The sequence below is a fragment of the Pinus tabuliformis genome, chromosome 1_2, assembly GCF_031772625.1.
Source record: "Pinus tabuliformis cultivar Carrire ecotype Pingquan chromosome 1_2, CPIR1, whole genome shotgun sequence".
Lineage (NCBI taxonomy): Eukaryota > Viridiplantae > Streptophyta > Pinopsida > Pinales > Pinaceae > Pinus > Pinus tabuliformis.
In genome coordinates, this window is record NC_142298.1 from 94,366,447 (window position 1) to 94,431,005 (window position 64,559).

A 64,559-nucleotide genomic window follows, 5' to 3' on the forward strand; every position below is an offset into this window, starting at 1 on the left:
GGATGAAATAGAAATGAAGCAAAAACTCAGAAAGGAGATTAAGGTTGTTACCGGAGATGAAGCAATACAGAAAACTCCCAGAAATGTCCCTCAATGCTGAAAGTTGGATTTCCTAGTGACAAAACAAAGTAGGCCAAGGAAAAGTATCTGTATTTAACATTGTTGTGTGAGTAACCAACATAAGCTGCACAGTGCTATGCAAATTAATAGTCTTTGCGAAAAGAAAACCCAACATAATCCACACAATCTAATCCTCACGAGGAAGGTTTTGCAGGGATTTAAAGGTTTTCTTATGCTATAAAATCCTAGGCAAATGTGGGTGCCCCAACAAATAAAAATGTTTACCATAATACCCACTTACTATTAAGCATTGTCTCCAAAGGAACTTGAACAATATGATAAAAGACTCATCTTTTACTTCTATAATATACATAATGTTAAATATATGAAAAACACTTTTTGCTTTCAAGTAAGACTCTATAGTTGCTGAGTGGCTAATGTACAATTGATGGAAGAGGATTTTCTATCATGGTCCATGGATGAAATGGAAATGAAGAAAAAACTCGGAAAGGAGATTAAGGTTGTTACCAGAGTTGAAGCAATACAGAGAACGTCCAGAAATGTCCTTCAACGCTGAAAGTTGAACAGCAACTACAAATTAGTTTGCAACTGCTTCACATATAGTAAAAAATGGATATTGTTAGATAAAGGTAGGGAGAAATTCAATAACAAAACAGAGATTAAACTACATGCAAGATGATCCGAGAAAAAGTAGTTTAATATCATATTTTAATATAATTTGATGGTTAAAAAAATATGTTGCATCATTCAAAAGTTATCAATTCAAATTTACAGATAGAATATGCATGACTTTGCACACTAAAAATAGAATATGTATAACTTTGCAAACTTAAATAGTGATTTCAGAAGTAAAATATATAAATACATTTTATGAGTCAAATTACTTCCAAAGTTAACAAGATTGGATCTCGTTACAAGAACTTCCAGCCACCTTGTTGTAAGACCTTCATATTTAAAAACATTTTACCCTACTTATACTCTGTAATTGAGAGTATAGCTAGAATATAAGGTTGTACTTCGTTACATGGGAAATATATATATATGCACATCAAAGCCTGATTGAATAACCTGAGAGCATAGTTCAAAACAGAGTCCTCAAAGAGATTTTGTTTAGTAAAAGGATGTATTCGTATGGTTTTGGTAGGGGATGTAATCAAAAGATACATATTTAGGCAATCCTAAAAAGCCTGGGTAATCTAATAAGACAAAAACTCCACAGGGAGAATGGCATGGTAAGATTGATGTATTCAAATTGTTTGGTAAGGGATGTATATAAAAAACATATGGGTAGACATAGCCTCAAAAATCTATAAAGACTGTATACATTAGTTCCGGAACAACCCCAAACCAGTGTCAAAAGATTCTATACATTAGTTCAAACTAATAGTTCCAGAACAACCCCAAACCAGTGCCAAAAGACTATATATTAGTTCAAACTAATAGTTCCGGAACCCCAGACCAGTGTCAAAAGACTATACATTAGTTCAAACTAATAGTTCCAGAACAACCCCAAACCAGTGTCAAAATACTATACATTAGTTCAAACTAATAGTTCCAGAACAACCCCAAATCAGTGTCAAGTCAGATAAGGTTTGCTTTGATATCCATTTTCAAAACTCAAGACTCATAGCTGTAGCCTAACCATCTTGCCCTCATTAGGGGTTTTTCTCGCTACTTTAAAATGCGGCTGGGATGGGTTTTCCACAACTACAAGTACGCTAATAGATTGGGATTTATGCATTGTTATCGGTGATAATGATGTGAAGTAAATATCATTCACAGAAAATAAACAGTGATATGACAAAATACCGTCCCGGAGGGCTTGAGAAAACAGGAACCCATTACTCCTCATACATGATCAAGTGTAGTTCCGGACATCAAAAAGCAAGATCCCAAAAAGAAAAATCGGCAGCAATTAAAATCGCGGGGCGATCAGAAAACTTTGAAGACATTTTCTGTGAATGAATAATTTGTCTGGGAATATTCCTGTCACACAGAACTTTATAAGGTTTACCCCAGAAAGGTATAGATATAATGAACACATTTTATTTCTAGATCAAATTCAGTTTTCTTCTTGATATTCTCAAGTCTGTACATTTTATCTGATGGGAACGATTTTTGCCTCAGTTTTGTTGGAAATCCAGGTCTCTGTGGCTATTGGATTGGATGACTTTGTGGGATATCTTCCATACAACCAAAAGGTGATAATAGAACTAGATATTACAAATCAGATTCCATAGATTTGTATTAAATATCCTTTAGATTATATTCATAGTGTTATCTATTGATTGTGTAAATGGACAGCTTTTGTGTGAACAACAACTATTGTTTACTAGAGAGCTTGGGCATACTATAAATTTAGACAGATTGTGAATAAAAATTTCAGACCTCCTTCAGGTTGTCAGCGAAGGTACATATAATAGTTTAATTGAACAGTTTAAGAAGTCGATTGCAAAGGGTAATATGCAAGGCTTAGATCTCTGCTGATTAGGAAAACTGACCATGCTCAGTTGATGCAAGTCCGAAGTAAGTGTCGGTATGTACAATGGAATAAATGATGAATAGTGGAACACTGTGAGGAATCAATGCGATTGTGAAAATAGGTTCTATGTTTTGAGTTCCAAATCAGAACATTGACCAGTGGCTAATGTACAATTGATGGAAGAGGATTTTGTATCATGGCCCATGGATGAAATAGAAATGAAGCAAAAACTCAGAAAGGAGATTAAGGTTGTTACCGGAGATGAAGCAATACAGAAAACGCCCAGAAATGTCCCTCAATGCTGAAAGTTGGATTTCCCAGTGAAAAAACAGAGTATGCCAAGGCAAAGTATCTATATTTAACATTGTTGTCTGAGTAACCAACATAAGTTGCACAGTGCTATGCAAATTAATAGTCTTTGCGAGAAGAAAACCCAACATAATCCACACAATCTAATCCTCACGGGGAAGGTTTTTGCAGGGATTTAAAGGTTTTCTTATGTTATAAAATCCTAGGCAAATGTGGGTGCCCCAACAAATAAAAATGTTTACCATAATACCCACTTACTATTAAGCATTGTCTCCAAAGGAACTTGAACAATATGATAAAAGACTCATCTTTTACTTCTATAATATACATAATGTTAAATATATGAAAAACACTTTCTGCTTTCAAGTAAGACTCTATAGTTGTTGAGTGGCTAATGTACAATTGATGGAAGAGGATTTTCTATCATGGTCCATGGATGAAATAGAAATGAAGCAAAAACTCGGAAAGGAGATTAAGGTTGTTACCGGAGTTGAAGCAATACAGAGAACGTCCAGAAATGTCCTTCAACGCTGAAAGTTGAACAGCAACTACAAATTAGTTTGCAACTGCTTCACATATAGTAAAAAATGGATATTGTCAGATAAAGGTAGGGAGAAATTCAATAACAAAACAGAGATTAAACTACATGCAAGATGATCCGAGAACAAGTAGTTTAATATCATCTTTTAATATAATTTTATGGTTAAAAAAATATGTTGCATCATTCAAAAGTTATCAATTCAAATTTACAATTCAAATTTACAATTAAATTTAAAGATAAAATATGCATGACTTTGCACACTAAAAATAGAATATGTATAACTTTGCAAACTTAAATAGTGATTTCATAAGTAAAATATATAAATACATTTTATGAGTCAAATTACTTCCAAAGTTAACGTGATTGGATCTCGTTACAAGAACTTCCAGCCAACTTGTTGTAAGACCTTCATATTTAAAAACATTTTACCCTACTTATACTCTGTAATTGAGAGTATAGCTAGAATATAAGGTTGTACTTCGTTACATGGGAAATATATATATGCACATCAAAGCCTGATTGAATAACCTGAGAGCATAGTTCAAAACAGAGTCCTAAAAGATATTTTGTTTAGTAAAAGGATGTATTCATATTGTTTTGGTAGGGGATGTAATCAAAAGATACATATTTAGGCAATCCTAAAAAGCAATAACAAAACAGAGATTAAACTACATGCAAGATGATCCGAGAACAAGTAGTTTAATATCATCTTTTAATATAATTTGATGGTCAGAAAAATATGTTGCATCACTCAAAAGTTATCAATTCAAATTAGAATTCAAATTTACAGATAGAATATGCATGACTTTGCACACTAAAAATAGAATATGTATAACTTTGCAAACTTAAATAGTGATTTCAGAAGTAAAATATATAAATACATTTTATGAGTCAAATTACTTCCCAAGTTAACAAGATTGGATCTCGTTACAAGAAATTCCAGCCACCTTGTTGTAAGACCTTCATATTTAAAAACATTTTACCCTACTTATACTCTGTAATTGAAAGTATAGCTAGAATATAAGGTTGTACTTCATTACATGGGAAATATATATATATGCACATCAAAGCCTGGTTGAATAACCTGAGAGCATAGTTCAAAACAGAGTGCTCAAATAGATTTTGTTTAGTAAAAGGATGTATTCGTATGGTTTTGGTAGGGGATGTAATCAAAAGATACATATTTAGGCTATCCTAAAAAGCCTGGGTAATCTAATAAGACAAAAACTCCACAGGGAGAATGGCATGGTAAGATTGATGTATTCAAATAATGTTAAATATATGAAAAACACTTTCTGCTTTCAAGTAAGACTCTATAGTTGCTGAGTGGCTAATGTACAATTGATGGAAGAGGATTTTCTATCATGGTCCATGGATGAAATAGAAATGAAGCAAAAACTCGGAAAGGAGATTAAGGTTGTTACCGGAGTTGAAGCAATACAGAGAACGTCCATAAATGTCCTTCAACGCTGAAAGTTGAACATCAACTATAAATTAGTTTGCAACTGCTTCACATATAGTAAAAAATAGATATTGTCAGATAAAGGTAAGGAGAAATTCAATAACAAAACAGAGATTAAACTACATGCAAGATGATCCGAGAACAAGTAGTTTAATATCATCTTTTAATATAATTTGATGGTTAAAAAAATATGTTGCATCATTCAAAAGTTATCAATTCAAATTTACAGATAGAATATGCATGACTTTGCACACTAAAAATAGAGTATATATAACTTTGCAAACTTAAATACTGATTTCAGAAGTAAAATATATAAATACATTTTATGAGTCAAATTACTTCCCAAGTTAACAAGATTGGATCTCATTACAAGAGCTTCCAGCCACCTTGTTGTAAGACCTTCATATTTAAAAACATTTTACCCTACTTATACTCTGTAATTGAGAGTATAGCTAGAATATAAGGTTGTACTTCTTTACATGGGATCTATATATATATATATATATATATATATATATATATATATATATATATATATAGATGCACATCAAAGCCTGATTGAATAACCTGAGAGCAGAGTTCAAAACAGAGTCCTCAAAGAGATTTTGTTTAGTAAAAGGATGTATTCGTATGGTTTTGGTAGGGGATGTAATCAAAAGATACATATTTAGGCAATCCTAAAATGCAATAACAAAACAGAGATTAAACTACATGCAAGATGATCCGAGAACAAGTAGTTTAATGTCATCTTTTAATATAATTTGATGGTCAAAAAAATATGTTGCATCATTCAAAAGTTATCAATTCAAATTTAGAATTCAAATTTACAGATAGAATATGCATGACTTTGCACACTAAAAATATAATATGTATAACTTTGCAAACTTAAATAGTGATTTCAGAAGTAAAATATATAAATACATTTTATGAGTCAAATTACTTCCCAAGTTAACAAGATTGGATCTCGTTACAAGAACTTCCAGCCACCTTGTTGTAAGACCTTCATATTTAAAAACATTTTACCCTACTTATACTCTGTAATTGAGAGTATAGATAGAATATAAGATTGTACTTCGTTACATGGGAAATATATATATATGCACATCAAAGCCTGATTGAATAACCTGAGAGCATAGTTCAAAATAGAGTCCTCAAAGAGATTTTGTTTAGTAAAAGGATGTATTCGTATGGTTTTGGTAGGGGATGTAATCAAAAGATACATATTTAGGCAATCCTAAAATGCAATAACAAAACAGAGATTAAACTACATGCAAGATGATCCGAGAACAAGTAGTTTAATATCATCTTTTAATATAATTTGATGGTCAAAAAATATGTTGCATCATTCAAAAGTTATCAATTCAAATTTAGAATTCAAATTTACAGATAGAATATGCATGACTTTGCACACTAAAAATAGAATATGTATAACTTTGCAAACTTAAATAGTGATTTCAGAAGTAAAATATATAAATACATTTTATGAGTCAAATTACTTCCCAAGTTAACAAGATTGGATCTCGTTACAAGAACTTCCAGCCACCTTGTTGTAAGACCTTCATATTTAAAAACATTTTACCCTACTTATACTCTGTAATTGAGAGTATAGCTAGAATATAAGGTTGTACTTCGTTACATGGGAAATATATATATATATGCACATCAAAGCCTGATTGAATAACTTCAGAGCATAGTTCAAAACAGAGTGCTCAAAGAGATTTTGTTTAGTAAAATGATGTATTCGTATGGTTTTGGTAGGGGATGTAATCAAAAGATACATATTTAGGCAATCCTAAAAAGCCTACGTAATCTAATAAGGCAAAAACTCCACAGGGAGAATGGCATGGTAAGATTGATGTATTCAAATTGTTTGGTAAGGGATGTATATAAAAAACATATGGGTAGACATAGCCTCAAAAATCTATAAAGATTGTATACATTAGTTCCGGAACAACCCCAAACCAGTGTCAAACGATTCTTTACATTAGTTCAAATTAATAGTTTTAGAACAACCCCAAACCAGTGCCAAAAGACTATATATTAGTTCAAACTAATAGTTCGGGAACCCCAGACCGGTGTCAAAAGACTATAAATTAGTTCAAACTAATAGTTCCAGAAAAACCCCAAACCAGTGTCAAAATACTATACATTAGTTCAAACTAATAGTTCCAGAACAACCCCAAATCAGTGTCAAGTCAGATAAGGTTTGCTTTGATATCCATTTTCAAAACTCAAGACTCATAGCTGTATCCTAACCATCTTGCCCTCATTAGGGGTTTTTCTCGCTACTTTAAAATGCGGCTGGCATGGGTTTTCCACAACTACAAGTAGGCTAATAGATTTGGATTTATGCATTGTTATCGGTGATAATGATGTGAAGTAAATATCATTCACATAAAATAAACAGTGATATGACAAAATACCGTCTCGGAGGGCTTGAGAAAACAGGAACCCATTACTCCTCATACATGATCAAGTGTAGTTCCGGACATCAAAAAGCAAGATCCCAAAAAGAAAAATCGGCAGCAATTAAAATCGCGGGGCGATCAGAAAACTTTGAAGACATTTTCTGTGAATGAATAATTTGTCTGGGAATATTCCTGTCACACGGAACTTTACAAGGTTTACCCCAGAAAGGTATAGATATAATGAACACATTTTATTTCTAGATCAAATTCAGTTTTCTTCTTGATATTCTCAAGTCTGTACATTTTATCTGATGGGAACGATTTTTGCCTCAGTTTTGTTGGAAATCCAGGTCTCTGTGGCTATTGGATTGGATGACTTTGTGAGATATCTTCCAGACAACCAAAAGGTGATAATAGAACTAGATATTACAAATCAGATTCCATAGATTTGTATTAAATATCCTTTAGATTATATTCATAGTGTTATCTATTGATTGTGTAAATGGACAGCTTCTGTGTGAACAATAGCTATTGTTTACTAGAGAGCTTGGGCATACTATAAATTTAGACAGATTGTGAATAAAAATTTCAGACCTCCTTCAAGTTGTCAGCGAAGGTACATATAATAGTTTAATTGAACAGTTTAAGAAGTCGATTGCAAAGGGTAATATGCAAGGCTTAGATCTCTGCTGATTAGGAAAATTGGCCATGCTCAGTTGATGCAAGTCCGAAGTAAGTGTCGATATGTACAATGGAATAAATGATGAATAGTGGAACACTGTGAGGAATCAATGCGATTGTGAAAATAGGTTCTATGTTTTGAGTTCCAAATCAGAACATTGACCAGTGGCTAATGTACAATTGATGGAAGAGGATTTTGTATCATGGCCCATGGATGAAATATAAATGAAACAAAAACTCGGAAAGGAGATTAAGGTTGTTACCGGAGATGAAGCAATATAGAAAACGCCCAGAAATGTCCCTCAATGCTGAAAGATGGATTGCCCAGTGAAAAAACAGAGTAGGCCAAGGCAAAGTATCTATATTTAACATTGTTGTGTGAGTAACCAACATAAGCTGCACAGTGCTATGCAAATTAATAGTCTTTGCGAGAAGAAAACCCAACATAATCCACACAATCTAATCCTCACGAGGAAGGTTTTGCAGGGATTTAAAGGTTTTCTTATGTTATAAAATCCTAGGCAAATGTGGGTGCCCCAACAAATAAAAATGTTTACCATAATACCCACTTACTATTAAGCATTGTCTCCAAAGGAACTTGAACAATATGATAAAAGACTCATCTTTTACTTCTATAATATACATAATGTTAAATATATGAAAAACACTTTCTGCTTTCCAGTAAGACTCTATAGTTGTTGAGTGGCTAATGTACAATTGATGGAAGAGGATTTTCTATCATGGTCCATGGATGAAATAGAAATGAAGCAAAAACTCGGAAAGGATATTAAGGTTGTTACCGGAGTTGAAGCAATACAGAGAACGTCCAGAAATGTCCTTCAACGCTGAAAGTTGAAAAACAACTACAAATTAGTTTGCAACTGCTTCACATATAGTAAAAAATGGATATTGTCAGATAAAGGTAGGGAGAAATTCAATAAAAAAACAGAGATTAAACTACATGCAAGATGATCCGAGAACAAGTAGTTTAATATCATCTTTTAATATAATTTTATGGTTAAAAAAATATGTTGCATCATTCAAAAGTTATCAATTCAAATTTACAATTCAAATTTACAATTCAAATTTAAAGATAAAATATGCATGACTTTGCACACTAAAAATAGAATATGTATAACTTCGCAAACTTAAATAGTGATTTCATAAGTAAAATATATAAATACATTTTATGAGTCAAATTACTTCCAAAGTTAAAGTGATTGGATCTCGTTACAAGAACTTCCAGCCACCTTGTTGTAATACCTTCATATTTAAAAACATTTTACCCTACTTATACTCTGTAATTTAGAGTATAGCTAGAATATAAGGTTGTACTTCGTTACATGGGAAATATATATATGCACATCAAAGCCTGATTGAATAACCTGAGAGCATAGTTCAAAACAGAGTCCTCAAAGAGCTTTTGTTTAGTAAAAAGATGTATTCATATTGTTTTGGTAGGGGATGTAATCAAAAGATACATATTTAGGCAATCCTAAAAAGCAATAACAAAACAGAGATTAAACTACATGCAATATGATCCGAGAACAAGTAGTTTAATATCATCTTTTAATATAATTTGATGGTCAGAAAAATATGTTGCATCACTCAAAAGTTATCAATTCAAATTAGAATTCAAATTTACAGATAGAATATGCATGACTTTGCACACTAAAAATAGAACATGTATAACTTTGCAAACTTAAATAGTGATTTCAGAAGTAAAATATATAAATACATTTTATGAGTCAAATTACTTCCCAAGTTAACAAGATTGGATCTCGTTACAAGAACTTCCAGCCACCTTGTTGTAAGACCTTCATATTTAAAAACATTTTACCCTACTTATACTCTGTAATTGAGAGTATAGCTAGAATATAAGGTTGTACTTCGTTACATGGGAAATATATATATATGCACATCAAAGCCTGGTTGAATAACCTGAGAGCATAGTTCAAAACAGAGTGCTCAAAGAGATTTTGTTTAGTAAAAGGATGTATTCGTATGGTTTTGGTAGGGGATGTAATCAAAAGATACATATTTAGGCTATCCTAAAAAACCTGGGTAATCTAATAAGACAAAAACTCCACAGGGAGAATGGCATGGTAAGATTGATGTATTCAAATAATGTTAAATATATGAAAAACACTTTCTTCTTTCAAGTAAGACTCTATAGTTGCTGAGTGGCTAATGTACAATTGATGGAAGAGGATTTTCTATCATGGTCCATGGATGAAATAGAAATGAAGCAAAAACTCGGAAAGGAGATTCAGGTTGTTACCGGAGTTGAAGCAATACAGAGAACGTCCATAAATGTCCTTCAACGCTGAAAGTTGAACATCAACTACAAATTAGTTTGCAACTGCTTCACATATAGTAAAAAATAGATATTGTCAGATAAAGGTAAGGAGAAATTCAATAACAAAACAGAGATTAAACTACATGCAAGATGATTCGAGAACAAGTAGTTTAATATCATCTTTTAATATAATTTGATGGTTAAAAAAATATGTTGCATCATTCAAAAGTTATCAATTCAAATTTACAGATAGAATATGCATGACTTTGCACACTAAAAATAGAATATATATAACTTTGCAAACTTAAATACTGATTTCAGAAGTAAAATATATAAATACATTTTATGAGTCAAATTACTTCCCAAGTTAACAAGATTGGATCTCATTACAAGAACTTCCAGCCACCTTGTTGTAAGACCTTCATATTTAAAAACATTTTACCCTACTTATACTCTGTAATTGAGAGTATAGCTAGAATATAAGGTTGTACTTCGTTACATGGGAAATATATATATATATATATATATATATATATATATATATATATGCACATCAAAGCCTGATTGAATAACCTGAGAGCATAGTTCAAAACAGAGTCCTCAAAGAGATTTTGTTTAGTAAAAGGATGTATTCGTATGGTTTTGGTAGGGGATGTAATCAAAAGATACATATTTAGGCAATCCTAAAATGCAATAACAAAACAAAGATTAAACTACATGCAAGATGATCCGAGAACAAGTAGTTTAATATCATCTTTTAATATAATTTGATGGTCAAAAAAATATGTTGCATCATTCAAAAATTATCAATTCAAATTTAGAATTCAAATTTACAGATAGAATATGCATGACTTTGCACACTAAAAATAGAATATGTATAACTTTGCAAACTTAAATAGTGATTTCAGAAGTAAAATATATAAATAAATTCTATGAGTCAAATTACTTCCCAAGTTAACAAGATTGGATCTCGTTACAAGAACTTCCAGCCACCTTGTTGTAAGATCTTCATATTTAAAAACATTTTACCCTACTTATACTCTGTAATTGAGAGTATAGATAGAATGTAAGGTTGTACTTCGTTACATGGGAAATATATATATATATATGCACATCAAAGCCTGATTGAATAACCTGAGAGCATAGTTCAAAATAGAGTCCTCAAAGAGATTTTGTTTAGTAAAAGGATGTATTTGTATGGTTTTGGTAGGGGATGTAATCAAAAGATACATATTTAGGCAATCCTAAAATGCAATAACAAAACAGAGATTAAACTACATGCAAGATGATCCGAGAACAAGTAGTTTAATATCATCTTTTAATATAATTTGATGGTCAAAAAAATATGTTGCATCATTCAAAAGTTATCAATTCAAATTTAGAATTCAAATTTACAGATAGAATATGCATGACTTTGCACACTAAAAATAGAATATGTATAACTTTGCAAACTTAAATAGTGATTTCAGAAGTAAAATATATAAATACATTTTATGAGTCAAATTACTTCCCAAGTTAACAAGATTGAATCTCGTTACAAGAACTTCCAGCCACCTTGTTGTAAGACCTTCATATTTAAAAACATTTTACCCCACTTATACTCTGTAATTGAGAGTATAGCTAGAATATAAGGTTGTACTTCGTTACATGGGAAATATATATATATGCACATAGCTAGAATATAAGGTTGTACTTCGTTACATGGGAAATATATATATATGCACATCAAAGCCTGATTGAATAACCTGAGAGCATAGTTCAAAACAGAGTGCTCAAAGAGATTTTGTTTAGTAAAAGGATGTATTCGTATGGTTTTGGTAGGGGATGTAATCAAAAGATACATATTTAGGCAATCCTAAAAAGCCTGGGTAATCTAATAAGACAAAAACTCCACAGGGAGAATGGCATGGTAAAATTGATGTATTCAAATAATGTTAAATATATGAAAAACACTTTCTGCTTTCAAGTAAGACTCTATAGTTGCTGAGTGGCTAATGTACAATTGATGGAAGAGGATTTTCTATCATGGTCCATGGATGAAATAGAAATGAAGCAAAAACTCGGAAAGGAGATTAAGGTTGTTACCGGAGTTGAAGCAATACAGAGAACGTCCAGAAATGTCCTTCAATGCTGAAAGTTGAACAACAACTACAAATTAGTTTGCAACTGCTTCACATATAGTAAAAAATGGATATTGTCAGATAAAGGTAGGGAGAAATTCAATAACAAAACAGAGATTAAACTACATGCAAGATGATCCGAGAACAAGTAGTTTAATATCATCTTTTAATATAATTTGATGGTTAAAAAAATATGTTGCATCATTCAAAAGTTATCAATTCAAATTTACAGATAGAATATGCATGACTTTGCACACTAAAAATAAAATATATATAACTTTGCAAACTTAAATAGTGATTTCAGAAGTAAAATATATAAATACATTTTATGAGTCAAATTACTTCCCAAGTTAACAAGATTGGATCTCGTTACAAGAACTTCTAGCCACCTTGTTGTAAGCCCTTCATATTTAAAAACATTTTACCCTACTTATACTCTGTAATTGAGAGTATAGCTAGAATATAAGGTTGTACTTCGTTACATGGGAAATATATGTATATGCAAATCAAAGCCTGATTGAATAACCTGAGAGCATAGTTCAAAACAGAGTCCTCAAAGAGATTTTGTTTAGTAAAAGGATGTATTCGTATGGTTTTGGTAGGGGATGTAATTAAAAGATACATATTTAGGCAATCCTAAAAAGAAATAACAAAACAGAGATTAAACTACATGCAAGATGATGCGAGAACAATAGTTTAATATCATCTTTTAATATAATTTGATGGTCAAAAAAATATGTTGCATCATTCAAAAGTTATCAATTCAAATTTAGAATTCAAATTTACAGATAGAATATGCATGACTTTGCAATAGAATATGTATAACTTTGCAAACTTAAATAGTGATTTCAGAAGTAAAATATATAAATAAATTCTATGAGTCAAATTACTTCCCAAGTTAACAAGATTGGATCTCGTTACAAGAACTTCCAGCCACCTTGTTGTAAGACGTTCATATTTAAAAACATTTTACCCTACTTATACTCTGTAATTGAGAGTATAGCTAGAATATAAGGTTGTACTTCGTTACATGGGAAATATATATATATATGCACATCAAAGCCTGATTGAATAACCTGAGAGCATAGTTCAAAAGAGAGTCCTCAAAGAGATTTTGTTTGGTAAAAGGATGTATTCATATGGTTTTGGTAGGGGATGTAATCAAAAGATACATATTTAGGCAATCCTAAAAAGCCTGGGTAATCTAAGAAGACAAAAATTACCCTACTTATACTCTGTAATTGAGAGTATAGCTAGAATATAAGGTTGTACTTCGTTACATGGGAAATATATATATATGCACATCAAAGCATGATTGAATAACCTGAGAGCATAGTTCAAAACAGAGTGCTCAAAGAAATTTTGTTTAGTAAAAGGATGTATTCGTATGGTTTTGGTAGGGGATGTAATCAAAAGATACATATTTAGGCAATCCTAAAAAGCCTGGGTAATCTAATAAGACAAAAACTCCACAGGGAGAATGGCATGGTAAGATTGATGTATTCAAATAATGTTAAATATATGAAAAACACTTTCTGCTTTCAAGTAAGACTCTATAGTTGCTGAGTGGTTAATGTACAATTGATGGAAGAGGATTTTCTATCATGGTCCATGGATGAAATAGAAATGAAGCAAAAACTCGGAAAGGAGATTAAGGTTGTTACCGGAGTTGAAGCAATACAGAGAACGTCCAGAAATGTCTTTCAACGCTGAAAGTTGAACAGCAACTAGAAATTAGTTTGCAACTGCTTCACATATAGTAAAAAATGGATATTGTCACATAAAGGTAGGGAGAAATTCAATAACAAAACAGAGATTAAACTACATGCAAGATGATCCGAGAACAAGTAGTTTAATATCATCTTTTAATATAATTTGATGGTTAAAAAAATATGTTGCATCATTCAAAAGTTATCAATTCAAATTTACAGATAGAATATGCATGACTTTGCACACTAAAAATAGAATATATATAACTTTGCAAACTTAAATAGTGATTTCAGAAGTACAATATATAAATACATTTTATGAGTCAAATTACTTCCCAAGTTAACGTGATTGGATCTCGTTACAAGAACTTCCAGCCACCTTGTTGTAAGACCTTCATATTTAAAAACATTTTACCCTACTTATACTCTGTAATTGAGAGTATAGCTAGAATATAAAGTTGTACTTCGTTACATGGGAAATATATATATATATATATATATATATATATATATATGCACATCAAAGCCTGATTGAATAACCTGAGAGCATAGTTCAAAACAGAGTCCTCAAAGAGATTTTGTTTAGTAAAAGGATGTATTCGTATGGTTTTGGTAGGAGATGTAATCAAAAGATACATATTTAGGCAATTCTAAAAAGCAATAACAAAACAGAGATTAAACTATATGCAAAATGATCCGAGAACAAATGGTTTAATATCATCTTTTAATATAATTTGATGGTCAAAAAAATATGTTGCATCATTCAAAAGTTATCAATTCAAATTTAGAATTCAAATTTACAGATAGAATATGCATGACTTTGCACACCAGCAGTCGGTAGTTAGTTCACACATTAGTTAGTAAGGCAGCAAGCAGACCCCGTCTCAAGTCGGGTTCAGACATTAGTGAGTAACGGAGCAAGCAGACCCCGTCTCAAGTCGGGTCCGACCCAAAAACATTGAGGTTGACTATCAATTACTTGACTAAACATGACATTGTATTTTCTAATTAACATTGAAATGTAAAAAAACATTTTTAAATATATATATATATTTTTTTTTTGTGATTTCTCAGGATAATAAACAAAAATCAACACATAAAGGAAACATATTACCTAGCAATGCCTCAAAAAATTTAATTAATGAGTTTTATCTTGGTAATTCAGTGTAAAGGAAACCTATTACCTAACAATGCCTCGAAAGCTTTAATTTTATTGCAAGTGAATAAGGTAATGAGTTTTAGCTCGGTAATTCACTGTAAAGGAAACCTATTACTAAACAATGTTTCAAAAGATTTAATTTTATTGCAAGTGAATAAGGTAATGAGTTTTAGCTTGGTAATTCAGTGTAATCGTTGAGTATTCTCAATTTGTCAATGGCCAAAGCTATTGCTACACGGATGTCTCTCATAATCCATTTCCGAAAAATATTCTTTACCAACGTTTCCTTTCCAAGCTCTTCATCATCCATTATTTAATGATCACTCAATTATATCCATGGGAAAATCTCAAATCATAATGTCAACCTGTAGTGAGTACTTTTATATTTGTGAAAATAAAATTTTATTTAAATATAAAATCAACAATACAAGGTACGCAACGGGTTGAGGTCGGGGTCGAGCTCTGGCCTTCCTCCTCGTCTCGCAAATTTACTTCAGACTTTATGGTTGGAACCAACTGATATGGGGTTATTGAGGAATGTTAAAAATCGGACATTTTTAATATTAAATTGTAAAAAATATTTATAAATATAATTAATAGTAATAATATTTATTTATAAATATAATTATTAATAATAATTTTTTTTAAATATTGTTTATTAATTTAATAGAAAATTTAGTATTTTTAACATTAAAGTATTATTAATATACCATTGATATTTAATTTAATTTGAAATGTTTTAATAATTTTGAAAAATGCTCAATTTATTTATATTTTTAGATTTTATACAAAATAATTAGTAAATAGTTAATAATTAATAATTAATTATAATTAATAATTTATTAATTAATCGAGTTGTTTTTAGGGAGATTTTTTTGGAAGTTTTTCTTCTGGGTTTTGCGGGTTTAATTTTTCTAAAATCCTACATGAATTTATTAAAATAACAAACTTGATGGGTAATCCCTGTGCAATCCAAGTGCCTTTAGGGTTTTTAGCAGTGTTGTTCAAAAAGTCACACTAAAAACAACCTTTTAATTAATTAATGAACTATTAATTAATTAATAATTAATAAGTCAATAATTAATTAATTATTAATATTTAATAATAATAATTAAGAGGGTATATATACCTTAAAAACATTGATCTCAAAGTTGTTATCATTATTATCATCATCATCTTAACTAATCAAATTAATTATTAACATGAATTAACAATTAATTCCTAATTTTTAATTCATAATTAATAGGATTTATATATCTTAGATTTTTAATATAAATCCAAGATTGTTAACCTAAAATGTGTATAATGATTAAAACTTATAGATTATTTAATCATAATAGTAATAATAATAATAATAAACCCAAGACATTAATATTGATGATGATGATGATGGTGGTGGTGGTTAACGTACCAAACTTTGGTCTATCGAATCTAAAGAAGCAAATTATTTATTTTGATTTAAGATTATATTCCTATGCTCAAAAAGCTTGGAGAGAAGCCTCTCGAGCTCACTATAATTTTCACATTGTAAAAGGTCAGGAAGGTCAGTATTGTGACAAAGATTATGAAATTGAGATCTAATGTGGTTGTATGCGGGGCACTCTAAGAGGAAGTGGTTTTCATTCTCGATGTTCCTATTCTCACATAGATGGCAGATCCTTTCCATCCATGGTGTTTTAGAACTACCCAACGACCTGTTTCACTATGGAGCTCATGAGAATTTGCTAAATTTTGCTATATTGATTTTCTTCTTTGAGCTAGTTAAAATAGAGAGATACTTTTGATCCTCTAGGGTGGGGTTGATGATCTTTTTATAATAACTTAATTTTCTTTTAGCTGCTAAATCTTTCTCACACCACATTTTTTCTTTGAACTTAGAAGTAACAATATCTTTAATGTTATTAATGTTTTGCAATGCATCATTCTCGTTGATTTCCCAATAGTTTAACCAGGCCCTCGTGCCTTCATAACACTTAGGTGGTTTTGGCTAGAATTTAAAGCTAGCTTAGGAAGTCTATGATCGCCTATGTTATTGAGTTAATAGGGAAAATTAATATTCAATATTTAATAATAATTTAGTTAATAATTAAAATAGGTTAATAAATATTAATTAAGTTAACAATTAATTATTTATTTATATTAGTTGATAATTAATTATTAATAATTTATAGGGTTTATATACATTGGTTTTTAATATTAATCCTAAAGTAATAATAATAATAGTTATTATTATCAATCAAGTTAATAATTCATAAGGTTTATATACTTTGGTTTTTTAATATTAATCCAAGTTTTTTATAATAATAATAATAATAATAATATAAAGCATAAAACATAAAGGATTAATAAAATCAAGAAATGTTTATTATAAACTTTTCAGATTTAAACCGAGGGATTATTATTATTATTATTATTATTATTATTATTATTATTATTATTATAAACATCGAGGGATTATTATTATTATAAAAACATTAATATTATAAACGTAACGGATCAATAAACCCATGAGATTAATATTAAAAATCGAAAGAATTAATATTTTATAATGTAATAATTATTTGACAATATTAATTTTATGAGTATTGATATTAATATATTTATCAAAATCAATATCCATATTATATATTTATGAATATTGATATTTACCTCGTAAGGCATTTCTCTCTAAAATGAACTCCCTTAAGTGCCATGATGTACTGTCTTGCACTCTTGATTTGATGTGTTAGACGTTTCAAAAGATTCCCACGGTTGAATCATCATAGGTGGATATAGTAAGTTTGTTACCATAACGACCCACACTACTGTGAATCCTGGGAGACGGTAAAAGGGCTAGAAGGGATGGTGCTCGTAGATTTCTTAGGCGTTGTGGAGTCTCCCCGTCATAACCCCCTCCGTAGCAATGGCTTTTCTCGGGAGGGATCTCTTCATGTTCTCCTAGTTCTGATTTTTCCTAGCCTCTTCTTTTCCAATGGTGGTGATGTAGGCGTTGTTGTTGCACCTGTCTCCTTGTTCGTTGCATGACTGTTATGGACTTCTGCAACAAGATGAAACACTTGTGGGTGATGCTTCCATGGATAACGAAGTGGTGAAACAAGTAGTAAATTTGAAAACATAAGCTTTCACTTACCAAACATTGTGTGAAGAAATCCAGGGGCATATTCCAGGAGAAGAGTTGTTGGAGAAGGCAATGTGTGGTGATATGTAAATAATCTAGGAAGTTATAGACTATTTCAAGGTTTCCATTCGTGTTGCAGAAGAAAATCATTTGGAGAAGAAAGCACATTCTTTTGTTCTGAAAATGAAGAAGAAAACCCATTCCTACCACTTTCATAGCATCAAGATTGCACTTGCCATCATGTCTGCATGGATTGTACATGTATTCTTTTGAAGGAGTAAAAAAACACCAAGACGGAGTAGTTGAGCCGAAGAAAAGAGAAAATGCAGAAAACAGTAAAGGCAATACATAAAGAATGAAAGAAAAGATAAGCGTGGTAAAGTGGGAGGGCGGGAAAAGTGCAGAGTGATTCCTGAAATATATATATGAAAAATTCCCTCATCCAGACGTGACTAAAGAGGTGTTGCTTCAATTGGGAAGCCCGCAAAATGGGAAGGTTTCTCTGAAGAAAGCAATAGTAGCATACCATCCTAACAGTAATCGATAACAAAGTGAATATTAGCAAGTTTTGTGCAAGGATATTATGAAGGTTTTGAATGCCAAATATGAAAATTTGAAGTGATAACAAGGACGACTCCTCCATAGCTTGGAGTCAAAGTTTCGAGTGAGTGGAGAAGTGACTGCACACACATAGTTTGGAGAATAATGGAGGCGATGAATTATGGTTTTTAGTTTCCCTGTGTTTCTGGATTCCATGAATTTGTTGTGCATATGATGATTGTGTTACCTTTTAAAATGTTTTGTTATTATGTTGTTTGTTGTGATCAATTGACTGATTGGGATTTATAATTATAATGTTATTTTATCTATTTTATATTGAATTATAGTTACTTTTATCTCATATGATTTGTAAATAATTTATCTCAATTCTCGTATGATTTGTGCATTATCATATTTATTTCAAAGATTTATTTAATTTTTTTACCAAAACAAAATGTAATTTTAATTTTAATGATAATAATATTTTCTATTGATTAAAAATAAATATTATTATTATTCTTTTTCTTAGGCGGTAGAGCGTTTCTCTCTAAAAATGATCCGCTATGTGCCACGGTGTATTATCTTTAGTTGTTGATTTGATGTATTAGACGATTAAAAAGATTCCACCGTCGAATCATCATAAGCAATTGCAGAATTTATTTCATGTACCCAACCAGTCATTAATAAATGAGTTCATATTTTGTGTATACATATGAGTAATATAAGTTAGTTGAAATTAGCTTCTAATTACTCTACACTTATACGTGATTAACAAGTCTTTATAACTGTAGCTAGAGAAGTAGATCTTCTCAGTTGGTGGAACGCTTCCTATGATGGAGTAGACGCTAGAATTGTATATAGGGTGCATTATCTTTAGATGCAATGGCGTTAGTAGGACGGGGTCTGTAAGGTCCTTGGAGCTGCGGTGCGGTTGGGTGCCGGGTGACCATGCACGAGCGCGCGAGGGGCGTGCGATAGTGCGACGGGCGGGTGCGACGAACCGGGCGTGCGAAGGAAATGCGACGTTTCTGCGAGCTCCAAGCAATGAAACGATGAACGATTACGACACTTGTGGGAAAAAGTGGCGATGGTTTATACCATGGTTTGAAGGACTGTGCGAGGGTTGGCCGACCTATGGGAGAGCCCAAGGCCGACTTGAGCATGGCGTGAAAGAGGGGTGTGTGGGCAGTCAGCTGGGCAGCCCACCCACACACTAAAACATCTATATATGCTTGAGCATAGAGCGTTCAAAGTCATCATCGCAGATCACTTCTATCTTCGCTCTTGGAGGAGAGCTTCTAGTGCGCAGTTTTAAGAGGAGGCAAGCGCATAGCTCAGGCGCTCCTCTTTGGTAGTTCGCACTTGGTGAAAGGCGCTCTTGGTGAGAGGTGGATGTGTTGGGCAAGGCGTGCCCGAGGTGATTGTGCGAAGGTGTTTGTGCGACGACTTGGCGTGGGTGTCTTGGCAACTTGGGTGAGCGCCCACCGACCGTGCAAGTGTGCACGAAGGTGAAACGGAGGTTGGAACCGGAGATCATAGAGTTGGGCAGGCGGTACTACGTGTTGTGCACACAATTTGGGCGTTTGTCAAGAGTCGACAAGCGAGACTGCGTGTGGGCAGGGATACACGGTTTGGGAGTTTGCGACCAAACGATGAGCGAACCGGCGAAGACGTGTGACGAGGTGAACGACGGGTTGGTGAGTCGTGCGGCGACCGTGCGGAGGTGCCAACGAGCTGGGCAACTGAGTTTTCCGAAGTTGTGAAAATTTGGCTAAGTGTAAATTTGGGGTTTCCCAAGAACTTAGTCTGTACATTGTAAAAATGACGATTATATAATATATTGATTCGGGCAGACTCACATTACGGGGAGTTGCCCCTCCCCTTTATACTGTTGCAATTGTTGTTGTTCTTGTTATAATTGCTATGGATAATGAATGAGTATGGGCTTCATTGGTATAAAGGATAAATGTATGTTTACTTGGTTGCGAAACACAAGCTAAGTAATGTTAAAGTGAAAGTAGGCGTAGTCCACGAACATAAGTATTGGTGAAAGGAAAGTGTTCGGTGGTGCCACACCTCGCTATAAGAAGTTGGAAGACTACCGCAGGTGTAGGGGCGTGACAGGTGGTATCAGAGCAGGCTGATTCAGGATTGAAGAAGCTTGACAGTTGATGACAGTGGAAAGGGTACTTTCAGGTGAAGGAAGCTCGTTTCACATACAAGTGGAACAAGGGCCAGTTCATGATTGCAGGGAACTTGGTGAAGCTGGTGAAAGGTTTAGCAGAGGTGAAGCTTAGTGCTTGGACCAAGTTGAACGACAAGGCATGGCAAGTTTGGAAGAATGTGAAGGGAAGCTCTTGCTTACCTTATACAGGTTGAAGAGGTTGAAAGAAGAGAATCGCCGAATTCGAAAGGAACTTGAAGTCTTGGAAAAGAATGTTGAAGACGAACTTCTTAAACTTGGTTGGACAATGGAGCAAGATGAAGTTGCAGATTGTGCTATCAAGGAAGAGGAATTGATGATAGTTGAAGATGTTGCAGACGTGACAACGATGGAGGATGAACTTGAGGTTGATCAAGTTGGACTAGGATCGTGCAGTTTGCAGACATGGATGAATGAGGAAGAGCCTCATGATGATGAGGATGAAGAGAAAGGATTGTTGATGGTTGTTGGACTTGTTAAGGTTGTTTGTGACCTTATGGTAGAAGGTATAAAGACCCTTAATAAGGGAGGAACATGATGATCGTTGTGGAGGAATGGGTCATGCTTTAGCCATATGGGAGATTGGTTAAGTGCCTGGCATGACTCATGGAAATATTTAGGAGGGCACACACTTGAGGTATGATGATGATGCTTGGGTGGACTTCTCATGGCCGAGACCAAGAGATAGTCTTGGTGGAACCTTCAGTGGAGGATCTATGATGGAGGGACTCATGACATGATGATATGGTTGGGTGACCGAGTTCACTAGACCGAAGATTGAAGACTTGGATGAGGATGACCGATTGTTGTGATGAGCCTACTTGGTTGGACTACATGGACAACATAGTCATGGACATCAGGTTGGAGGCATGGAGCATCGCAGTCTTATGCAGGGACATTGTGTGGGAGCACTTGTAGAGGTTTCATGGACATCCAAGGAAGAGTGCCAAGGCAGGGATGTTGTGCGGATGGATTTGCTAGTGTTACATGGAGACTTATTACTTATGAGTTGATGGAGAGGTTGTACACTCTTGTACAACAAGGCCATGGACTTGGTTGGATTTGTGAGTTGATTATGGAGCTCATGATGACATGAGATTGTTGTGACTTTTAGCGACTTCATATATGGTGGACTTAGAGGATCTGATGCATTGAGGAGCTGAGGTCAGAGACTTTGGTGCAGTATGGGATGCATACTTTCAAAGTACATGTATGGGCATGGCTTGGAAGAGTGACTTGATGTGGAGGATCGATATGAGACACTTGGAGTGATGGAGTTACGATGATGATGATGCTTTGACTTGGGCATGGGTTGAGCCGAGACTCGACTACTTTTGACACATGAGAGCTTATTGATCTAGGATCATGGGCAGCACATGGATAGATGAGACAAGTGCATACTTGTTTCGATGGTAGACTTGAGGGATGGCACATTGCAGATATGATGGAGGTTGCTTCATGGATCTGGATGTGGCACATCGAGTGTCGATGTTTGAGGAGAGGGTCTCTTCATATGGAGGAGACACACTTATGGATGATGATGTTGGGATAGATGTGGCTGGTTTCATGCAGCACATTGACACCAAACATCATGGACAACATGTTGCAGATGAGATGGATGGAGTTCCATGGACCTGAGCATGGATTATGGAGATAGATTCTTGATGAGTCAAGGATGTGGCAGGATGTTTTGAGAAACAACTGATGGTGGCATGAGGATGTTCACTCTCATGGTTTGAGCGTGACAGTTGGACTGGCCATCTGACTAGTCCAAACATGGGGTCGCGAAGTGTGCAGAGATGTGTTGGCATTGTGTTGGAGTATCATGACAAAGGTTCACATGGAGACACATGATGAGGACGACACAAGATGTTGCAATAGAGATTGTGAAAAAGGGGTCGGTAATCATGGATCGAGATGACATCTGATGGAGAGCATACCGTTGAGGTGCATACCTTGGTATGGTGAGCTTGGTGTAAATTGATCACTAAGTCGAGGCATGATGGAGATTAGGCTCTACATATGTTGCAGGGATGTTTGCCTTATGTGGAGAAGTCAACATCATGGATGGTGATGATCTTGCTGGATGGCTACCAGGATGATATGTTGTCGAGGACAACAACGATTTCAGGTGGAGGAGGATGTAAGGTCCTTGGAGCTGTGGTGCAGTTGGGCGACGGGTGACCGTGCACGAGCGCGCGACGGGCGTGCGATAGTGCGACGGGCGGGTGCGACGAACCGGGTGTGCGGAGGAAATGCGACGTTTCTGCGAGCTCCATGTGATGAAACGATGAATGATTACGACACTTGTGGGAAAAAGTGGTGATGGTTTATACCATGGTTTGAAGGACTGGGCGAGGGGTTGGCGGACCTATGGGAGAGCGCAGCCGACTTGAGCATGGCGTGCAAGAGGGGTGTGTGGGCAGTCGGCTGGGCAGCCCACCCACACACTAAAACATGTATATATGCTTGAGCGTAGAGCGTTCAAAGTCATCATCGCAGATCACTTCTATCTTCGCTCTTGGAGGAGAGCTTCTAGTGCGCAGTTTTAAGAGGAGGCAAGCGCATAGCTCATGCGCTCCTCTTTGGTAGTTCACACTTGGTGAAAGGCACTCTTGGTGAGAGGTGGATGCATTAGGCAAGGCGTGCCCGAGGTGATTGTGCGAAGGTGTTTGTGCGACGACTTGGCGTGGGTGTCTTGGCGACTCGGGTGAGCGCCCGCCCACCGTGCAAGTGTGCACGAAGGTGAAACGGAGGTTGGAACCGGAGATCATAGAGTTGGGCAGGTGGTACTACGTGTTGTGCACATGATTTGGGTGTTTGTCAAGAGTCGACAAGCGGGACTGCGTGTGGGCAGGGATACACGGTTTGGGCGTTTGCGACCAAACGAAGAGCGAACGACGAAGACGTGCGACGAGGTGAACGACGGGTTGGTGAGTCGTGTGGCGACCGTGCGGAGGTGCCGACGAGCTGGGCAACCGAGTTTGCCGAAGTTGTGAAAGTTTGGCTAAGTGGAAATTTGGGGTTTCTTTAGAACTTAGTCTATACATTGTAAAAATGATGATTATATAATATATTGATTCGGGCAGACTCACATTACGGGGAGTTGCCCCTCCCCTTTATACTGTTGCAATTGTTGTTGTTCTTGTTATAATTGCTATGGATAATGAATGAGTATGGGCTTCATTGGTATAAAGGATAAATGTATGTTTACTTGGTTGCGAAACACAAGCTAAGTAATGTTAAAGTGAAAGTAGGTGTAGTCCACGAACATAAGTATTGGTGAAAAGAAAGTGTTCAGTGGTGCCACACCTCGCTATAAGTGGTTGGAAGACTACCGCAGGTGTAGGGGTGTGACAGGGCCAGCTAGGATGCGTTTGTGACAAGCCCACATTGTTAATTAGTCTAGCAAAATAAGAAGAAATTTTGTGATAATAGTTCATATATATATATATATATATATATATATATATATATATATATATATATATATATATATATATATATATATATATATATATATATGATAGATAGATAGATATATGAGATATTATTACTTATGTTTTGGTAGTAGATTTTTTTTTAATAGAGGAGATTTACACTTCATGTTCATTTTTATCTGGTTCATCTTTATGGTAAGAACAGATCCCTTTATGGGATTTTTGCTCCATTATGTGACTCATGGCAGCGTTGATCTAAGAGGTTGTTTTCTAAAAATTTACCATGTTTTTAAACTATCCAAAATCTCTAAAACTAAAAAAAAAAAAAAAGCAACAGCCTTAAAATTGTTGTTATGTCTGACATATCTTGAGCGAATTTAGGATATTATAATTTAAAAGGTGTAAGGATGATTATGGTATGATGCAACTAGTGAGAAACCATTAAATAAGTAAAGGCGTTCAACCTAGATAAATTAGAAATTTGTTTTTTATACCTTCCAATAATTTATTTGAAATAAAGGTTTAAAGGTTTTAACATAATCTGTGCGAGTATTGTGATACCGTTGCAATTGTAGGTTTTGTTCTGTAAGTTACGCACAAGGGGAAGTGGCTAATTAGATAATATTTTCGACAGAGTTGTCATAACTCTACTTATACAAAGTATATTTAAAAAAATAAAAATAAATTAAATCCTTTTAACTCAGTTATATTTACCACTTTTACCGTAATAACAAATGCATAGACTTTGCCAGCATCTGATTTATTAACATTATTAACATTTTAGGATAACTATTGTTCAATTATCAGTCTTGGTAATGGATAGAGTTCACATGACATATCCGTAGAGGTCACGTGGATAAAGTTCAAATCTAAAAATTTCTATTCTTAAATCTCAGATGGTGAGATTAGGAAAAAGAAAATCCATTGATGACGCAGATTTTATAGAAGAATATGATACAGAAGAATTTTACAAACCAAATGTACAGATTTATGAAGGAAGAAAATATACTGCGTCAGGTTTTCAAGAAATGAGGATACTCGCCATCGAATACCAGCAACATCATGTACAAATAAATATTTGCATACAGGGACAGATGTTCAAATTGACTGCTCTTATTGATTCTGGAGCAGACGTAAATATTTTAAATATAAAAGTGATCCTTGCTAAATATTGGATGACAGCAGAAAGAAAAGTTATTGGCTTGGGAAGTAAAACGCTGAAGTATGAAATTCCTAAGGCATCTATCTGCTTTGATAATCACTGCATAAAATTAAAATTTGCAGTTGCTGACATCCTTGTTGATTGTATTTTAGGTAACATATTTTTGGTTGTTGTTGAACCACATGTTTCATTTAGAACAAAAAAGAATAAGGGTGGATATTTTATTACTCTTCCTACCTCCTCGAATGGCCCAAGAAAAATTAAATTGCCATATGTCTCAGCTCCACGAGTCTCGACAATGGTTCAGACTATGGAAGAACTAAAGAAGGTTGAATTAAAGCTAACAGATCTAAAAGATCTGAAATCCACCATTCATATCTCACAACAGTTAAGCTTACCAACAATACAAAAGAAGATTTCAGAATTAAAGGCACAAATAGAGAAAGAGTGTTGTGCAGAAGATCCAAAAAAATTTTGGCACAGAAAGCAATATTGTGTTGAATTTCCCTATAAAACAGAAAATACAGGTAAGCCATGTAAAAGTAAGGAAATTTCGATGAATAAGGAATATTGTGAGCTCTGTGAAAAAAAAATCAAGAATCTGTTGAGTAATAAATTGATCAGACAATCAGAGAGCCCATGGAATTGTTATGGGTTCTATGTAAATAAAAGAGCAGAACAAATTAGAGGCATCCCAAGTCTAGTCATCAATTATAAGCCTTTGAACTCAGTACTAGCAGATAATACATATCTGATTCCCCACAAAGGAGATCTGATAAGCAAAATAGCAGGAGCAAAAATATTTTCCAAGTTCGATCTGAAATCAGGGTTTTGGCAAGTTGCTATATCAGAGAAGGATAAATTCGAAACAACTTTCAGTGTCCCAGCCAGACATTATGAATGGAATGTGATGCCTTTCAGCCAAAAGCATGAACCATCCAAGTTCCAGAAGGTCATGGACTCTATATTTAAACCCTTCTTCGATTCGTTGATTGTGTATATAGATGATATACTTATTTTTTCAAAAAATTTGCAAGATAATTTTAAACATATACAAACCTTTGTAAATACAATAAAAATGAATGGTCTTGTATTAAGCAAAAAGAAAATCGAAGTCTTTCAGACTTCTATTAAATTTCTTGGCCATACTATATTCAATGGCCAAATCTCCTTGCAAAAACATGCTCTGGAATTCTCTAACAAATTTCTAGAATCATTACAAACAAGACGCAGCTACAAAGATTTCTTGGTTGTTTAAATTACGTAAGTAATTTCTATCCAGACTGCGTCAAGGACAGAAGCTTATTAAATTAGAGGCTGCGCACAAATCCTGAACCTTGGACTCCACTCCATACCAAAGCAGTTCAAAAGATTAAAGCCAAGGTCAGAGACCTTCCCATACTGTATATATCTGATGATGCATCTTATAAGATTGTAGAATCTGATGCCAGCAACATCGGATGGGGGGGTATATTAAAACAGAAAAAAGATAATGAAGAACAGGTTATCCACTTCGCTTCAGGAACATGGAACCCCACTAAGAAAAGATATTCTACTATAGAAAAAGAGGTGAAAGTAGCATGGAATAGCATTGACAAATTCGAGATCCATTTGGTCAATAAACCATTTCTTCTAAGGATAGATGCATCTGCCCTTAAGAAGGTGCTTAATAAAGATATCAAGAAACCTGGAGAAGCCAAATTTGCCAGATGGCAAGCCCTTTTTGCCAATTTTGATTTCAAAGTGGAACACATCAAAGGAGAAGACAGTTGTCTACCTGATTTTCTCAACCGAGAACACATGCAAACCCAATCACAAGAACAAGAATGTATGTTTTTGCTATTGTTACTGAATGGGACCCAAATAATCAACAAGAAGTTCTCAGAACTATCAAAGAAGACCAAAGCTGGGAAGAATACAAGAAGAACTAGAAGCCAACCTGGCAGCTAAGAAAAACAAAAGTCTTAGATGTGGATCTACAGCCACATACAGATATTTTACACCTAGTGCCTGAAAGAAGAGTATTTCCCTAAGGAAATCGCTGGATCCATGATATGGTGTGTACTAGCAGTATGGCTGCAGCTGATCAAACAGAAGAGGCATTACAAAATAATTTCCATGACATCGCAATAATCTGCTCTGAAGGAGGAAGACAAAGAAATATTTATCACAGATATTTAGTCATAAACAGAACCAGAAACATAGATTGGACAATCACTAGAAATTCTCCTATCTTATGACCACAAAATAATCCTAATCTTATTTTTCCTGACACTGTCTTTAATTTTGCAAGTTACAAAAAATTATGGTGGGACCTCCTAAATGTTGATGGAAAGAAAGAAATCGATTATACAAAACTAAAATTTGGATCAATTAGGACCATGCAAAGAAATCAATTTTCAGGATGGTTAGGTGACTGGTGGAAAGATTTTGGAGTAAATTGCAATGCTGTAGATCCAATATTTTATGAAAGTTATTTTCAGATGTCATGTGACAAATGCTTCCACAGAAATGCCGTTGAATGTTTTCATATTCCTTGTACCACAGTAAGTGATATGCTGAATTATCTAGATCACCATATACTATAACAATTTATGGCTAGGCATGATGAATGGTTAGTCATGACTAAAATCAAGCATCAATATGCGCTGAATAAGCTTATGATAGTTCGGCGGATCTATACAAAGGCATGGGACGACCTCATTTATCCTAGAAATAGGTTCCCGGGAACCACAGCTCTTGGTGAATCATCCTACAACGCTAGTCCTTCTTCATAAAAAGGTTTCCGTGGGTTTATACAGAAAGCTCCACTGTGTAATTATGTTGTCTAGTCATGAGGACTATTCATGGTCAGTTTCCTCGTGTGCCTTAACTGGTTAAAAGGCATCCACATTGTAAATAATATGCTTTCCGTAGGATTGATTGTACTCTTGTAATAGGAAAAAGATTCTTTAGTCATGAGACTCGGAGCACTTCTCCGACTTTTGGTGGATATTGAACCACATCTCCGTGATTGATAGAATTTTTCATACTTAACTTGTTGGTCCAATGGTCGGATGTTTGTCCCCTCTTCTTCCTATAAAACGAAGAGAGGCAGGCTCATTCGAGGCATCGAGAGTTAGAGTTATTGTGTCTTTTGAAGTTGGTAGTCGAGAGCTTATTACATATTCCTGGTTTCAAGTGTTAGAAGTATATACTATATACCTAGTTGGGGCAGGCCATGGAAGTTTCCTTTTTAAGTCTGTCATGTTTCTTCTCCCTACATTCTGTACTTGGAAGGGATTCAATCAATATTTACTGCTAGCAATGGGAGGAAAAAGTGTCAAGGGTGGCTCTTATAGAATTGAAGAGAATCAAAACATGACAATATATAATATATCTGCATTTTTAATCTCATCCTGAGAAAAATTGATTACTATTTAGCTGCGGCAGAAACAGATGTTTGCAGGTCATATACTTTATCAAGGCTATCAGCATATTCTTAAGGGCATTGTTGTTTGCCTGTGCTAAAAATCTCTTTGTTGAGTCAGGGTCTGACAAAGACTGGAGATGACTATGCAATCAAGGCAGCACACGTGGAACTAACTGAGCGAACGCGGAAGGTAAATACTGGAAATAGCTTCTCATAACAAGTATAATGAATGGTGCAATGCCTTCTGGTTCCATTTCAATCCTATCTCTCTATTTTTATTACTGCAGTGCATCTAAAGACTCTTGTAATATTTTGCTTTTTATTGACAATGAGTCCATTGTTGGATGATTTAAATTGATGTCGTGTTTTAAAGCCAAGCTGCCCCTGGTTTACAGAGGGATGCTGCAACTGCTCCAACTGTGGGTGATCGTGTTCCATATGTCATCATAAAGGCTGCAAAAGGTGCCAAGGTAATATTTAACCCCTTCTGTGCTCAGCATAAGTCTTGATATTGCACTAAAAAATGGTTATTTTAATTAGTTTGTTATGTTTTATTTGGAGGCATAATTTACAGAGGGATTATGGATATTGATTAACCCCTTCTGTGCACAGCATAAGTCTCGATATTGAAGTAAGTTCTGTCATATTCAAGACCACCTCTACATATTCTGTAGATTAAAGGCTGAGTAGAATTATTCTCAAAATTCTAGATAGTAAGCACTTATTTTGAGCTACATTATGCTTGATCTTGATAGGCTTTTAAGCCTGTTAAAACTATTATCAAAACTCTACACGTTCACTGCTTATTTTGAGCTCCATTGTACTTGATCTTGCCAGTTTTTTCAATTCCTTTGGTCTTTTCCTTTTCTCAGCTTGTAATTTGCCTAAAGAATAGATGTTCAGTGCTTATTTTGCACTTCATTGCACTTGATTTTGACCCTTTTTTTATTTCCTTTGGCCTTCTCCTTTTCTCAGCTTGTAATTTGCCACCGAAAAGCATAGACAAACTTTACAAAGAAACGGTAGCCAGTTTTGAACCCTGCTTAAATAACTTTCAGAGGTAAGAGCTTTTCAAAGTTTCCTATTATGCAAAATGAAATCAAAGTTTAGAGCATAGGTTTTTTTAGTTTTGTTTTTGTGCAAGTGTTTGGACATGCCAGAAAAGAATTAACAACGCAGGGAGCCTGGTTACATCTGAGCCAGTGGCTGGAAAATTCTCTTTTCTTCTTTCGCTTCACAATCGTATACACGCTCAAAAATGTATTGAAGGTATGTACGTAAATATAGGTTTGAAACCCCTTACCCATGTTAAAAGACGTAGAATTTTCTATTTTAAGAAATAATGAGCAATGGTTAGCTACAAAGTATAGTATTAAGACTTATACTTTTAGAGTTTCACACAGACAAGGCTTAAATAGCACGGACTTTACTCCATACTTTGATGAGGTTCCATTTTTACATGCGTGTCATGACCTTAAGGTAGGTATGCAGGCACCGAGAGGTAAGAATTGAACATATGGCATTGGTGAGCCATTTCGGTACTTGAGGTAGCTATGCTGGCACTCAGAGGCAAGGATCGAACTTAGCATTGGTGGGCCATTGGGGTACTTTCTGAGCAGTAGGCATGAGGGCACTGAGAGGTAGGATTTGAATTTATCCCAACGTAATGCTTATCCAAATGTTACAGACCCTAACCCATCTCCATGCTCTAATTAAGGCCTGCATTTTAACATTTGTTGGTTGGGTTGTAGGAATTTATCATAATTATCCAGGTTCGATTCTAAGAATGGGCTATGCTTGAGAATTTCACTCTTGCCAAAAATTATGACTTATTCTTCTTTCTTCATGGATATAAATATTTATTCAATTCCAAACATAAAAGAACATGTCTAACATTCAGGAAGAAAGGGGGATCCCTTGAATTGCTTGTATTTACAAGTTTGTTCATGGATATGAATATGTTTAATTCCACATGCAAGAAAACATGTCTAACCTTCGCGAAGAAAGGCTGACCGCTTTTCTTGTATTGTCAAGTTTAGTCCCTTTTTATGCTCTGCTTCTTTTACTTTTCTTTATTTTTGTTTCATTGTAGGGACACTCTTGTACCTATTCCCTTGAAGCATAATATATAGGGTGGAAAAACTTGGCTAGAAGTGTTATATACGAGGATGTATAAGTTAAATTTGAGATAAGCCCAGTGGGCTAGTTTAACTGGTTGCTTTGGACCGACCAGTTTCAAGTGGAGATTGTTGCAAATTTCATAGGTTCAAGTCCAATACAATGTGGCAAATCATTTTCAGAATTTCCTCCAACTCTACTTGAGTTATGCATGTCGTCAAAACAAACTTCTAAACCATTTGAATGAAATGATAAATGGAAGCCATATATGTTTCTGGAGGACCAAAATGATGAACTATATCAAAACTTTGCTAGCTAGAGGAAACATAGCCACAAGAATGACCTGATTGACTTCTGGGGTAAGGAGAAATTGTTGCCGCCACGGTTGCACTGTGGAAGCCATCGACAGTATAGACCTGTAGCTTTCCCCTGCAAAGAAGGATAAAAGGAAGTTGTATACGCTGATGAGCATGCAAAACAAAAAGACCTATGATAACAAAAACATCATATATTCAACAAGAGCCTTACCTGCAAAGGTTGGCGTGTAGTGGGTGATAATGTTGAAAAACTTTCCAGGAAGACCTTACGCTTTTGTTGAATGAACCTAAGATCCAAGTGAAATTGGGAAAGATTTATCCAAGACAGATTGAATATATGATTTTTCTGTTATCATAGGTCTTTTGTTTTGCATGCTCATATAAATCCACTGTTCGATCATATTTCAAAGCTTTAGCACTTGTTTTTGAGAGAGAAACCCCAGAAAATATCGCCTGAATGGCACAGTTTTGAGGTCGGTGAAGAAATTAGCGACTCGATTAGGTTTTGAAAGATTTCGCGTTCTCTTTCCCATTTGGATGCAAGTCTTTTGATAAAACTGTAAATGTCTTATATGTAGTACTTCTTTCTTTTGTGAAAATCTGCAATTATACATTGTGATGACTTGTACCGTAGAAATCTTAGGTTTATTTAACACTTCATGAGTTTGCAACTGTGTTCCCCTCGGTTATGATTTTCTGAATTTTTTGGTTGTTGGAATTGTCTAAGTCTCCAGCCTTGATATCCCCGATATCATTGCTACAAGATATAGAGTTGTTGCTAGTTTCGTTCAAGCAGTCAAGCCTTTTTTTGGATTAAAAACTGTTGCACCACAAATAATTGAATATTTGTTGTTTTAAATATCTATACAAGTGGTATTCTGGGGCTAGCTTGTGGTTGAGATTTACAAGTTGGAAAAATTTAGCCTTTCTTGTTTGATTTTGGGAAGTTTTCAAATAACTACAAACAGTTTAACTTCACGACTTGCTGTCATAGGTTGTGTATTTTAGTGTAGAGTTACCTTCCCTAATTTTGTATAGGGAGCTCATGTTATGTCGTTATTTTGAGTCCTATTATTGTAGTGATATGCATAAAGGCTTTCCTACTTTCTAGACATTTGGTATTTTGGTCTTCACATTTTTATTACTGTAAGTTGTATATTAGGCAGTGTTAAGTTTCATGGCTTTAACGTTATTTCTCCTATGATAGGCAGAATATTTTCGTCAACTGCTTAAGCCTGTAACGTAGATGGGCAGTTGGCACTCTTAGCGTATCAACCAGTTTTTATTTTCAAGCTACCTTTATCTAAAAATACTAATCTTGCGGTGGAAGAGATTATGGATGGGCTAATGTGGTTACCATCATCCACATGGACCTTATGACAATTGTATAGGTAAAAGCAATTAATCAGCACATGTTGTGAACTCGTATTCATTTGGTATGCTTATTATGATCTATTACGCATCTGCTATTTTTCTATTCCATATTCAATAGAGTTGCAAACAGATGAGATATTTTGAAGCTTTAATGTTTGTCTTACATGATTTCATCATGTGTTTATACAGCTGGTGATTTCATTTCACAAAGATGAGATATCAGCTGCCTCATTGCTTTATCCATGTAAAGTTGGATTTCTCAGGAAAGGCATTGAACTTCCTTCAGGCATATCGTCATTTGTGTGTAGGAGAGTTTATGACACTACGAACAGGTGTTTATGTTGGTTAACTAATCAAGACTACACTGATGTAAGTTTTCCCACACCATACCTGATTAAATGATGGAAATAGGGCACTTGTTTAGATTTTCATTTTTTCTATTTGTATATCTAAATGTCATGCTGGTTATGCTAAATACATGTTTGAAGGGGCGTTTATTTTGGAGGAGTATTGTTGTCCTCAATGACTTGAGAATCAGCCTACGAGCAACCTCTGTTGGTCAAAGTTCAAATTTGTCTATGATGCAGTGCAGGTATAGAACACGTCCAAAGTTATTTTAGTCTTTGGACTCAAGGATCGAGGTTTGACAAAAGACGTTCAATTAGCATCATATCTATTGATGCCAGGTCGTTGGTCCTTAAATAAATCAAATACCGGATGTTGTAAAAGTTCTACTTTACAAGTGAAACATATATGGCAGATATTGGATAGTCCTTTTTGTTGATATTTTCTTTTCCCTCCAACTTGCATTTCAGAACATGGTTTTCCCACTTTTTCCATTTGATATAATTGCTATTTGGAGCTAATTCCAATTTTAAAGTAGTTCAAGATTACTCTACATTGATGAACAAAGTTAGATTGAAGGTTTAAAATTTAAATGGATTTGTGGTACCAAGGTCCCATTCTTCTTGAATTTTCCGAAAGGGGAGTGTCTTTTGATTTATTGATTGGAATCCTGTCCAGGCTGACTTTTTAGATTAAAGTTATTTGACAGTGACATGGATTTAAATAAATAGATATAATGGGAGGTGCAACTTTTGTGAATGATTTCTTCCTCAGCACTATTTTGTATGATGGCTTCTCTATGTAAAAGTTTTCATCTGGATATAATGACTAATGTGTTTACTTGGGCTCACGCATATGAGAAATCTGAGGATCCAATTTACGTACTGGAGAATAACATCCCTGTTGATCCACAATATTATCTGGAGAATCAACTGAGCAAGGTGAAAGACCAAAGCATCATCACTTGCAGTTTATGCTCTTTTTGAAAATTTCACCAGTGTTTCAAATATATCTTAATAGATAGTAATACTTTCCAGCTAAGTGTTTTTGATTAGTGCCTGTTTTTGCTCTGTAGCCGCTGTTGAGAATATTTGAGCCCATTTTGAAGAATGCAAGCAAGGAGCTTCTTCATGGTAGTCACACACGAGTAGTTTCCATATCAACTCCTTCAAATGTGGAATTATGAAATTTTCCAAGAAACAACTCAGTTGTATTGGTTGTAAAACACCTATCAGGTATTTAGTTAATACAAGTAGAGGGTGTCCTGCATGTGGTTTCCTTGCTTATAGTAGTGCACAATTGAGAGTAACTATTATTTCAGTTTGGCGCTTTAGAAAGCTACTAGGGTTCATCTTTTTGATGTGGAAAAATCCATGAGGTTGCATGATTCCATGCAAGCTCCCCTTGTAAGAAACTATCTAGCTTTCTTATAATAAGAATGTCCGGTTAGGTTGCTTCATACTGAAATTCATGATGTTACCTGATTTGATGTTGCCATTGCAGCAAAGAAGATCAGACACTTTGTTCACATTGCAAAGGAAGAGAAGCAAAATTGTATCAGAAAACAGTTGCAAATGGTAAGCTGGTATTCTAATACCATTACTCTTTATTTGGAGAATTTAAAGTAGGCCTTGTGTCTATTCTTCTCACCTAGATTTTCTATCATATGACACTAATATTTGATCAATGTCAGTGAGGGAATTAGAAATGCTCTTTGGTAAACTATGGACACAATGTCAGCGGTGCCAAGGCTCTCTGCACCAAGATGTTCTTTGCACAAGGTTTTTGAATGCTATATTTCAAGTATTACATTTTCATAACATGATTTAAATTTACATTATGGATGTATTTTGTAACATTTGTGTGATCATGTATTTGTTTTTAATTAATAGGATGTTTTTTTATTTTTTATTTTTATTTTCACAATTACTATCTCTTTTATACTTACATTTATGTCCTATCCTTATTGCAGTCGTGACTGCCCAATATTTTATTATAGGAAGAAAGCTCAGAAAGAGCTAACTGAAGCAGAGGTGCAACTAGAGCACTGGCAGTTTTGAGGATGCTACCTGTGTAGCTTGTAATTTTTTGTATTATTGAATAATTTTGTTTTCCTGAATTTTCTTTGGTGTATGTTTCTCTCATTTAATGGACCAGGGAATTTATTTGGTCCCTGAATCAGGATGAGCATGGTTTATTTATTGTACAATAATTGTCAAGTCCTTGTTATTTAATGTTAACTAGTTCGATATATCTTTTTTCCTTGCAAATGAGATGGAGAACAATGGTTCAACTAGGACATATGGAGTAGGTGTGAATATAAAGCTCAATCATTACGGATCTATTAGCTAAACCATAGTTAGTGCTATACTTAAGCTTATTGAATAGGGATAGATAGCAATAGGTTGGATCTGTTGTTATAAGTACTCTTATCTGCTTATGAACATGGTAATACATGTGTTGTAATTACTGTAATACTTGGATTCAGGTTAGGCTTATTGATAGTTCATAACACCCTGTATTAGTGTCATATGAGTAATATGTGGCTATCTTATTACGATTCAAACATATTAGTCTCCTGGTTAGTATGATTCCCATTAGATAGAATGACTAGTATTACTATAGATTCCAAGTTTTTTCGGTTCCAAATCATAGATTGACGAGTAACCATGGGGAACATCGACAAGCGTATAGGTTGGTTACCTCAAACGGCAGTTATGATACATACTTCCCAAGGCACACCCTATAAATGCAATGTGAACACATATCCCAAATTTTAGGAGAGCACACACTATAAAACATAGGTCTGCAAGCTTACATATGTATATCCAAACATGCATATAGTTGAATGGATGGATGGATGGATAGGTAGATAGAGATGGATACACAGATAGATTGACAAGAGCAAATCCAAGACAATAGTTTGAGCAATTTTTTTTTTTTTTAAATAATTTTTGGCAGGAGCAAATGCGAGACAATAGTTTGAGCAAATTTATTTTTCTTTAAATAATTTTTTATTGTCTCTAGAGAGACAATAGTTTGAATTATGGACATTTATTTTTTTTAAAATAATTTTTTATATTGTTTCTAGAGAGACAATAGTTTGAATTATGGACATTTATTTTTTTTTAAATAATTTTTTATGTTGTCTCTAGAGAGACAATAGTTTGAATTATGGACATTTATTTTTTTTTAAATAATTTTTTTTATTCTCTCTAGAGAGACAATAGTTTGAATTATGGACATTTATTTTTTTTTAAATAATTTTTTATATTGTCTCTAGAGACACAATAGTTTGAATTATGGAATTGTCTCTAAAAAGACAAAAATGTAATTGTCTCTAAAGAGGCACAAATTAAATTGTCTCTAGAGAGACAAATCAAATTGTCTTTATAGAAACAATAATCTATATTGTCTTTATAGAGACAAATTTTTGAGACATTATATTTTGAGACACCCCCTTACACACAATATTTAAGACAATACACAATTTTCATTTTGTCTTAAGTTAAGACAATTATCTTAAATATTATCTTAAAACCCTCCTACATGTAGTAGTGTATAATGTCAACTTATGTAGTAGTGTATAATGTCAACTTCTCTCTGGCAGATATAATCTTCAATTTGTCGGCTTTACAAAATTGGTCGGCATTTTTGTGTGCCGATTAAAACTATATTGGTAACCTTCTCGGCCGTTTGGATGGTTACCAATAGCACGCCTAATGCGATGTCAACCAACCCTATCCCATCTCCTCCAAAATAGGCTTTTCCGGTAGTTCGCGACACTTCCTCCAACAAAAGAAGGTTTGCCACCGATTCTTCCACCGCTTTCTGTTGCTCCTCACCCGGGCCCCTGAAAGCTCCTACAATACTTGGAACGACCTGCAGCCACCAATACTTAATATTAAACACGGAAATGCAAACCAGTAATTCAAATTTTCAAAATGCAGATAACTAACGAAAGCATGAATTACCTTATCGTCTATGAAGGCAGCCCAGAAGTGGGCAATGGCTCTGTCATATGGATCTTTGGGCATAAGAAATGGCGCCTTAGTGTCCCATGCCTCCTCGATATACTGCACAATAATCATGGATTCACAAACAGGCTTCCCGTTGTGGATGAGAACCGGAATCTTCTTGTGAACAGGGTTTGATGACAGTAGCGACTGGCTCTTGTTGTGGATGTCCTCTTCAATGAACTCATAATGTATCCGTTTAAGAGCCACTGCGATGCGAACCCGCATCACGAAGGGACTGTAAGCCACACCTAAGAGCTTTACTTGCCCATTTCTCCACAACCCTCCATCGCTATGTAATGCGCTTCTCTGGCATTTGTGTACCTGCCTCTGTAATCTGTAGTGTATTTATAATATACACAAAACTTGTGCCCAAGTCACGCTTCACCTGAGTGCCAATGGTGCTTAAACCAGTGCGATGCGAACCCGCATCACGAAGGGACTGTAAGCCACACCTAAGAGCTTTACTTGCCCATCTTCTCCACAACCCTCCATCGCTATGAAATGTGTTTTTTCAATTGTAATGCGCTTCTCTGGCATATGTGTACCTGCCTCTGTAATCTGTAGTGTATTTATAATATACACAAAACTTGTGCCCAAGTCACGCTTCACCTGAGTGCCAATAGTGGCCTTGGGTTCCACTCGTCTTTGCCAATTGGGTGGAACGATGGGTTGCTTCACGCACACGCTACCCGCAGGCCCACCTCCTGTGATCAAGAACCTTCAAGAGGCTGATGGGATTCATGTCAAGGGAATAACTCCAAATACAAATGGTCTGCATCATCGCCTGCACTCGCTGTCTAGATTCTTTTTTAATTGTTATTATTTGCCAGACGTAGGAAAATTTCCAATCATCGACATATTATATAAATTTTGAATCAATTATAATTTTTTTATTCCAATTATATTTCTAAATTTATTGAATTTAATGCCATGAAAATTTGTATATTATTTTAACTATTAATATATACGACTTTAATAATTTTTTAAAATTTTATATGAAAAGGTCTAAATATATAATACCAAAGGGTTCAAATCAATATGAAGGACGCTTTATCTGTATCTTTAGTCAAATCTAAATGTTTTGATCGCTCCCTGAAATAGATTCCGTAACCAATAAAGTCATCAGTTTGTGCGTGAAGTAACTCTCATCGTAGTTACTAATTGATTTTGGAAGCATTGCATTATCATATGTGGAAGTTCGTAAGCAGTGATATCATTAGCATTTAAAAGTATCCGTATATCCACCCTCACTTCCCGAGCGGTCGCTTATCCCTGTTACTTCTTGACTTACCCTCCAGGATTTCATTGAATGCGTACAACCTATGTGCAGCTTATTTCAAAGACAAATTATACTGATATATACATTTCTCTATATACATTACGTTTTATTGCCTGGATTGTGAAATCGAGGGTAGGGTTGAGTGAGCAAAATCAACAAGTAGTTTATAGCTTGATTCTTTTGCCTCAGTATATATTGCTTTTAACCCTTGAAGTGAAGGTGGAGATATGTTAATCATACAACGAATCAAGTTTAATGACAACCGTTGAGTTTATTAAAACAAACCATTTTGATGAAGGGTTTACGGCACTTGATATTCGATACGAGGTTACTATGTTTAACAATAGCTATCTTTAACAATACTCACTGAGTCAAAAGGCTATCTTGTGAAATTGTATTTTTCCATATTGGGTTTTCTCACACTATGTGTCGAAACCCTTATGTACTTCCTTGTTATTTTAAGTCAGGTTAACAAAATCTGCTTATCGAAATAAATACCATTTACTTAATAAATAATAGGTCTCGCTCTTAATTAAATTATCATTTATTTTATAATTGAAAATTTAAAGTTTTCGCCCATCTTAGCTAATTGATTGAGTACTTCATGGTAATACATATATACTAATCATAAATTCTTCCATTTTTACAAAATCCATCACAACGAATGGGAAAAAACCAAAAATTTTTCTTCCATTTGTTGTAAAAAGAGCGCAGGCCTCAAAAGAAATGATAGTACAACAAAAGAACCATTCACCTCAGAACTATATGGATGTATTGCATGGTTTAAGGATTATGATAATTATTTTATATATATAATTTTATTTTTATTTCCTTGTTTATATATATATATATATATATATTGGTATTACATGGTTTAAATCTATTATATATATATACATATTTTTGTTGCGATAAGTTCATATTAATTGACCCAAACTTTAGAATTCAGTTGTTCACATTCGAGCACATCCCATCCGCTTTCATACAAATTACTCATTTTTATTTAATCCCAGGCGTTAAGAGCCCATTCGGAGCTAATTAGATAAAAAAGATGCTAAAAAGAACCTAACAAGTAATATTTTTGAGTTCTAAATGTATTGGAACCTGATTATTAAAGGAATGAAATTTGCCATTAGGTCACGAAGAAGTATGGGTGAAGTATTGGTATTCGGCCATGAAGAAGTATTGATATTGTATATGGTATATATTGAAATTCAAAATTGATTAAATGTAAATGCATTATATGAAACTTTTAAATGAATGTATTTGTGTTTTAAATTTATTAAATGTATAGTCATGAAATTAAATTAAAGTTAAATTAAAGTTAGTAATATGAAATACAAAACTAATTATATTATATATTATTGAGTAGAGAGGGTTATCTTACAGTTTAGTATAGAGAATTTAAAATTAAAAATAGAACTAAAAATTATGTTTTAAATAGAAAAATAATGTTGGTTATAATTAGAAAGAAAGAATAAGCTGTAAATTAATTAGAAGTAAAAAAATGTTTGAGTAATATGTTTAAATTTTATATATTTTCAAAAATATTTTAACAATAGATTTAAATAAACTATTTGAATATCTATGTTAACTACTTTATGTGGATATCAACTTTATATATATCTATATATAGAAAAAAAAAATTATGATTAAAATGTTTATTTGGTCCTATATGTATTCTATTTAATATTCAAAAATACAATTTAAATAATGAAAAATAATACATTTTATTTTGGGCTTTAAAAAATTAATCCCTCTAATCTCATATTAAATCCTTACTTAAATAAATCTATAATGATTTAATCTTATATCACCGTTCAGCCTTAACCAGCATAAGCTGAGAAAGTGCTTGGTCCTTGGACAATCTGACTTTCTTTCTGGTGTCGCCCTCCTGATCAGCTTCTTCATCGCTAACCCGAGAGGAAGCTCTCTGCGCCTCCAATTCCTCGGTGGCATCACGCTCTCTCTTTACGTTGATGCCGTAGCAGTTGCTCTCAGCGTTGATGCCGTAGCCTGAGTCCACAGGAAAAGACGGTAGGCCGCTGTTCGGTGACGACACATTAATGGTGACCGTCTCTTCGTTCTAGTAACAGGAAGCAGGCAATTTGTTCACATCGATTCCATATATCGGCCGCTCTTTTTGCATATATCGCCATGAAATCGGTATATTCATCTTACGGCATAATTCATCACTACTGTATTTTTCCCAAACTGTCATTTATAACAAGTAATTTTTTCTAGGGAAAATACTACACAATTCTGTCGAAGACTACTTAGATCCACCCACTGAAATTTCCTGTCTATGCAGAATCAATTTTCCTATGCATTCCCCAAATCGAAAGTAGAGGTTTTCTTTTCAATATGAACAATTGATTAATGACAATGGCAATTAGAATCAGGCCAATATCACGACCAGAAAAATGGGTCTAGAAGAGAAATTTCTCAGATATAAATATTTAACTTGTTAAGTAAATGGATCGTCGCTATTGTCTTCAGAAGAAGAAGGTCGTATAGCATGAAATCGCGGTTTCTCGAACTAATTGTGTTGTGCATCTTCGTTGTTTCTGCAAGCCATGAGATTATCAAACGTTATCAAACGTTTATGAAAACATTCAATTAACTTTTCAAGCTTCGACGTATTCCGACGAAGAGATTGCAGCATTAGTCGTTGTAACAGGTATTAATATGAACGCATCACCAAAAGATAATCGAAATTGAATGTTGAAGCCAGAGTGCGAACCTGCCGCTTAAATTGAAGGTTGAAGCCGGAGTGCGAACCTGCCGCTTGTTAGGGTTCGTGATTGCAAGTGGATCTGTGTGCATGGCCGCAATTCAAAAACACACAGTTCTTGAGGAAACGAAATGGGTTAATAATGTTGAGTAACGTGACGTTGGCTCTTGACACACCATAATCGCCAGCATATCTATCTTTCGGTTTCATGTTTCGATCCTTTATCACAACCTTTTCATGGATCTTTGCACTTGAACCTCTTAGACTGAGAATATTCAGGCAACAGTGGATCTCTTTGATAAATAAATAAAATGAAATTACATCAATAAACATCCAGGAGACGTTGAAAAATATGCGAGCTAATGATTTAAAAAAATATAAGATACTTACTAATTAATTGAATTAAATAAATATAAATATAAATAAAGTAAATATATTTTAAAGATATTTTGAATAAATAGGTAATATATAAATGTGATAACAAGATTTTCAACGGCAAATGTTACATCTTACACAACCATAACCATATTTATTGCTACTCTCTCTCTTTTTTGTAAATCAATAGTGATGATGAGTCTTAGTCTATACTCGAAACCTCCACAAATTAAAGATGAAAACTGTGGAATATCTGAATTCAACTTCTAAAAAACCACACCACACAAATCTACAAACCATTATACTATATAAATTTTATAACAAGATTTTGAACATGAAATATCAATATCAATGTTCCTTACAAAAATAGCTAGTTAAAATTAAAAATTTATGTTATGGAGAAGTTCTGTATGTGTGGAAAAAATTTGGGTAGAAAGAAGAACTATTATGTTGAGGAATTCAACCTTACTTATAATTTCCAATAAAAAAATTTATTTGAGCCAAGTCAACATTAAGTGGGGAGCAAAGATTCTTATTAAACTAACTCTCATCTCTTATTGCTTCATTAAGAAAAAACTCTGCATCAATTTTGATGTGGAAAATGCGGTGTGATTTTTTTCACTTTCTAGGTCGTGGAATAAAAAAACATTTCATTTTGGAATGTGATGCTTTCAAGAACATAACAGATACTTATGGAAATATGTTAACAACGTTTTCTTGGAATTGTCTTTTCGATTAGGGGATTCTTAGAAGGATGGGCTAGCTCGCCAACAATTTTAATAAGAAAATGATTGCATTGCAAAAGGTGAAAAACATTGAGGCGAGTGGTCCCATAGGCTATTTTTGGTGTGATTCGATTAAGAACTAAATCTCATCTCTTATTGCTTGATTAAGAAATAACTCGCATCAATTTAGGTGTGAAATGATACAGTGGAAAAAGGCTATTTTTGGTGTGATTCTTATTACTCGATTAAGAACTAACTCTCATCTCTTATTGCTTGATTAAGAAATAACTCGCATCAATTTGGGTGTGAAATGAGACAGTGGAAAAGACGATGTGATTTTTTGACTCAATTTTAATAAGAAAATTATTGAATTGCAAAAGGTGAAAACATTGAGGCAAGTGGTCCCATAGGCTATTTTTGGTGTGATTCTTATTACTCAATTAAACTAAATCTCATCTCTTATTGCTTGATTAAGAAATAACTCGCATCAATTTCGGTGTGAAATGATACAGTGGAAAAAGGCTATTTTTGGTGTGATTCTTATTACTCGATTAAGAACTAACTCTCATCTCTTATTGCTTGATTTTTTGACTCAATTTTAATAAGAAAATTATTGAAAATTGCAAAAGGTGAAAAACATTGAGGCGAGTGGTTCCATGGGCTATTTTTGGTGTGATTCTTATTACTTGATTAAGAACTAACTCTCATCTCTTATTGCTTGATTAAGAAATAACTCGCATCAATGTCAGTGTGAAAGTGGAAAAGGTGGTGTGACTTTTTGCACTTTTGGAATAAAAAAGACATTTCATTTTGGAATGCGATGCTTTCAAGAACATCACAGATACATATGGAAATATGTTAACAACGTTTTCTTGGAATTGTCTTTTCAATTAGTAGATTCTTAGAAGGATGAGCTAGCTCGCCATCAATTTTAATAAGAAAATGATTGAATTGCAAAAGGTAAAAAACATTGAGGTAAGTGGTCCCATATGCTATTTTTGGTGTGATTTTTTACACTTTGTAGGTCGTGGAATAAAAAAACATTTCATTTTGAAATGTGACACTTTAGGAACATCATATGTTAACAACGTTTTCTTGGAATTGTCTTTTCAATTAGTGGATTCTTACAAAGATGGGTGAGCTCATCATCAATTTTAATAAGAAAATGATTGAATTGCAAAAGGTGAAAAACATTGAGGCCATTGGTCCCATAGGCTATTTTTAGTCTCATGCATCTTAAAATCTCAATCACTCATTCATAACAAGTGAATATCACAGCTGCTATTATTAATATTTTACAATAATACATGTTAAATTAAAAATAATAAGTATATTAAAATATAATCATTTCAATTAAAATTAATATATTTTTTCCGAGGAATTTGACTTCATAGTTAACAAGGGCTACATGGTAGCTAGTCCCTACAATTGAATTTAAATATAGCTTAGTTAAACTAAAAAACTAGAAACACAAAATAAAACAACTAATAAAATATTGTAGTGTTGAATAACATCATGAAAAATTAAGAAATATGATTAACTAATATTGTTTATATTAACATATATACATATGTGTGTTATTTTTTATTATTATATATAATTTTTTATAATTAAATTTATTAAAATGTGTTTTTAATATAATAATAAATCACTTTAAATTGAAAATATGAAAAAAAAATTAGATGGAAATAATAAAAAAAATAGAAAAATAAAAAAATTAAATTAAAATAAAAACTAAAAACTAAAAATTATTCACTAACAAAAATAGAAGTTCATAATAATACTTTAACCCATCATTTAAAAAAAAATTTAAATAATAATAAAAAATAAGATAAATTCGGTTAAAGACAATAAAAAAATTTGTAATATACTTAGATATAATAATAAGATTTAAATAAATTAACAAATATTATAAAATGTAATTTACAGCAAGGGGATTTACTTGTGAAAAGGTAGGTATGAAAACCTGTACTAGGTTCGCTAAGGTGATAGCTGCTCTATCGTAAAACTGCTCTCAATGGCCTCTTGTGATCTTGAGTCAGTGACAGTAATGAAAATGCAATTTGTGTTTTTCTTTTGGCCGGATAAGATATTGATATATTTTCCTCGCGCCACCCGTTAGAGAATTTTCCATTCTGGTTAGGTCAATTATAGTTTGTCGGGGTTAGGCGTATGGACAAAAACGCCTTCTGGCTGGCCTCCGTAAATCTCGCTGTGTCTTTTATAGATTGAGACAAAACGGAATATATAAGAAAAGGTCAAATTGTTATTGAGTAGTAGGGCACAGATGATGGGGGAGGCAGAAGAAGAGTCCGCAGCATTGCCCATCCTGGAGCACTGATCGTCGAAAACGTCGACCTTGCTCTAGTATCCCATAAGATGGACGTCTCCTAGGTAGCCTAAGTCATGTGAATTTAAAAAATAATTAAAATAAAAACAAGCCAGTCAAAATCAATTCTAAAATGTCTTTTAAAGGAATTTCTTATTTTAATAAGAAAAACATACATTAATCTTTATTTTAAAAGCATATATTTAGTATTATTAATGCTTTATTTTATTAAATGTTAAATTAGATATTTGTGGAAATTTTGAATAACAAAATATATTTTATAAATAACAATGAAATTTTAGTGAAAAGTAAATAGTACAGCTAATGACCTTAATAAGTATCAATATATTAAAATCTCCAAAATTAAAATCCTATTAATAACCTTACTATCTCTAACCAATTATTAGAACCTTAATATTTATGAATATTAATTTACTAAATAGAAAACAAAGTACATATATAAAATATATTATTTTTATAAAATTAAACTTCACATATATAAATTTGGAATACTTTTTTAAATTTGAAATTGTAGTTTTACTAAATAGAAAACAAAGTACATATATAAAATATAATATTTTTATAAAATTAAACTTTACATATATAAATTTTGAATATTTTTTTAAATTTGAAATCGTAATAATAAAGATGGGGAGAAAAAGATTAAATAGTAGTAGTTTAGTAAGATGCAAATAAAATAAAAAATAACAATAATTTATTATTGTTAATTTGTTACAATGTCTAGCTTTAGAGGAAAGAGAGACATACCTGCATAATTTTAATGCAGGTCTATAACTATAAAGTATATTATTAAGTTTTATGCATGTCTATAACTATAAAGTATATTATTAAGTTTGTTTTTTTTAAATGATTTAGGATACATATTTACATGTATTTTAATTTTTTTTTAAGTGATATTTTGAATAAATATAATAAAAATATTTGTAATGAAGTGTGTTTGTAATAATTGGATAAAATTATTTACAATTGTATTTATTTATTTTGGAAAGTCTTTCTAAGCTTCCATTTACTTGAATTTGGAGATTCCAAAATCTCCCAAGTTCGTAGAACCATTTTCAACAAATTAGAGATATTCAATTAACCTCCTATATATGAATGAGTTTAAAAAATGTTAGGAGCTATCTTCATGCAACCATGCTATTAATAAACCCAACATATATCCATCTCAACTTCAGGTCTAGCAAGGGTTGGAGGGATTAAATAGGTCAACATAAAAATATCTGTTTGAGTGAAAAAGTTGAAGAAGGGTTTGATAAATCTAGAGTTAAGATATATCTATGTTGATTACTTTTTTTCTTTTTTTTTTTATCTTAAAAATATATATTGATTATGTAATATCAAAATCCTTTTTTCCATGGTCAACCATATTGGAAGCGAGACCAACAACAAAGTTAAAGTCTTTTATCCCAAATGTGCATATACTAACTCGATATATGCAAAAATATCTACTAAGCAAGAATTCATTATGTAACACATTATTCCATAGTACTGCTAAATTCCACGTGAAGTAGAAAAAAATAACTGAAACCATCAAGAGGATGTGGAAATATCAACAATGCCTTGAATGGTTGGATTGACTAGAGGTGCAAGATTTGTTTTGTTACAAAGTTGATCCTCAACACTAGCCATTTCTTCATGTTCTTCCACCCCTAATGGGGTTTCACAGTCTTTGATTATCATATTGATAAGTCTTGGTTTTGAGTCGTCCCATAAGTGACTATTCTAGCTTACCAAAAGATGAAGGTGAGTGTTAATGCATCCCAAGTTGGCTAGAAGCCCCTGCCTTATTGTATGCTCTTATAACATGATAGGGAATAATGAATGGAATCATATTTGATCAAATGTTTAATATGTGTGATACATTTTCCAATATCTCGTTGTGGAATTTTTTTTATAAAGAACCTCCATTAATTAATTTATTTACTCTTGAGATGACTAGATGATCATCACTCTCCATAATCATCCTAGAGAAGCCTTGCGAAGATGGGATAACAAGGGCAGTGTATAGACAGTGTAAGGACACCATGCTCAAGCTCAATCTCCAGGGTGCATTATGAAATACCACAACAGTCTTGCATTTTGCAGATCGTTCCATAGTATCGCCTAGGGGGATTGTTGAGGATGTGATGGTCTGCATTGACTCCTCGGAGTACCCTACAAACTTCCTAGTTCTCTAGCCTAGGGCCAAGCTTAGTGGTTATCCTCTCATACTTGGGAGGCCTTGGTTAGCCACTGTTGATGCTTACATCAGCCGTAGGGCTGGAAATATGACTATAAAAAATGGGCATTTTTCCAAGAAGTTGGCCTTGTACCCTCCTTCTCAGCCATATTTAGAACATGACTTATCTTTATGGCTAGAAGAAGAGGAATAAGATGATATCTACTCAACCAACCTTTATACCCTAGAAATTGCCTTTGGAGGAGGACAGAAGGATGAAGATGATTTGATTAAACACATACTCCAAAGTCCAACTACCAGCACCTTGCCCTTAGACGAAATAGTAAAGGAAACCAAGAGAAACCATCATATTGATCTATTATTAGCTAGTTCAAACCCTACCTATGTTAAAGTAATAGAATTCGTCCCTGAAAGAACTTTGAAAATCAACCCGTCTCTTTCTGTACACCAAGAAGAAAAGTTGTGCAACATGCCAAGGGAACATATGGATGCCTTTGCCTGGAGTTACAAAGGAATGAAGGGAGTGCACCCCTTGGTGTGTACTCACCACATTTATATCAAAGAAGGTTGTAAACCATTCTGACAACACCAAAGGATAATGAATCCAGATCTCAGGGATATAATCAAAGAAGAATTGCAAAAGTTGTTGGATGCAAGATTCATTTACCCTATCTCGTATAGTGAGTGGTTTTCTTCTTTGGTGTTGGTTCCAAAGAAAAATGGGAAGTGGACGATTTGTGTCAGTTACAGAGAGTTAAACAAAGCAACAAAGAAGGACCATTTTCCTCTACCTTTCATTGACCAAGTGCTAGATGGCCTGGCAGGGAAAAAGTTTTTTTCTTTCCTAGATGGGTGAACGGGTACAATCAAATCCAGATTAGCCCAGAGGACCAGGATAAAAACACCTTCACCTGTCCTTGGGGTACTTTCACTTATAGGGTCCTTCCTTTTGGCCTATGCAATGCCCCTGCCACTTTCCAGAGGGCAGTCCTGAGTATCTTTGCCGAGCTAGTCCATGATGTAGTAGAAATTTATATGGATGATTTTACACCCTATGGGTGTGATTTCCAGGAGGCTCTATCCAACTTGGGTAAGGTGCTAAAAAAATGCATTGAAATGAATTTGTCCCTTAGTCCTGAAAAATGTGAGTTCTTGATGACTGCAGGGACTATTCTAAGTCATTCAATATCCCAGAAAGGACTATAAGTGGACCCAAATAAGATAGCCATCATTCAAAGGGTCCCACCTCCACAAAAACAGAGGGATGTCAAAAGTTTTCTAGGTTTAGCTAGATACTATAGGATATTTATAAAAGACTTCAACAAGTTATCTTCTCCTTTATTTGGGTTATTGGCCGAAGACGGTGAATTTTTATGGTCAAAAAGTTGTCAAGAGGCCTTGGACACCCTAAAGGACATGTTGACCACTCCACCTATTCTCCGAGGCCCAAATTGGGCCCTTCCTTTCCATATACATGTGGATGCCTCTCACAAAGCCATAGGAGCAGCTCTAGGCAAGATAGATAACAAGCTACCTTATTCCATTTACTTCATCAGTAAGAATCTCGTAAAAGCTGAACTGAACTACACAGTGACTAAAAAGGATCTCCTAGTTGGTGTGCATTCATTGAACAAATTTAGGCATTACATTACAACTTACCAAAAATTTGTGCATACTAACCATGTTGAAATTAAATACTTGATGAATAAACCTGATTTAAATGCCCAAATTATTAGATGGTTACTTTTATTACAACAATGTGATCTAACTATTCTTGATAAGCCTGGCAAGGAGAATGTTGTTGCACATTTTTATCCAGATTGACTTTGCCTAGAGGGGAGTAAGGAATGGTTGATGATCAGCTACCGGATGAACACTTATTTGCCATTTCAGTTCTCTCTCCATGGTTTTCTGACATAGAAAATTACCTGGTGTCTGCACAGTTTCCACCAAATTTGTCCTTCAAAGAGAAAGGCAATATTGTGAGGAAGAGCGCCCCATTCACTTGGATTGGGGGCAACCTCTTCAAACTAGGCCCAGATCAAATTCTGAGTGTTATCAGTTAGGTTTTCCTTAAGCTCCGGAAAAGGATACGGTCGAGGTAACCGGACCAACTTTGGACTGCAGGTTCTAGCCAACCTGTAATCAGAGAGGGCTCTCTCTTTCAGATTTAGCTTTGTTGAAAAGGATTTTAGGCTAGGTTTTGAGTTCAGAGGGCTTTTGTTTTGTTTTTGGTGGGAAAATTGATGTTTTCAAATAGAGAGGCAAGGCATAGTCTGAAAGTTTCAAACCATTGGGCGTGGAGTCGAGGAGGGGGACTGCTGGTGCACTTCTTCAAGTACAATAAGGAAAATGGAGTAAGATAGCTGCGCATGAAACAATGTTTCAGGTATTAATGATGGAAAGAATGTTAAGTAATGGGAGGCAGTTAAAAATCTCTCAATCAGCTTAACAGATGGAGGTAACAGAGATCTACCTAGGGGCAACGAAGAATCCCTAGATAATTGGCCAACACATGTGAATCGGGGTAAATATGAGCCAGGAGGAATTCATATTCATAACCTATTCATTTAGAGGAAAACATAGAGAAATAGCAGAAATTGAGCATAGAGTGTATTTAAACAAATTCTAAGCTATTCTTTCTTTCTGCTATTTAAATAGTGGTAAACAATAAACAAAGGTAAGATGCACTTATTGCTTCAGACTGCAACACAAGAATTCCATCTTCAAATCTTCAAAACATTCATTTACAACAGACAGTTATCTCTCTAAGCTTTCAACAATCTTTGATTATAGAAAAAACTCAGATATACAATGCGAGTGTCCAGTGAAAATTCTCAATTGACCAACTCTTGTAACAATGTAGATGGCGGTATATATAGGGAAAAAATGCTCTACAGCTGCTTTTATTACATCTTGACCTAAACAGGTCCTAAAGAATGATTAATTTGACCTAATCTTATCTGAAATAAATGCATGAAAATATATTTGGCTGCGCTGAGGGCCGCCGTATCAAAACTGAGTAAATGATGTTGTCCTCGGTGGCTTGGTGCAGTGTTTTCTGAAATAAATGTGTATGGGTTTCTGTATCTCTGTTGTCTGGTGGCCTTGAATGCCTTAATTGTGATTTGAGGGCAAGGATGGGCTTACACCTCCTGACTTGACTTTTCTGAGGGACTCATTAATGTACAGGTGCTTTGAGCCCCTAAAAAAATCTTCGGCTGATACTCTTTGGCTCTTCTTTTTCCTCTGATACTCTTTGGCAATAAACCGATGCTGCTCTGATGTGTTGTGTGTTAAATCAACATTTAATGGCCGCTGTTTGGCCTCTGTTTTCTTCAAAATTGTTTTCTGCTCCTCTCGGCAAGCTTCGCGAAGAAAAATGGGTCATTTGGCGCCTTTCGGGCCTGCTGGGGGCTGCATAATGAAAAGATTCCTTAAAGATTCCCCATTCAGGCCTAATTTATCCAGCATCAAAAACTGCCTCAGAAACTGATTCCGGGGCTCCAGAGTGCGATTTTCACCCTTCACACCAAAACGGTGATGATGAGATTAGCATGACGTCAGCGACGGGACCTCGTACGGCGGGTGACGTCAGTGATGATGTCATCATGATGACGTCATCACATACAGAGGTGACGTGGTAGTACAACGGCTCTAATGATGTGGCAGGACACGTGGCAGGTGACTCGGCGGTACAGTGGCAAGAGGCCACGCAGGCGAATGATGTGTCATGGTGACTGGGCACGGGGTGACGCAAGCAGGTGACGTCACCGGGCAAGGGCGGTTTCCGGTTTTGGGGTGCACCGCTTTTGGGCATGAGCGGTTTTGTCAGAGGGGGCTCCGCCACAGCCTAGGAGGTGACACGTGGCGGGAGGTACGGAGGGAATACCGCCCATCGCCCGGACACTAACCTTCGGGCGGTTCGGAGATGGGACGGCCCGTCAACCGTTGATCTGGGCGCAGGACGATCGGACGGTTGGCGGGAAGGGCGAGGCGGCGAAAAGTTAGGGAGGGGAATATACAAGGGATATTCCGATCTTAATAATGCGCGGCGGGGGTTTTATACTTAGGGAAAGTGGGTTATGGGGTCTAAAATGGGCGGGTTAATGTATTTACCGTTGGGTCTTAGGGATAAGGGGTAAAACATGGGTTCAATGCGCGCGGGTTTAACGATTTATGCCCAAAACTTAAGGCAAGGGGGTGGAAAAGAGGGTCTTTGAGGGTTTTTAGGGCTAGGGGAGAGGTTGTTAGCATGACCAGGTATCATCTAACTCCTGCTATGGCTCGGATGGGTTAAAAACAACCCCAGGTGGACCATTTTTTCCCGGACTTGGAAAAATATGGCTATATTGCCAGGGAGGGGATATTTACATAGGGGAGTTCTATATACATAGTTTTAGTACGGGAAGGGGAAAAATAATAGGGAGTTATATACTAGAGTGAGTAGTTAATATGGAGATGATAAACAGGCGCTAAGGTCAGGGACCTTAGGCTAATTTTGGGGAAAAGAATTTGAAAAGAAATAAAATCCTTGAGTGAAGCAGATCTTCACCAAGGCAACTGATATGGATGATGATGAAACTAAGAGGAATCAAGTAGATCTTGACCTCTTTGGGAAGTTAGTAAGTGAATTAGGTAATTAGAAGAAGGGGGAGTTAGTGATGTCCACCTTTGAGCTCTTTTGAATGAAAACTGCCTGCACTGTGATCTGTAAAGATGAAGCACTTTGTAACACAAAATTGATCATAAATCATCATTCTGCAACCTCACAGCTACCTACCTGACCTACTCACCTAACATTTTTTCTTATTTTTTGTTTGGGTGCACTTAGACTTGCAGATCCAGATTTACAATTTTTCTTTTGAATGTTTCCTATCTAGCTCTACACTTATTTCTGCCAGGTCCCAGATTAAACAGTTGGGTCCCTTTGATTCTCTACCTATCTACAAATCTGCCATGATTAAACTGTTTGGTCAGATGCATTCTCTATATTCTAAAATAGGAAATTGAAACCTAGGGAGACCAAGATTAGACTGTTTGGACCTCCCTTAAATGAAAACTCTTCAAAACTAGAACAACTCATCAAAATTGGAATCAGCAGTGCCATTTAGACTAGCATACTTCATGGCATCTTGTGGAAATATGGAACACTGCAGCCTGCAAAGTATGACATATTTGGCATGTAAAAATGTCAATCATGAAAGATGAAACCCTCTTGCAACAGGAGGCTAACAGTGGCTCCACTTGGGGATGGATTTTCCTTGTGAAAAACCAAGAACAGCAGGTCAGACTACCTTGATCTTCTGTTTGTTGTTGTAGACTGGAAACATTTGTTCTGGCTGCTAAAAATATAAACTTTGAACTATGAACAACCTCCTCCTCAACTGAATTACTGTGAACTGTGCAGCATCACCTGCTTTCTTCTGCGTGCTTGATAATTATGCACAATGACTGCAAATAGTTCTTTTCTACCATGAATTGCTTGTAATGTGACAATTTTCCTTTTGATGTTTTGCTGAAATTGGTGCAGAGACAGAGCCTTTAAAACTGGAACACTTGTTTTGGCTCTGCCTTCACGAATTTACTGCTGCTTCTTAAACAGTCGGCCTGCTTATACAAAATAAAAAAAGAGTACTGATATATACAAATAAGATTGTACAAAGATATATACAAAACTGCATTGTGTCCCTTAAAATGGGTCATGGTAATGTTTCAGCATACGGCCATTGACAGGGCCTTCTTCGGCAGTGCCGTCCTCTATAGACCTGAGAAAATAAGTGTTATTTCCCTGAACAACAGAAATAACCAATGGACCTCTCCATAAAAAATCAAACTTGGCATGTTTGCCCTTATCTTGCCTTCTTGAGTCCCATCTTAGAACTTTGTCACCAACATTGAAATCCTCAGCCTTAGCTCTCTTATCAAACATCTTTTTGAGCTTTTCTTGCACAATTTGAGCTCTGACATAAACTTGTTCTCTGGTTTGCTGCAGATGGATGGTCTGATTGATTCTTCTTTGGATGTCATTTGGTTCAGCCTGAATCTCTTGTAACAGTTTGATAGTAGGAATGCCCAGGGATGAAGGAAATCTAGCCTCCATGTCGTATACTAGCTCATAAGGGCTCATCCCAATTAATCTTTTGCTTGAAAGTCTGTCTGCCCATAGGGCATTTACCAGCTTTTTGTGCCAGTTCTTCTTGTTTTCTTCCAGCACTTTCTTTATGATGTTGATGAGGCTTTTGTTAGATGATTCGGCCAAGCCATTACCTTGAGGGTAATAGGCTGTGGAGTGGCCTGAGGTAATATGAAATCTGTGGCAGAAATTGATCATTTTTTTGGACTTAAAGGCAGCGGCATTATCAGTGATGATTTTCTCAGGGCAGCCAAATCTGGAAAGGATATTGCACTCAAGGAATTGGATAATGATGGTGTCATTGGCTTGTCTACAGGGAATGGCTTCAACCCACTTAGTGAAATAGTCGGTGGCTGTTAGGATCCATTTGTGCTGGCCTCAGGAAGAGGGATGGATTTCTCCAATGAAGTCAAGACCCCATTGTTGAAAAGGTTGTTCAGTTGACATGGGTTTAAGGGGCAGGGGTAACAGCCTTCTCTTGCCCTCAAAAATTTGGCATTTGTGACATGACATGGCAAACTTTTTTACATCTGCAAAAAGAGAGGGCCAATAGAAACCAGCCCTTAAAATTTTATCAGCAGTGGACTTCCAGTATAGATGTCCTCCACAGTCACTTGCATGGAATTCTTTCATGACATTGTTAGTTTCATTCATGGTTAAACAATTAAGCAATATACCTTCATGATTTCTCCAAAATAATGCACCATCTATAACACAAAACTTTAAAGCCTTCATTTTCAAAAATCTTTTCTTGGTTCTGGACAATCCTGGGGGAGCACACAGGTTTAACAATACAAAGCATATATCAGCGTACCATGGGGATTGTAAAAAGATTTCACTGATCTGTGGAGTCGCCAGCTCCGGTTCATTGTCCAGCTGGTTTATGTCTAAGGCTTGAAAGTTTGTTTCGGACATCAGTTTAGCTAAACCTTGTCCCTTTATCAACTTGGTTGGTTTTATTTCTATATCATACTCAAGGATATTTGCAATCCACTAGCCTCTTTTTCCTTCTAATCCCTCTTGAGTCAATATGTCCTTTACAGCAGCATGTGGGACATAGGCAATCACATGTGAATATAAGATGTACACTCTGAAATCCTTGATGGCCTTGACAAGTGCGTAGGCCTGCTTTTCCATTATTGGGTACTTCAAAGGGGCGTCTCTTAAGGCTCGGCTGAAAAAAGCGATTGGTTTTTCAGCTCCTTGTTCATCCTTTTGCAGCAGGACAGCGGCTATTGTGTGATCTGATGCAAATGAAAATATGATAAAATCTTTGTCAAACTGCGGGTTAGTTAGGACAGGGGTTTGTGTTAAGGCCGATTTGATACTCTCAAATGCTTGCTTGGTTTCAAGAGACCATTTTACCTTGGCATCCTTCTTTAACATGTTGCTTAACAATCTCATCAGCTCAGCTAGATTTGGAATAAATCTTCTCAAGAAGTTGATTTTCCCAAGGAATGCTTGTAGCTCTTTAATGTTTCTTGGAAATGGGATTTGGAGGATGGCTTGTATTCTTTCGAGATCAATTCTGATCCCATCCTTTGATATGATGTGGCCAAGTAATTTGCCTTCTTCAAGGCCAAACAGAGACTTCTTGGGGTTCAAGGAAATGCCATATTTCCTACATGTCATGAAAATTTGCCTAAGATGCTTGAGGTGTTCTTCATTGGATTTGGAAAATGGGGTTAATTCATCAAGGTAGACAACTAGGAAATCATGTATTTCTTTGGCGAATGCAATATCCATTGCTCGTTGAAAAGTTGCACCAGCGTTTTTAAGTCTGAATGGCATATTTACATACTTAAATGTTCCCCACAATGTGGTAAAAGCTGTCTTGTCTGGGTCATCCGGGTGAACAAGTACTTGTTTGAAACCTGAAAAACCATCTGGCAAGGAGATTCTAGATGACCCCACTACTCTTTCCAGGATGTGGTCCATTTTTGGCAACAGGTAATGGTCTTTTAGGGAGACTTGGTTTAAATTTCTGAGGTCCACACAAAGTCTGATTTCACCTGTCTTTTTTCTTGTAGGAACAAGATTGGATACCCATTCAGAAAATCTGATGGGTGCTATGATGCCTGCTTCAAACATCCTCTTCACTTCCTTCTCAATCGGGGGAAGAAGCATAGGGTTAATTCTTCTAAGTTTCTGCTTGAAGGGTTTCTGGTTTGGTTTTAAAGGAATGGTGTGTTGGATCACCGAGGTGTCATAGGATTTCAAATCCTCATAGCTCCAAGCAAATACATCTTAGAACTATTTGAACAAGTCAATGTATTTGGGCTTTTGATCAGGTGGCAAGTTTTTGGACATTTGGATCATTTTTGGGTTTTCTGTCATCCCAATGTTGTGTTCTCCTATACCAGTGTTAATGGGTTGCAATTTTGGCTTTCTTGGCACGTCATTAGCATCAAACATGTCTTCTAATGGGGTTAGGCCAGCAGGAAGAAAGTTATCCTCTAAGTCAATGATCTCTGCCTCTTCTTTGGCAATGTCTTCCAAATGCATTTGTTTCAGTTGTTCTATGTTTTCTTTGTAAAAAACAGTCGGTTTCAGGATTTGCTTGGCTGTTCCAGCTGTTATAGCTTGTTGATCTTCATTTGTTTGTTGTTCTGAATCTGTCATAACATCAAAGTCGATGTTGATATTTGAAAATTCATGCTCAAGGGTAAGGAAATTATTGATCTGGACGTCATTTTCGAACACTTGCCAATCTATGATGTTATTTGGGATAGCGGGCCTATGTTTTATTTCAGCTGTGAAGTAATGGTTTGAGTCAAAAGGAAGCTTGAATGTACTAGCAAAGGTGGCTAGGCTGTGTGAATGAATGTTGTGATTTCTAGAAATCTTGTCAAGCTTGAATTCAGTGAATGCATTGAGTATATTAGTGGCAGCAGTCCTATAGGCTCTCATTCTGTTGTCATTGGTTACAAAATTGCCTTTCATATGTTGTATGATTAAATCAGAGTCTCCTAAAATAGACACTTTAGCAGCTCCTAGCGCTTGGAGCAGTTTAAGGCCTAAAAGTAGAGCCTCATACTCTGCCATGTTGTTTGTGCATTTGAAATTCAGCCTGTAGGCATGACCTTCTGCATGGTTGTTATATGTATTGTGAATCCAGACACCTGCCCCTGCTCCTAAATTGTTAACTGAGCCATCAAACTCTAAATACCAAGTGATTTCTTGCTTGTGGTTTGTACTAAGAGTTTCAGCTAATTTAGGATTGGGCAGATTTACACTTTCTATTTGGGGATGTTCTTCTAACATGCTGGTTGTATTAACTGTTGTGACAGTTTCACTAGTGTGTGCAACTGATTCTTCATTGATGTGTGCTTGTTGTTCTAGAGCCAAGGGCTCATTATCAATTGGATAATTTGTATCATCATTAAAAAAAATAAAGGAATCCATATCCGAGTGGATAGAATAAATTGGAAAATTTTCAGGCTTTCTCTCACTACTTACCACATATTTCATGAGCGTTTCTCTATACAGTCTCTTTGGTTGCCCAAAGACTGAAATGGTGGCATATGAAAGGTCTAATTGAAGGGATCCTTGAAGCTTTGCCCCCCATGATCTTGATAGGAGCATACCGTACTTTGGTGGAATGTCAGCAACCACTACATCCATGAGGATGGTCTTATTTGGATATTGAACTAAGGAAACACACAAGTCTTTGATGAGGCCTAGACATTTCACTTGACTTGAGTCAAATGAGTACAAGTCTTTGTAAGGTCTTGTAACATCAAGATTCAGTTTTTCCATAACTGCTTTGGGCATAAGATTGTGCGATGCCCCTGAGTCAAACATAGCATTGTGCAAAACATTGTCAAGTATATGCAAACTGACATAAAAGGGTGGGACAGGCCCATGTGTTGATTTTCCATTAACTTCTGGGCCAAACAGCAGCTCTGGGGTGTCATCTAAAACATTTACATCATCCTTAACCTCTGGCATTTGAAGTGATCTTTGAATTTGCTGCCTATATACATCGTGTCTGGCAAGTTCTTAGAGGGGAATGGATATTTTCATCTTAGCTATTTCTGTTTCTAAATTAAATGGTTTTTCCAATGGAGTCTTCGTATTGATAATGGCAGTTTTTTCTATTCCATTTGAATTGTCTGCGTTTCTTTCTTGTTTATCAGCGTTATGGGAAGTTTTTGCTTGCGGTTTTACAGTTTCATGAAAGTTTTTTGGAACCTTGTTCGAGCTTTCTTTCGAGGAAGAAGGTGGCAACGGTTGATCTTTGGAAGGTTGTATTTCTTTTATGTCTTCTACAGTCACTTGATGCGGGTTTGGAACAGGTATATCAGCTGGCTCTGTTATGACAGCCTTGCCTTTAGTCTTGTTGGGTTGTTTGCCTTCCTTTGTTTTACTAGGTTCGGAAATGTCAATGGTCCTTGTTCTCAGCTTATATTGTTTGTGTACTTCATACACAGTAGTATCATAACCTTGTTTAAAATCAAAAGACTCACCAGACTTAGTCTGAAACTGATTGTAATCGAGTTCATTTTGGTCTTCTTGGGACAGGACAGTTTGGACTCATCCTTTAGATCCATTAAGTTCATGTGAGTGTCCTCTATGGGTTCACTAGAAGTAGATCCTTCAACATAATTATCTTGGAAAGGGGGTCTTATATCATGGTCTTGGTTAGACCTACCAGCATTTGTGTTCTGCGTTTTCCTAAAATTTGGGTTCCTTATGGTATTGGACTGCTGTCCTTCCCATGATGTTTTTCTCTCAACATTTTCTACTCTCTCTCCCAGCCTTTGCAGGCCACTGATGATAGCATCAAGCTTTTGATCAAAAGCTGAGGGTTCTTCCTTAAAGTTGGTTCTTCTTTCCATTCTAGCTCTGTTTATTTTGGCAATTAAATTGGCTTCTACGCTAACAGCAACATTTTGCATGTCCGCAAGGGTCTGAGGAGCTCTTTCTTTTAACTGGTATGCCATATCCGGGTCGAATCCATCGGGAAATTTGTACAAGGCAAGGTCAGGTGGAGGCCTTAAGTTCTGTGGTATTGTGTTATACACATTATTGAATCTTGCACAGTACTCCAAAACGGTCTCTTGAGGATCTCGTTTAATCGTATCATATTCAACTAGTATGTGCAAGGGGTCTTTCTTTTTCTCCCATCTGTTGGTAAAGGATTGGTAAAGCTCATCTGGGGTGGTTATGGAATTTGCAGCAAGTGATCTGAACCAGGTTCTTACATCACCTGTTAAGCTCTAAACAAAAATTCTCATTCTCATGCTATCATCATCTATCTCGTAGTTTTCAAATTAGTCTTGCATCTTTTTGGTATGCTAAATGGGTGTGAAAGGACTGGTGTTGTCAAAATAGGTAATTTTAGATTGGTACTCTTGAGGTAAAGCCCCAGCATTAGCAGGTAATTGCAGGGGTGCATATCTATTAGCCATATTGGCAGGTATAAGTGGAACAACGGGGATAAGTGGAACAACTGGGGTAACGGAGATCACAGGAGTGACTGGAACGCTGCAAACAACAGTAGTGTTAGTATGTGCGGTGAATGAAGGTGTGGAAGAAGTACTACAAGATGTAGGTGATGAACTAGGGGAAACAGGGGCTGAACGAAATAGAACCTTGACAGGAGTTGGAATACAGCTAGGGTAAGCTGTTTCAGGGCTCAAATCGACAAAATTTTCCGGTCTTTCTTGCTTCTTAAGGATTTTCGAGATTATGTTAGGGTTTTCAAAAAAAGCTGGAGGGTTGGGATCTGGATTTGACGTTGTATATCGTGGATTTTTCTTGGGATCCAGCTTCCGAATTGTTTTTTGGGTATTTTTCCTGGGAACGTTTTTGTAATCAACAAGGGACTAATTAAAATTTGGGACAGCTTATTTGTAACTTAAAACTAGCATGAAGATTGACTGAAGCAGAATTTATTTACTCCTGTTAATGCAAAGCAAAAAACAATTTCAAAGGCTTCCTCACTGACATTCAGGCTTCATCTGTAGTTTTAAGAGATAAACAACAATTGGAAAGTTTGATTTATGGTCTCAGCGGAGCTTTCTTACCTTCTTCGTGAAACTATCTGAGGAAGATTCCCCAGTGGAGTCGCCATTATGTTATCACTCAGATTGTCCTTAAGCTCCGGAAAAGGATACGGCCGAGGTAAGCACAGACCAACTTTGGACTGCAGGTTCTAGCCAACCTGCAATCAGAGAGAGCGCTCTCTTTCAGATTTAGCTTTGTTGAAAAGGATTTTAGGCTAGGTTTTGAGTTCAGAGGGTTTTTGTTTTATTTTTGGTGGGAAAATTGATGTTTTCAGATAGAGAGGCAAGGCATAGTCTGAAAGTTTCAAACCATTGGGCGTGGAGTCGAGGAGGGGAACTGTTGGTGCACTTCTTCAGGTACAATAAGGAAAATGGAGCAAGATAACTGTGCATGAAACAATGTTTCAGGTATTAGTGATGGAAAGAATGTTAAGTAATGAGAGGCAGTTAAGAATCTCTCAATCAGCAAAACAGATGGAGGTAATAGAGCTCTACCTAGGGGCAGCGAAGAATCCCTAGATAATTGGCCAACACATGTGAATCGGGGTAAATATGAGCCAGGAGGAATTCATATTCATAACCTATTCATTTAGAGGAAAACATAGAGAAATAGCAGAAATTGAGCATAGAGTGTATTTAAACAAATTCTAAGCTATTCTTTCTTTCTGCTATTTAGATAGTGGTAAACAATAAACAGAGGTAAGATGCACTTATTGCTTCAGACTGCAGCACAAGAATTCCATCTTCAGATCTTCAAAACATTCATTTACAACAGACAATTAGCTCTCCAAGCTTTCAGCAATCTTTGATTATAGAAGAAACTCAGGTATACAATGCGAGTCTCCAGTGAAAATTCTCAATTGACCAACTCTTGTAACAATGTAGAGGGCGGTATATATAGGGAAAAAAACGCTCTACAGCTGCTTTTATTACATCTTGACCTAAACAGGTCCTAAAGAATGATTAATTTGACCTAATCCTATCTGAAATAAATGCATGAAAATATCTTTGGATGCGCTAAGGGCCGTCGTATCAAAACTGAGTAAATGATGTTGTCCTCGGTGACTTGGTGCAGTGTTTTCTGAAATAAATGTGTATGGGTTTCTGTATCTCTGCTGTCTGGTGGCCTTGAATGCCTTAATTGTGATTTGAGGGCAAGGATGGGCTTACGCCTCCTGACTTGACTTTTCTGAGGGACTCATTAATGTACAGGTGCTTCGAGCCCCTAAAAAAATCTTCGGCTGATACTCTTTGGCTGTTATTTTTCCTCTGATACTCTTTGGCAATAAACCGGTGCTGCTCTGACGTGCTGTGTGTTAAATCAACATTTAATGGCTGTTGTTCGGCCTCTGTTTTCTTCAAAATTGTTTTATGCTCCTCTTGGCAAGATTCGCGAAGAAAAATGGGTCATTTGGCGCCTTTCGGGCCTGCTGGGGGCTGCATAATGAAAAGATTCCCTAAAGATTCCCCAAATCGCTCATCAAAAACTGCCTTGGAAACTGATTCCAAGGCTCCGGAGTGCGATTTTCACCCTTCGCGCCAAAAAGGTGATGATGACGTCAACAACGCGACCTCGTACGGCGGGTGACATCAGTGATGATGTCAGCATGATGACGTGGCGGGATGACATCAGCATGATGACGTCATCACGTACGGAGGTGATGTGGTAGTACGACAGCTCTAATGATGTGGAAGGACACATGGCAGGTGACTCGGTGGTACAGTGGCAGGAGGCCAAGTAGGCGGATGACGTGTCATGGTGACTGGTCATGGGGTCACGTAAGCAGGTGACGTCACCGGGCAAGGGCGGTTTCCGGTTTTGGGGCGCACTGCCTTTGGGCATGAGCGGTTTTGTCAAAGGGGGCTCCACCACAGCCCAGGAGGTGACGCATGGCGGGAGGTACGACGGGAATACCGCCCATCTCCCGGATGCTAACCTTCGGGCGGTTCGGAGATGGGACGACCCGTCAACCGTTGAACTGGGCACAAGACGATCGGACGGTTGGTGGGAAGGGCGAGGCGGCGGGAAGTTAGGGAGGGGAATATACAAGGGATATTTCGATTTTAATAATGCGCGGTGGGGGTTTTAGACTTAGGGAAAGTCGGTTATGGGGTCTAAAATGGGCGAGTTAATGTATTTACAGTTGGGGCTTAGGGATAAGGGGTAAAACATGGGTTTAATGCTCACAGGTTTAACGATTTATGCCCAAAACTTAAGGCAAGGGGGCGGGAAAGAGGGTCTTTGAGGGTTTTTAGGGCTAGGGGAGAGGTTGTTAGCATGACCAGGTGTCATCTAACTCCTGCTATGACTCGGATGGGCTAAAAACAGCCCCAGGTGGACCATTTTTTCCCGGACTTGGAAACAATATGCCTATATTGCCAGGGAGGGGATATTTACATAAGGAGTTTTATATACATAGTTTTAGTAGGGGAAGGGGAAAACTAATAGGGAGTTATATACTAGTGTGAGTAGTTAATATGGAGATGATAAACAGGCGCTAAGGTCAGGGACCTTAGGCTAATTTTGGGGAAAAGAATTTGAAAAGAAATAAAATCCTTGAGTGAAGCAGATCTTCACCAAGGCAACTGATATGTATGATGATGAAACTAAGAGGAATCAAGCAGATCTTGACCTCTTTGGGAAGTTAGTAGGTGACTTAGGGAATTAGAAGAAGGGGGAGTTAGTGATGTCCACCTTTGAGCTCCTTTGAATGAAAACTGCCTGCACTGTGATCTGTAAAGATGAAGCACTTTGTAACACAAAATTGATCATAAATCATCATTCTGCAACCTCACAGCTACCTACCCAGCCTACTCACCTAAAATTTTTCTTCTTTTTGGTTTGGGTGCACTTAGACTTGCAAACCCAGATTTACAATTTTTCTTTTGAATGTTTCCTATCTAGCTCTACACTTATTTCTGCCAGGGCCCAGATTAAACAGTTGGGTCCCTTTGATTCTCTACCTATCTACAAATCTGCCAAGATTAAACTGTTTGGTCAGATGCATTCTCTATATTCTAAAACAGGAAATTGAAACCTAGGGAGACCAAGATTAGACTGTTTGGACCTCCCTTAAATGAAAACTCTTCAAAGCTGGAACAACTCATCAAAATTGGAATCAGCAGTGCCATTTGGACTAGCACACTTCATGGCATCTTGTGGAAAATATGGAACACTGTAGCCTGCAAATTATGACATATTTGGCATGTAAAAATGTCAATCATGAAAGATGAAACCTTGTTGCAACAGGAGGCTAACACTGAGAATATGTGTCAGGGAGGAGGAAGGCTTTGACATCATTCTAACCTGTCATGATTGGCCTTGTGGAGGTCACTTTGCAAGCAAAAGGACAACATTCAAGGTGCTACAAGCTGGTTATTACTGGCCCACTCTTCACCAGGATGTGAGGATGTATATTAGTCAATGTGATCGGTGCCAAAGGATGGGGAAACCTACCCCAAGGGATGAAATGCCTCTGCAACCTCAAGTGACTTTTGAGCCATTTGAAAAGTGGGGCATGGATTTCATTAGACCCATTAACCCTCCATCCAAGCAAAAGAAGTACATCATTGTGTGCACTGACTATTTAACCAAGTGGGTTGAAGCCAAGGCCATCAAGGCAACAACGGAGGAGAAAGTGGTTGATTTCTTAAGGGAAAATATATTTATAATTTTGGGTACCCTAGAGAACTGATCACCGATCAAGGTAGCCATTTTACATCTCACATGATTGAAAATTTGTTAAGCCAGCACAAGATAAAGCATAGAACATCCATTCCTTACCACCCACAAGCTAATGGGAAAGTGGAGGTAACCAACAGAGCGCTGGAAGGCATTATGACCAAATTGATTACCAGAAGCAGAAAGGAACGGGCAGATAGATTAGTAGAGGCCACTTGGGGCTACAATACCACCTAGAAGACCACCATTGGATTCACTCCTTATGAGCTAGTCTATGGGAAGAAGACCATGTTGTCCATTGAATTTGAATACAACACCTTAAGAATGGCAACACAACTAGATCTAGATCTCACGAGGGCACAACAAGAGTAATTGCTCCAGCTGAATGGTTTATATGAGTTTAGGATGAAAGCCCTCCTGCACACAGAGGTGGCTCAAGTTCAAAGGAAGATTTGGCATTACAAGAACATAGAGGAAAAATAGTTTCAAGAAGGAGATTGGGCTCTATTATATGATTCTAGATACAAGGATTTTAAAGGAAAGCTAAGGAATATATTGTTAGGGCCTTTTGTTATAGAAAAATGTCATGATAATGGCTCAATACAGGTAAGAACCATTGATGCAGAGATTATTCCTTTACTTGTTAATGGGTACAGATTGAAGGTCTACAAGAAGCCCTTGTCAAAGCAAGAATTCATCAATGGCATCAGCAAGACAGTGATGGTGGTGGAGAAAGTCTCAGCTTCTACCCCATCAAGTCCCAAAAAAAAAGAGATAAAAGAAAAAAATAATAAAGAGGCTCACGTGAAAACCTCCATAAGGCATCTCAGTCTCATTCTTGGGTTGAAAACCTCTTGAGGCAACCAATGGTGTCGAAAAAAGAAAAAATAAAAACATCTCGAGGTGAAAACCTCTTTTGAGGCACCCAGGGCAAGCAGCTAGGATGAAAACCTCTAGGAGGAAGACTAGTTGTTTTCAAAATTAAAAAAATAAAATAAAATAACAAATAAAAAAAGAGGGAAAATAAAATTTCGAAAATGTTGTTTGCAGGTTAGCAAGAGGAGGGTCAGAGCAACTAGAGAGGAGCAGAAGGACCTATAAAATTCATATTTTCGTTCCTCCATCCCATATTCTTCATTATCCCATCAATCCCTCCATTTATGAACTCCTCCAGCTCAATTTACATAGTCTCTGTGTTTTCTACAGTATTCCCTGTAATCCTACAGGATTCCCTATAATCCTATAGGATTCCCTGAAAACCTACAACAATTTTGTGGTGAAGTAAAATTCTTTGTGCGGACACAAACAATTCCTCTAGCCCGATAATGGATCTAGCCACAACCAATACATTCTATGGAAGATTTCCTTAGGTTAGAACCAATTAAGAGGGCCTACCTCTTAGTATGCTTACCCTATTTGATGACGACCTTGCTTGCTCGCTCCAGCTATCTCTCGTTCCCTTATTCAAACACGTGAAACGAGTAAACAACATCAAACAACAACTATGAGAATAGACAAATTGTAATTCAACCTACTTAACAAGTCAAGAAACATTAAGCCATAAATATGTGAGATGACACTTTATGTAGGAAATCAATCGATAGTTGCATATATATTGAATCAAGAAGAGATTACAACCATTTTCTTGACGTTGCTGCTCTCCTCCAACAAAACCAGGTTCCTGCACACTTTCATTAGCTTTCCATGATGGCCTCAACAATGATAGTTTTAAGGCTCTTCATTTTAGGCTTCACACTAAACCAAATTCACACATCTCCCTCACACAACT

At 35.7% G+C, this 64,559-nt stretch overlaps 1 protein-coding gene and 1 pseudogene across 1 annotated transcript; one reads left to right on the plus strand and one right to left on the minus strand.

Moving 5' to 3' along the window:
- Window positions 1–28,335: 28,335 nt before the first annotated feature.
- LOC149204619 (DNA polymerase delta catalytic subunit-like) lies at window positions 28,336–35,340 on the plus strand (annotated as a pseudogene).
- Window positions 35,341–36,832: 1,492 nt separating this feature from the next.
- LOC149204620 (glutathione S-transferase U15-like) lies at window positions 36,833–37,835 on the minus strand. The gene is made up of 3 exons (XM_089393329.1): window positions 37,752–37,835; window positions 37,255–37,547; window positions 36,833–37,162 (listed from the first exon to the last, which is right to left on the minus strand). The coding sequence occupies exons 1-3, from the start codon at window positions 37,789–37,791 to the stop codon at window positions 36,914–36,916; spliced, it is 582 nt and encodes a 193-aa protein (XP_089249455.1). The 5' UTR covers window positions 37,792–37,835; the 3' UTR covers window positions 36,833–36,913.
- Between the last annotated feature and the right edge of the window lie 26,724 nt (window positions 37,836–64,559).

What these genes read in the sequence shown, in the direction of transcription:
- LOC149204620 (XM_089393329.1), bottom strand. Translation starts at nt 37,791, where the DNA reads ATGGAGGGTTGTGGAGAAGATGGGCAAGTAAAGCTCTTAG. An exon ending in TGGGCAAGTAAAGCTCTTAG is followed by an intron (nt 37,548 to 37,751) that starts GTGTGGCTTACA and finishes TAAAGCTCTTAG; the next exon opens with GTGTGGCTTACAGTCCCTTC. An exon ending in CTGCCTTCATAGACGATAAG is followed by an intron (nt 37,163 to 37,254) that starts GTAATTCATGCT and finishes TGGTGGCTGCAG; the next exon opens with GTCGTTCCAAGTATTGTAGG.